This window comes from Suncus etruscus, chromosome 1, assembly GCF_024139225.1.
Source record: "Suncus etruscus isolate mSunEtr1 chromosome 1, mSunEtr1.pri.cur, whole genome shotgun sequence".
Taxonomy (NCBI): Eukaryota; Metazoa; Chordata; class Mammalia; order Eulipotyphla; family Soricidae; genus Suncus; species Suncus etruscus.
In genome coordinates this window covers 187,881,785-187,953,522 of record NC_064848.1, presented here as the reverse complement: position 1 = coordinate 187,953,522, position 71,738 = coordinate 187,881,785, and the positions used below count along the sequence as shown (strand labels likewise).

Sequence of the window (71,738 nt, the reverse complement as noted above, 5' to 3'; positions counted from 1 at the left end):
TATTATTTCAAGGCAAACCCCTCCATGGTCAGCTGCCTAAACTACTATCAGGAAAGACCAAAGATGAAATACAGGGGTTAAAATTAATTGCTATGCCTGAGGCCCAACCTGATTTGATCCCCAACACTTCATATGGTCTCCAGAACACTGCCAAGAATGGGCCCCCAAGCACAGAGTTAATCCCGGAGCACTACAAGGTATGACCAAACACTTCTCCCAAATAAATAAAAGATCTAGAACTGGGGATGTGGCTCAAAGCATGCTTTGGTGGGAGTGGGAGTGCTTCTGGGTTAAAATTCTGATACTATATGGTCCCCTAAGCACAACAACAACAACAAAAATACACCTGGGGAGGCATCACTGGGTATGGCCCCAAGATGAAAAATATAATAAATAAAGCTGAAAACAAAGCTTGGAAAAATATGCTTATGTGTGCTATTCACCACCAAGTAATAGATAGAATTATTTTAAAAGATACAGAAAAGAGGGGGCTGGAGTAATAACACAGCAGCAGGACTTCTGCCTTACATACAGCCGACCCAGGACAGACTCGGGTTCAATATGGGGCATCCCATATGGTCCCTCGAGCTTGCCAAGAGCAATTTCTGAATGCAAAGCCAGAAATAACCCCTGAGCACTACCAGGTGTGACCCCAAAACAAACAAACCAAAAAAGGATACAGAAAAGAGATTTGTATTTTGGATTGTATTCAGAAGAAGAGATGAGCAGAATGAAGGTACAGCTTTAGGAAATGAAGAAATTCTCTTAGGATTAAAAATCACTGTATAGGCAAAAAGCCTATAAGAATGGTCCAACTAAAAATAATTCTTTTTAGTTTTGAAGCTCCTTTTGGTTCTGTGCTCAAGGGTCTCTCCCAGTGATAACTGGAAGCCAAGAACCAAAGCTGGGTCCTCATGTGCAAAAGCTTGGCTTGAGCTATATATATATTCCAAGCCTAACCTAAATAAATACATATATATAATTTAAGTTTTTTTAAGGCCATATAAATAGTACAGGGCTTAAGGCACTTGCTTCGCACACAATTGACTACAGTTTGATACCTGGTTCTGCATATGACCCCCCAGTCCCTACCAGGAGTGATCCCTCAGCACAGAACCAGGAGTAAGTCCTGAACATTGCCAGATATAGCCACTTATTTTTCTTTTGCATTTTATTTTATACATTATATATAATAAAATTTGAAAGAAAAATAAATACAAAGGCATGAGCTTAACTTGTCTAGATTTAAATAAAGTAGGGAGAAAATTACTATGATTAGGCTTTCTAATCTATTAATAGAAAGCAGCAGGGCTTATGCCTATCAGACGGGGTGAGGAATCAAAACCCAATAATGTCAGATGAACAAGTGCTCTCAGGGATCAAACCATGGGTTACCACATGCAAAGCATGCAAGCCAACCATCTGAGGTATCTTGCTAGTCATAAAAAAAAAATCTCACAGAAAAATTTCAACAAGAGAAATATCTAAGAGAATTTTAGCTAAAATAATATCAGCTATTATCAGTTGGACAAGTCCCATTATAACTTAAGAAACAATAAAGATCTCCCTTACAGGGATCAGACAGATAGGGCAGATATTGTGGCATGCATAGGACTGGTGGATTATTAAGGGTCATGATTAATTTAAAATCTATGATTTCAAAAGTGAGGTTTCATTAAAGCACCTCCAAATGAGAAGTTGCTAGAGAAAACTAATTAATTCCTGGAGAGTTTTTGTTAGTGTTAGTATCTGAAAAACTAACAGTAGAATATGAATTGAATGTGTAATACATCAAAACTGTCTGTAATAAGTACTTTAAAGTCTCTGAAGTATCTTGGGGCTGGTGAGGTGGCGCTAGAGGTAAGGTGTCTGCCTTGCAAGCACTAGCTAAGGAACGGACCTCGATTCGATCCCCCGGCGTCTCATATGGTCCCCGCAAACCAGGGGCGATTTCTGAGCACTTAGCCAGGAGTAACCCCTGAGCATCAAATGGGTGTGGCCCAAAAACTACACACACACACACACACACACACACACACACACACACACACACACGTCTCTTAAGTATCTTAAAGTAGTCCACACAGGACCTCTATTTTGAGTAGGGGAATGGCACACTACAATGAACCAGGTAGGAAAGAGGAAGTGCTGTAGAAGATGCCCCCCAAAGTAGGATCCAAAAGCAAATTTCTTGATCTGAATAACTCTTTTCTCGAGTTCAAAACAGTGCTGTTGAGCAACAAAGAATGGATTCAGAATCTTTCAAGAACAAAGTGTCAGAGCCTTAGTATAATACCTAGAATGTCTTCCTTGCACTAGGCCAACCAGGTTTTGATCCCATGCATCCAATATGGTTCCCTCAAGCCCCACCAGAAGTGATCCCTGAGCAAATAGCCAGGAGGAAACCCAGAGCACCACTGGGTGTAGTGCCCCAAAAAAATTTTAATAAAAGAATAAGGCCATAAGTGTTGTATGCCCCACCACACACTCCATATGCAGGGTGTGTGCTGGGCACAAGGAAAACATTGAGGCATGCTAGAAAATGCCAACAAACATGTTTCAACAAAAGTCTCTTTGCCTCATTATGTTCTTAACTGATACACAAAAGACCAGATTAAACGGTATCATAGTACCGTGTGAAGGCATGCCATGAGTAGAAAAATCAACACTATAATAAAATGAGGGAGCAAACCAATAAAAGGAACAGTTTTTTAAGGTGCCAAAAAAATTCATCTTTATATGGTGACTAAATAGACATCTAGCATCCTACTAAAATGCATGATTGATTTTTAATGCACAGTGTTAATATGCTAAAGAAATTATATTGGATGCACAAAATAATACCCATGCTCTATGTAGTGATGCCAAAATTGTTGTGTATGTAAAAAAGATCACTGCTCTTTGCCTTCAGGGAGAATAAAATAAAAACTAAGTCCCAAGTTTTAGAACAAAAAGAATTTGGGGTCCAAACAAAAAGTGGAGCAGAAAGCACCTTCATTCTGAACTTAATGTGTATGTTGCTGAGCCAAGCACCAGACAAGGAGAGAGAAAAGATCAGTCAACAGGACAAACAGGCCATGGAGGAGCCAAAGAGATCATATACTGGATAAGGCACTTGCTTTGCACATAGCCAACCCAGGCTCAATCCCTGGCATCCTATAAAGTCCTCCAGGTCTGCCAGGCATGACCCCTGAGTACAGACCCGGGAATCATCTTGGAGCACTGTCAGCTGTGCTCAAGAAAACAAAAGCAAAATAGATAGATGGGGTAGATGTTCTACAATAGAAGACCAAGAACAGAAGAGCTTCCTATGGACTGAAGGGAGAAGAGAGAATGAGGACTGAGAGACAGGAGTTGAGAAAGATCCCCAAGAGAAAAATTTATTCTTCCTTCTAGAGTCAAAGCCCTTGAACAGCAGCCAAACCAAAGACAAGTTTGGGGACCAGTTGAAGTTCTCAGAAAACTGGTTTTCTGCAACTTGTAAGTAGATACCTGGGCACATAGTGTCCATGTAGATGGTGCCCCATTCTAGCAGATCTTTTTATGCCTGGTGAAAATACTAATGCATCAGAGTGATCCCCCAAACTTGGATGCAGGGGGGAAAAGCTAAATAGCTGGAGGCCTTTGAACAAATACAAATAAGTAGTAGGTGACTTTGTTCTGCTAGAAGGAAAGAACAAATCACACATCCTACTTCCTTTAAGCCAGTGCTTCTCAATTATTTTCTGTCATGCCTCCCTAAGAAGAAGAAAACATTTTTCGCGCCCCTTGCACGACTGTAAATAGTATCTTTTTTTTTTTTAATCACACCCGGCAGCGCTCAAGGGTTATTCCTTGGCTCTATGCTCAAAAATTGCTCCTGGAAGGCTCAGGGGACCATATGGGATGCCAGGATTTGAACCACCAACCTTCTGCATGCAAGGCAAACGCTCTACCTCCATGCTATCTCTCTGGCCCCTGTAAATAGTAACTTTATTTTAAAAAAAATTTTTAACCTGCAAAACAAAATATATAAAATGATTTGAGCTTATTTTTTTAATCAGAGGTGATGTCTGGATTAATGGCTACAATGAGCACGTTTTGCAACGCATAGCTTTTCGAAGCGGGGTTTGAAGCAGGGCACAGCAACTCTCAGCTCCAGAGACATACAGAGACATAGCACGGGGCTTAGCTTGTTATGACAGTGTTTGCCGAGGTCAAACGCACCCCCTTTTAGGAGTCTCGCGCCCCACCCCCAGAGGGCGTGCCCCACTATTTGAGAACCACTGCTTTAAGCTAAGTGTACATTCTTCATATCTTTTCAAATGTGTCAATATTTTGAAAGTTAAAGAAAGCTTTGGCCAGATCTTTCTCTGGATCTGGGAGTCACATCTTTGGAATGTAAACTGTCCACCCATGCCCCAGTTTCTGGGGGAGGAAAAGTGTATTAATTCCAGGAAGGGGATTTCTCATTATGATACAGGGATATTTTTCCTTCACATAAAACCTCTCAGCTATCACAGATGATGATTCAAATCCCAGGTAAAGTAAGGGTGCATATTATATGGCAAATGATGCTGAAAAATCCTCTTGCATCTGAGAACCAGTGATTGCTCATCTCAAGAAAGGAGGTTCTGTTCATCTCTGCAGTCTCTTAGCAAAGAGGCTCCCAGATGTGAACCCTCATGTAGCTTAATGCTTACTCATTAATAAAAAGTGATTTCTTGGGGCCAGTGAGGTGGCACTAGAGGTAAGGGGTCTGCCTTGCAAGCACTAACCAAGGAAGGGACCGCGGTTCGATCCCCCAGCGTCCCATATGGTCCCCCCCAAGTCAGGGACAATTTCTGAGCGCTTAGCCAGGAGTAACCCCTGAGCATCAAATGGGTGTGGCCCCCTCCTCAAAAAAAAAAGTGATTTCTTGGGAACCAGAGAAATAGTACAGGAGGGAAGGCACTTGCCTTGTTTGATGCTGCAACTTCCATAATCTTGGTTTGATTTCCTTGTTACTATAGATGGTTCCCTGAGCCAGAAATAACCTCTGAGAACCACAGAGTACACACACACACACACACACACACACACACACACTATATATATATATATATATATATATATATATATATATATATATATATATATATAAGGGGCCGGAGTATTTATCTCCTGCCTCTAGAAAGAATGTCGGAGTTGGGAGATAATGGTTTGAACTAAGAATGATTGACTAAGAATTACTAAGAATGATGACTGACTTTATGAATACAGGCTTGGATATATGACATCAAAGACAAGACTGGACCCCTTGTCATAAACCACAAAAGTTTGCCAAAACTCAGGTGCAAATTTTTGTAGAAAAGGTAGGAAGCCTTATTGATGATATTTATTTACACAGCCTGTAGGAAATCAAGATAGAAATCAATTTATCCAAGAAAACTAAAACTATGTGTGTATATTTATATGTATATAATTATTATTATGGTTGTGTTCCTAGGGGCCACTCCCAGAGGTGTTTTAATCTTCCTAAACTACTGGGTACAGTCCTGTGCCCACTGCCACACAAATACTGGGCCAGCCTGATGCTCAGTTGTAGGAGTCTTGCTTCAGATGATTGTACCAACATCCCGTTTCTTCTGAGCAAAGAGTAAGAGGAACATGAGTGAAATAAAATGGCAATGTTCACAGTATTTCTAAATCTTCATGGCTTATTACTCTCTCCATGGGATATTCAGTAATCTAATTAAACCAGAAACTTGATGGAAAGAACAGGCATGGATATGACCATTTTTCAAAGTTTAAATGATTTCATCATGCAGACAAGCTTGAGAGCCAGCCAGTCATTAAAAGTAGTGAGTTACTCTAATATCCCATTGTTCGCCCAGATAACCAGAGATCTTGTTTAAAAACTTTGTGCAGAAAGAGACAGGGGGGAGAGAGATATGGAGACAGAAAGAGAGAGAGAAATGTCTACTCAGTAATAGCTGAAACTGATCACTCTGGACAAGACCTGGGTGATAAAAGTGGACAAAGTGACATACATGGCACTCCTTCATTAACAATAGTACAAAACACAGTGTCAAAAAGAAAAGGAGAGAAAGGAGCAAAATGCCTCACCCAGAGACAGGCAGGGGTTTGGGGGTGGGAGGGAAACAGTGAATATTGGTGGCAGAAAAGTGCACTGGTAAAGGGTGGTGTGCATTCTATGACAGAAACCTAACTGTGAACAATTTTGTAACCATGATGCTTAAATATAGCAATAAAAAATAAATCTATATGAGAAGGAAGGAAGGAAGGAAGGAAGGAAGGAAGGAAGGAAGGAAGGAAGGAAGGAAGGAAGGAAGGAAGGAAGGAAGGAAGGAAGGAAAGGAGGGAGGAAGGGAGGAAGGGAGGGAGGGAGGGAGGGAGAGAGGGAGAGAAAGAAAGAAAGAAAGAAAGAAAGAAAGAAAGAAAGAAAGAAAGAAAGAAAGAAAGAAAGAAAGAAAGAAAGAAAGAAAGAAAGAAAGAAAGAAAGAAAGAAAGAAAGAAAGAAAGAAAGAAAGAAAGGAAAGGAAAGAAAGAAAGGAAAGGAAGGAAGGAAGGAAGGAAGGAAGGAAGGAAGGAAGGAAGGAAGGAAGGAAGGAAGGAAGGAAGGAAGGAAGGAAGGAAGGAAGGAAGGAAGGAAGGAAGGAAGGAAGAAGAGAAAGAAAGAAAGAAAGAAAGAAAGAAAGAAAGAAAGAAAGAAAGAAAGAAAGAAAGAAAGAAAGAAAGAAAGAAAGAAAGAAAGAAAGAAAGAAAGAAAGAAAGAAAGAAAGAAAGAAAGAAAGAAAGAAAGAAAGAAAGAAAGAAAGAAAGAAAGAAAGAAAGAAAGAAAGAAAGGAAAGGAAGAAAGAAAGAAAGGAAAAAGGAAGAAAGAAAGGAAAAAGGAAGATAGGAAAGAAAGAAAAGGGAAAGGTCTACCATAGAGGCAGGCAGGGAGGGGAAAGGGCAGGAGGAGGAAAGGAGAGAAACTGGAGACATTGGTGGTGGAAAATGTGCACTGATGAAGGGTGTTGTACATTGTATGACTGAAACTCAATCATGAACAACTTTGTAACTGTATCTCACTGTGATCCAATTAAAGAATTTATTTAATAAAAGAAAACAAACTGGTACATCAAGATGAGACCAGGAAGCCTGCACTTCTAATAAGCTTCCATCTCACAAGTACTTCAAAACTTATCTGGCAAGAGTTTTTGCTTCTGATGACGAAGAATTTACCTAACAGTCAGGTTCTGAAGGGCTGTCTTTGGAGTCTGACAGCCAGACTTTAACTCTTAACCCTGAATTTCATTGTGCTTCAACATCTTTATAAACCGAGGATGATGACAGCATGTCTCTACCAGCAGAGCAGCAGTAATATGAGATGTGTATCATTAATCTCATTTGAGGGAGAAGGAAATTGGATTTCGAAGGGCATCAAAGTTCAAATTCAAGTTCGCCCCCAGTTCACCTCACTAGCAATTGGCAAGCACAGGCCTGACCTTAGTCTTCCCCCCACTTCAGACTGCTTTAAGAGAAGGGATGTCACTGAATCTAGTTCCCTTGTCTCTTCCCTCTTTCTGATCATGTGTTGTTCTAGTCACAGTTTCTTTAGCCATTCATCTATTGAAGGGCATCTTGGTTGTTTTAAGAGTCTGGCTACTGTAAATAGTGCTGCAATGAATATAGGTGTGAGGAAGGGGTTTTAGTATTTCATTTTTGAGTTTTGGGGTATATACCTAGTAGTGGTATAACTAGATCATAAGGGCGCTCAATTTCCAGCGTTTTTTTGAGGAATCTTCATATTGTTTTCTATAAAGGCTGGTCTAGATGGCATTCCCACCAGCAGTGAATGAGGGTTCCTTTCTCCCCACATCCCTGCCAGCACTGATTGTTCTTGTTCTTTGTGATGTGTGCCAGTCTCCGTGGCATGAGATTGTACCTCATTGTTATTTTGATGTAGATTAGTGATTTTTTTCATGTGCCTTTTGACTATTTGTATCTCTTCTTTTAAGAAGTAAGTGTGCGGGGCCGGGCGGTGGCGCTAAAGGTAAGGTGCCTGCCTTGCCTGTGCTAGCATTGGACGGACCGCGGTTCGATCCCCCGGTGTCCCATATGGTCCCCCAAGCCAGGAGCAACTTCTGAGCGCATAGCCAGGAGTAACCCCTGAGCGTTACCGGGTGTGGCCCAAAAACCAAAAAAAAAAAAAAAAAAAGTAAGTGTGCCTTTCTCTCTCTTCACATTTCTCTACATTTCTAAAGCTATTTTGCTTCACACGCAAAAAAGTGGTTACCCAGTTAGAAAGTAAATGGAGGAAAAAGAAAAAAATTTTAATGTTTTTGGGCCACACCCAGCGGCGCTGGGGTTACTCCTGGCTATCTGCTCAGAAATAGCTCCTGGCAGGCACGGGGGATCATATGGGATCCGGGATTCAAACCAACCATCTTAGGTCCTGGGTCGGCTGCTTGCAAGGCAAACACCGCTGGGCTATATTCCGACCCCGGAAAAAGAAATTTTTAGTTTTAATTTCTAGCCACCAAGTAGTTTCACTCTTTCGGGTGTAAGGAATATACAATACTTGACAGTGCTCAGTAATTACTGCATACTCTGTACTCAGAGATCACTCCTGGAAGTACTCAGAAAACCATATGGGGTAGAACAGATTGAACTAGGGCCAGCTGTGTGCATGGCAACCATCCTAACCCCTATATCTCTCCAACTGTGGAGATTCACTCTTAAACCCTAAACCAATGTCTTCAATCTCAGCATTTTGGAAATTGTAGATTTGCCATAACTAACTCATTCTTCTCCCTGAAATGCAAATTTGCAAATGTTCCATCTTTCCAATAGCCAGACTGAATTCTAACTGATCCCTATAAAATGGTAGCCTGCCTTGCTATGCTTGTTATGATTTCTGTAGCTTCAGACAACTATTTGAAGACAGTTCACACACTAAGAATTGACTGGTTCCTCCAATTTTATGTACACTACTTGTTTCATGAGCTCTTGTTAACTGACCTTTTTTAAAATAACAGTCAGCATTTTCAAACAGTAAGTTAGCAGACAAGAAAGATAACTCAAAGCACTAAAGCGCACACCTGACATGATTGGCTTTTGGAACCACTCCTGATGGTGCTCTGGGGACCAGATGAGATAACAGCAATTGAATCTGGTCAGCCAGGTGCAAGGCCAGCATCTTAACTACTGTAGTATCATTCCAACTTGAAAATGGACTTTTTAGGTCTTGGAATAGTTAATTTCAATACTCACATGCTTCCAGAATATCTTTCTAAATGTTTTTCTCCTTCACATTAAAATATTAAAAACAAATCCAGCACAAACTCCTTTCTTCTAGAATGCATTTGCAGTTTTCGAGGACTGGAACTTTTTTTTTTTTAAGCAGTTGATCGATTGATTGGTTTTTGGGCCACACACGGTGATGCTCAGGGGTTACTCCTGGCTCTGTGCTCTGAAGTTGCTCCTGGCAAGCTCAGGGGGACCATATGGGATGCTAGAAATCGATCAGGGTCAGTCCCGGATCTGCAGCATGCAAGGCAAATGCCTTACCGCTGTGCTATCTCTCCAGCCCCATAGAACGGGACCTTTTTTTTTTTTTTTTTTTTTTTGGCTTTTGGTTTTTGGGTCACACTTGGAGATGCTCAGTGACAACTCCTGGCCCTGCACTCAGAAATTGCTCCTGGCAGGCATGGGGCGGGGGGACCATATGGGATGCCAGGATTTGAACCATAGTCCATCCTAGATGGGCTGCTTGTAAGACAAATGCTCAACCACTGTCTATCTCTCCAGCCCCAGGACTGGAACTTTTAAGCACAGTAGAACTTCACAGCTCAACCCAGAGCTGGCAGCCCAGAGATGGTGGATAAAAACACGCGTTGGATTTCGAAGACAGTATCAAAAACAAAGACTATTAAATATCTCAAATTTTTATATTGATTACATGTGGGAAAATTATACCTTGGGTATATATCAAATTCAATAAAACATGCTATTAATATTCTTTCCACCTGTCTTTGTTTCTCTATCTTGATGCGACTACCAAAGAGTTTCAGATTAACCTCAAAGTTGGCATCTGTGACTCACATTCTGTTTCTATTGGGAAGCACTGCTTTTGGGCATAAAAGTACATAGGAAGTCACTTTAAGATTCAGATGGTAGGGGAGGAAGGAGATGGGGAGCATTAGTGATGGGAATGTTGCACTGGTGAAGGGGGGTGTTCTTTTTCATGACTGAAACCCAATTACAAACGAATTTGTAATCATGGTGCTTAAATAAATATTTTTTAAAAGATTCAGATGATGACGTGGGAGGTAGGTCAGTGGTCAAGTACATGATTTTAAACCCTGAGCATTGCTAGATATAATTGTGGTGGCCCCCCAAAACTGTCAGGATTCAAGATTAGATACCGAGGGGGGCAACCCTGGTGGTCCAGGGCACAGCAATGTTAGCAGATCTGGATCCTCAAGCTTTAGCACTGACCTGCTGGCCTTTTTGGCCAAGAATTGCCAGGAGTGGTCTCCTAAGCACTGTTTGGGAGTCTCATCACCCCAAAAAATGCAATTTTCCCAGAACCAACCCATTGAAAGTGGTTCAGTTCTCTGCATTTGAGGAAGAGATTAATAAGAGCCTAATTCTTGCCATATTTTGCTGATCTGCCCACTATTGAGTACAGAATTCACTTCCTGTTTCTTCAGTACAGTGACCAGGAAGGAAAATTATGAGCTCATGTGGCAAAGAACTATTATCAACTGAAACTGATGGTGGTTTTTTTTTTTTTCCCAAAAATTTGTCAGGATGTAGCACATATTCTAATTTCTTCCTATACAATTTCTGTCTCAATAAGACAAATAGTGAGAAAAAAATTGTAATAGTTTGGCGATTGGGTTTGGAACCCTGATTTATTTCCAAGCAAGATTTCTGGAAAAACAACATAGCATCATCTTCTTTCTTGGAGGTCCCATTCCCTGCCTACAGGTTAGCTATTTAATATGAAAATGTTCCATTTTAGGAGCATGCTTGCAGGAATACTGAGAGCTGTTTTCAGTTTTCCATTTCTTCCTGGAGACTGAGTCTTCCTCTTTCCCAACCACCAGAGGCGAGAAGGGTTGACCAGATGTTCCCAGAACCCAAGCAGGAAACAGCGGTTTCCCAGGCTTCTGGAAAAGGAGCGCTGCATCTTTAAGGCTTTGTTGGACTCTCTCTTTCTGCTCGAGATGCAGACGGAGCAGGCTGGAGCTGGCTCTGCCGCAGCGACTCATCCTATCGATAAGGTTCAGTTAGCCAAGGTGGAGGATGGGAAAAGAATGGAGCTGTCCCAGCTACTCAATGAGATCAGGGCAAACTATGAAAAGCTCCTCACCAGAAATCAGATAGAGACCGTGCTCTCAACAAGGATCCAGGTAATGATTTCATACAGACAGGCACCTTCCAGGATAAGGAGACAATCCATGTCTATCCAATCCCTGTCCCGGCCTCTCTGAGGTACAGTATTTCCTTTTCAATGCAGCATTTACTGGGGAAGGAATTTCGTTTTTTACTGCAATGTGACTGGGGCTACGAGGGGGAACGGCTGGGATAATACGGTTCAATGGATGTCGGTGGGTGCATCTCTTCTTTGTAGATGATTGAGGAGGTTCCTGTCATTAACAAAACATGGGGTCAACATGCAATACAAGGGTGCCCTCTAACCTCTCATGGAACCTCTCTGAGGGAGAAAGCCTTTCAAATACCCTTCGAGTATGTTACAGAGCTCATTTAAATGGCACCTTTTAAATGACAGCTTTATAGTAAGGCTTCTGACTTGCACTTGGTAGAAATGAAGCTGAGTGTTATCATTCTAACAGATTCCTATCATCTTTTTAATGAGTTCAGTTTTATGTCAGATAGTTATAAATAGAAATCACTTAAGTATGTGAAGGCATTCTGAGACAATGATGTAAATTGGGCCAATCAAAATATCCCAAACTGATAGTGAGTGACTCTCCTCTTAGAGGATAGATTTTTTTTTTACTTTTGCACTTTTTATTTGAGAAAATATTTATTTCCAATATTAATCCTGCAATATTTAATTTTGTATTTAAAACTTAATATTACATATTAATATTGACTTAAGTCAAATAAGGGTTAACTTCATCTACTTAGTTTTAGAATGAACAAGTAGACAAACATATATTTTAGAGACAAATTCAGAAATTCAGGAATTGCTCTTAGTTTACCTATCATCTAAACATTCGTGTTCTATTCTAAATACTTAATACAGTTAAGAATTTATTTTAAAATGGCATCAAAGGGATGATGAAAAAAAAATGGCATCAAAGGGGGAAAATGCTCCTGGTAAATCATAGGAATTTATGCTATGAGTAATTCATCTGTAGAAGCATTAAAAACCTTACATTTTCACAATTATAAAAAAACTACCAGTATTAAATTCAGCAAATGTGCTAGGCTATTTAAATATTAAAATAGTTAGTTCACTTTTTTACCAAAAGTAAAAAATGAATAGATGAAAATTTCTGATAATGTAGTCAAATATTTTTATCTTGCAATATTAGATATGCAAATTATAAGTTATAATGCTAAAAGAAATAAAGTAAAAAATAACAATAATACAGTACATTTTTTAGTCTTTTTTAACAGAAGACTAGCTTAGTGGATTTATTTCAAAGAATTCAGAAAGCCCCACTGAAATCAATTCAAGAAATCCAGGTTAAATATTTAAAATAAAGGAGACTAAGTGACTTTCATTATCGGCTAATATCACAAACTTTAACCACCAAATTTAGTGAGTTAAAATCGCCCAATATTCCCTTGATTCCGGGTTTGGTGGGGCAATTCCACTACACATGACATTGGCTGGGCTAGCCCTCACACTAAGATGCCCCTGGTGGTGGTATCCCTGGTGGTATCCCAGGGGGTTGTCCCTTGTGTCTGACACTTAGCAGGATTCCGGAAGACACATTCAACTTGGAGAATTGAGCTCCAATTCTCCTAGTGTAGCTTCACAGTGTCTCTTCATCTGGCACCTCTTTGACTGGCCTTCCAGAATTCTCTCATATTGGCAGACGTTCCCAAGTCATGGAAATGGAAATTTCTAGGGCTTCCTCAGGTGCAGGCCTACAATGGCACTGATGCTGGATTCGAGACAAGGGACAAAGGGGCTGCAGGAGAATGTGGACCTACAGAACCCATGGTGGGGCAATCATCTGGATCTAACTACCACATGAGCCTAGTTCCTCATTCATAACACAAAAAAGCAGGATATATTGGCATTTTTATGCTTTTTGCCCTTATTGGCACTTCTGATAAATAATAATAATAAATAAATAATATTAAGTTACCATAAATTATGGTAAGTTGCATCTTACCTTTGGCAACTTAACACAGAGAGAGAGAGAGAAAAAAGTAATAAGAAGAAATTAAATGAAAGAAGAATTTTGTTCCTTAATTTCTTGCTCTAAATTGTATTCATAGACTTTCATGTACTCCAGTTTCCTTTTTCAAAAAAGGGGTAGGGTCAGGGTAGAGAAATAGTATAGCAGGCAGGGCAATTTGCTTTGTATGAGGTAGAACCAGATTTAATCCTTGGTATCCTAAATGGTCTCCTGAGCATCACCAGGAGTGAGTCCTGGGTTTAAAAGTCAGGAGTTAGCCCTGAGTACCACGAGATGTACCCAAAAATAAAAATACCAGGAGCTGAAGAGGTAGTACAGGGATTAATGTACTTTGCATGTGCTTTGATCACTAACAGGTATACCCCCTGATCAGGTGTGGGTCATGGACACACACACACACACACACACACACACACACACACACACACACAGTATTATACCAACAAATTGTTTATTTTGAAATTTATTTTAATGAGAACATTTGAATATTATAATTTTGTTTCAAAATCTTACACTTGATTCCATATATTGCTCCTAATCTACTTGGTGTCAAATGCTGAGAATTTGGTGAAAATAAACTTACTTAATAAGAACATTTAATACAAAATACACCTTGTCAAAATAACCTATGTTATGTTTAAGGTGGACTTATAGAAAGCAATCTCTGAAGAAATCATCCTAGATATCCAAAAATAACAGACCATCTGAAAAGGCCACTTTGAAAAAGGTTGTGTTTTTTTTTTTTTCCAACAAGGGATTCTCTGAAAGCAGAAGTCTATTTTAGATCCTCTAATGTCTATGAGAGCTTAAATCTCTAAATTATTCATAGTATACTTCCAGGCAGTCTTTACTCCCTGTCTGCATAACCAGTCTGAGAATTGATTTATCAATTATAGATATATAACTATTTACTTTTATGACACCTACAAAAAAAGGATGAATGTAAATAATATCTAATTTTCCATCCTTCCTTAATGTCATAAATAATAGTAAGTTTGGAAATAGGAGAATCTCATATTTCAGCCTGACACTGTTGCTTTCCACTAAAATAGACTACTTGTCTATAAGTCACAGACAGTCATGGTAAGAAGGAACTTTCTAGGGCCCAGGTGCACTGAGAAAACTAAGGCTGAAAAGGCAATTGGCTTGCTCACAGATTTAAATCACAGCTAAATCCTAAAGCAGTCTCTAGTGAGAGGAAAACATATTCAATGCCTAGACTGTAATTTCTATAATGTCTTACAAACATTTCCTTTTCAAGAGAGCTCAGGAGTTTTATTGTGGTTCTGTTTTATTGTTGTTGGATCTCTTACAGTTAGAAGAAGATATAAGCAAAAGAATGGACAAAGATGAAGAGGCTTTAAGGGCGGCTCAAGCAGAACTGAAGGAAGCCCGTCGCCAGTGGCACCATCTGCAAGTGGAAATTGAATCTCTCCATGCAGTGGTGAGAGAGGGCTCAGCACCCACAAATGCTTGAGAATGGGAGGAGGGCAATACCCACCACTCTACAGAGAGACACTGTAAAATAAGGCAACTTGTTTTGCAAATTAAATTCTGACCCCAATTCTAGTCAATTCTTACATTCAACAGGCCATGATTGGTTGGTTCACTAAAAAATAAGTTAACACGTGAAAAGAAAATCCTCACAATGCTTCTTTATCCCTTACAGTTTTTTGATGGTTAGCATGAAGGATCAGAGCTATAATACTGATAGGTAGGACACTGGCCTTGCATATGGCCAACCTGGTTTTTTGTTCTCTGTCACCCCAGATGGTCCCCCCAAGCACCACTAGGAGTAAGCACAAAGCTAGAAATAAACCCTGAGCACACCTGGATGGTAGCCCAAAAACCAATAAATAAATTAATAATAGTCAAAACTTTTATCCATACTACTGAGACTTCCAATAGAAAAAATGTTGGTTATTTTAAATTTTTAAATAATAAACATTCAAATATTTGTTTAAATAGTATTTTGTTAAGTATTATTATTATTATTAGATAAAATTGGCATACTTCAAAATGCCTTTTTCAAACAGTTCACTCTGACTTAATTTTCACTAGTCTGTATTTGTCAATGAAATAAATCACTGTGATAATAATGCAGAGACAAAACTGAGGGGAGACTATAAGATTATCTCAGGGTCAAAAAATAATACAATGAGTATGGTGTTTGGCTTTGCTCACAACTAATCAGGGTTCAATTCCTAGTACTATTTGTGATCACCAGAGCATATCCAAGAGTGATCCCATGAGTACAGAAGCAGGAGAAAACCCTGAACAGAGCAGGATTTGGCAAGGAAAGAAAAGGAAAGGAAAGGAAGGGAAAGAAGATTTATCACAGGTTTCTTTCTTGTTTGGTTTGGTTTGGGGGCCACATCCAAACTGCATTCAAGGCCTTCTCCCAACTCAGATGTTGCTCCTAGAGATAGTTGGGGCCCATGCAGCACCAAGGGATAAATTTGGGCCTCTTGCATGTAAAGCATGTCCTTTCCTGTTGATCCCTCTCCCTGGCCCAGACTTCCTTTATTACAGTAAGCACTCCGGTTCTATACATAATTCTTTTTACTTTTTATTTGGTCATCACAAAAGTGAAAAAAAAAAAACTGTTTGCCTAAGTGACATATAATTTTATATATAATTATTGCCGCCTTTAAAAAATGTTTTGAGGGGCTGAAGCAATAGCACAGCCTTGCACATGCCAACCGGGAAAGGACCCAAGTTCAATTCCTGGCATTCCATCTGGTCCCAGAGCCTACCAGGGGCAACTTCTTAGCACAGAGCCAGGAGTAACCCCTGAGTACCACCAGGTATGACCCAAAAGCCAAAAAAAAAATTTTTTTTGAGATTCTTTTGTTTACGATGCTATTAATAACATTTCATGCACATTATTCTAACAACACACCTATCACCAGTGTACTCCCTCCCTATCAAGAACCTCAGGCCTGACCACCATGACCACCACCACCACCACCACAAAAAAAAAAAAAAGAACCCCAGGCCTCTTTCCTCCCAAGTCCCCCTCAACTCAATTGTGTGGACCATTCTCCCATTATGCTGCCTCTGGGCTTTCATTGCCACCTTTCTGTGTATCTTTAAATCCACATATGAGAAAATCATTCTGTATCTCAACATGATATCCTCCAGGCCATTTCATGTTACTACTAATTGCATGATTTTGTTCTTTCTTAGAGCTGTAGAGTATTCCTTTATATATACCACAACTCCTTGATTAATTTGTCTGCAATTGGGCATTTGGGTTGCTTCCATATCTTATATTTCCATATCTTTTAAAAGAAAAAGAAGGCGCCAGAGTGATAGCACAGTGGAAAGGCGTTTGCCTTGCATGGGCTGACCCAGGACTTACCCTGGTTTGATCCGGGTTCAATCCCTGACATTCATATGATCTCCCAAGCCGGCCAGGAGCGATTTCTGAGTGCAGGGTGCTATCAGGTGTGGCCCAAAAACCAAATAAATAACTACATAGGAAATCATTTAATCCAATTAACACACTGAAATTCAGGTTTCATAAATATCTATTTTGGGGGCTAGAGAGATTGTACAGTGGGTAGGGGACCTGGGTTCAATTTCTGGCATTCCATATGGTCCCCTGAGTCCCTCCTGAAATTCCTGAATGCAAAGCAAGGGGTGTGAACATCTCTGGGTGTGGACCAAAAGCTAACAAAGAAAAAGGAAAAAAAAATGTCTGTTTCACTAGTCACAACCTCTATCTAATAGGAACGAGGCCTTGAAAACTCCCTCCAGGCCAGTGAGCAGCATCATCAGATGCAACTCCAAGATCTAGAGGCCGTGATTGAAGGACTAGAAACAGAGCTCCAGGAAGTCAGGCGGGGCATCGAAAAGCAACTTCAAGAGCATGAGATGCTTCTCAACACGAAGATGAGGCTAGAACAAGAAATAGCAACCTACCGACGCCTCCTTGAGAAGGAAGAAATCAGGTACCGAATTCCAGCTCGTGGATGACAAGTGACCAAAAATACAGTATCACATTGTTGATGTGCTCAGAGAAGTGCAAACTAAAATCCCATCATTACCATGGTCTGCTAAATTCCCAAAAGAAAGTTAAGATTACTTTGCACTACAGTGGATATATATTCACTATAATTCCCAAGCACTCAACATTATAAACAAATCTACCAATGTTCTTTAGCCCCAACAAAGGGCTGTTCTCAGTCCAAAACAAAATGTAAACAATTCTCAGTTGCTATTGAAAATAAACTTTCCTTGAGACCCAAGTGATAACACAATGGGTAGGGTATTTACCTTGCATGCTTACCAACCAGAGTTCTGTTCCCTGCATCCCATATGGTCTTCCAAACCTAGCAGGAGTAATTTTTGAGTGCAGAGATGGGAGTAACCCCTGAGCACTGCCAGGTATGGCCCAAAAAGCAAACAGAAAATAAGATTAAAAAATAATAATAATAAATAAACTTGGGCTGGAGCAGTGGCGCAGTGGTAGGGTGTTTGCCTTGCACACGGCTGACCAAGAACAAACCGTGGTCCAATCCCCCGGCATCCCATTTGGTCTCTCAAACCAGGAGCGATTTCTGAGCACATAGCCAGGAGTAACCCCTGAGTGTCACTGGTGTGGCCAAAAAAGAAAAAAAAATTTAATTTAAAAAAATAAACTCTCCTTAACTTTCTTACATCACTTGCCATTTACCTGTATTAGAATTAATACAGTTTAGGGCCCGGAGAGATAGCACAGCGGCGTTTGCCTTGCAAGCAGCCAATCCAGGACCAAAGGTGGTTGGTTCGAATCCTGGTGTCCCATATGGTCCCCCGTGCCTGCCAGGATCTATTTCTGAGCAGACAGCCAGGAGTAACCCCTGAGCATCGCCGGGTGTGGCCCAAAAACCCAAAAAAAAAAAAAAAAAAAAAAGAATTAATACAGTTTAGGACCACCCATAAAGGAATCTTGAAAAGTCCATTTACTATTTACCATTTGCCCCCACCAGGGTCCACTTCTACCACATAACAAACATAATCATCATTATAATCATATGCCAGTTATATTACTATACAAAGCCATGTTGTTCTAGGTCCATGACTTAAAGACTTTCAAATGTCTTGATAAAAAGGAACTCAAAAGAAAAATGTCCAATTCTGTTTCATAACCTGAATTAAATTTAAATTTATAATCATTTTATGAAATTATATTATAATCATAATATAAATTACTATAAAATCATATAATTTATCATTCAAAGTATATCTAAATTTATAAACTTATGATTTTTAATACATCACAAGCTCCAAGTATTCCTGTTCCCATAAAGACATCTTTATTCTTGCTTGTTTGGGGTCCTTTATGAAGCTAAATAAAACAACTTGAACATGTCTTGCAACTTAATAAATCTATAAAAGAAAATACGTCTCATGTGTATGAGGCCCGGGATATAGCCCCAGCATCAAAATATATTCATGCAACTTTTTTTAAAAAATGTTGGTGGGGAGGATCATTTCCAATATATCATTTACAATCTGAGTAATACCAGGAAAGCTACTAAACATCTCTGTGCTTTCGTTCTCTCATATATAAACTAGGAATCTTACCTATCTCACAAGATTTTGATGAGAATAAAATATTGTTTTAAAGTGCTTATACAGTCAAGCAAATATAAAATTTATTACTAAATGATTATAAATTTTATTTATTCATAATTATTTAAGAAATAAAAATAATCTGGCACTTAATAATCTTTTAACTTTATTATGCTGTATCTAAATTATTCAAAAATCATGAAGAAGAATACAAAATGCTCTGCTACTAAAGCCAGAGAGAAAGCACAGCGGTAGGTCATTTGCCTTGCATGCAGCTAATTCGAACAGATGGTAGTTCAAATCCCAGCATCTCATATGGTTCCCCGTGCCTGCCAGGAGTGACTTCTGGAGAGCCCTGTGCGCCAGCGGGTATATCAGAAAAAAAAAAAAAGAGAGCTCTGCTATTTTCCATAGATTAAGAAGTGAAGCATTTATGATGTAAGTGAAGTCCCCACCCCATTTAAACCATATCCCCCCATATTTTATCTTTTTCTCCTCAATATAATGTAAATATATAATATAATATAAATATAATGTATCTCTAAGCCTGATGCCTATTTATTTCAGAAATTGCTTTATACCAATATACATAACTATAGAAAATATGGATTTTGGGGGGTCCACTGGCTATGCGCTTACAAATCTCTCCTAGCTTGGGGGACCATATGGGACACCAGAAGATCGAACTGCGGTCTGACCTAGGTTAGTGCATGCAAGGCAAATGCCCTACCACTTGCGCCACCCATCTGGGCCCCAAAATATGAATTTTTTGCATATAAATACCATAAAATGATTTATAACATATCTACCCTTTTTTGTTCCAGTTATACTTAGGAGATTCATCCACAAATATAGTATAAACTTCATTCATTTTCAGTATAAAAAAACATATCCATTATATTACTATAGCCATTCTCTCATTTTGAGCCTTGTTCTCAGTTATGTGGTAATATAATATTCCTTCTATAGTAAAATTCTTTCCAATTTTCAGATATTATGGTTGTATTCAAGGAGAGAAAAAAGAACGAAAACCTACCACACACAGAGTTGGTTTTGTTCTACCTTCAGGTGAGTTTCTAATATAATTAAGCAAACTGCAGAAGTGAAGTACATTTACAAGAATTAAAACTAAGTCAAATAAAAGAAACAAAAACAAACAGTAGTTGACTAAGTTTGACATATATATTAAATAATTCTTCAACACTGCAATATAATCTTCATAAGTATTATTTTGCAGCCATTATAAATGAAATCTCTTTTTCAACAAAAGTCCAACCAAAATGTGAGAATGAGAAAGTGGAGACAGTGACCAAGCAGGCAATATCAAATGGAAATATTGTGAAGGAAAGCACTGAAGCTCATGGCACTATTCAGTAAGTAAAAATACTTTTGACCACAAAATAATGGACATGTTCAAAGAAATTAATCCAGAGGCCATATAGATAGTACAGTGGGTAGGGCAGCTGCTGCCTTATGTGCAGCCAACTCGGATTTGATCCCTGGCAACATGCATTTGACAACCACGTATGGTCTCTGACAGAAGTACCCCTTAGTACAGAAGCAGCAGTAAATCTATGCACAGCTGGGTGTAGTGTCAAAATTTAAAAAAAATTTAAGAAACTGATCGAGGGATTTCATTAAATCTGTACATGTAATCTATTACGGTGAGTGAAATTAGTCAGAGGGAGAGAGAGACACACAGTCTCACTTATCTATGGGTTTTAAGAAAAATTAAAGACATTACTGTAATAAGGCCCAGAGACAATAGATTTTTTTTTTTTTTTTTTTTTTTGGTTTTTGGGCCACACCGGGCAGTGCTCAGGGGTTATTCCTGGCTGTCTGCTCAGAAATAGCTCCTGGCAGACACGGGGGACCATATGGGACACCGGGATTCGAACCAACCACCTTTGGTCCTGGATCGGCTGCTTGCAAGGCAAACGCCGCTGTGCTATCTCTCCGGGCCCAAACATTTTTTTTTGTTTTGTTTTGTTTTTGGTTTTTGGGCCACACCCGGCATTGCTCAGGGGTTATTCCTGGCTGTCTGCTCAGAAATAGCTCCTGGCAGACACGGGGGACCATATGGGACACCGGGATTCGAACCAACCACCTTTGGTCCTGGATTGGCTGCTTGCAAGGCAAACGCCGCTGTGCTATCTCTCCGGGCCCGAGACAATAGATTTAAGGGCTGGAAGAGCCGGAAGGACTGAGCGCTGTTAGGGAAATAACTACATATGACAATGTTAAAGAATGAGAGAGGTAAAATGCCTATCAAGAATACAGGCAGGGGTGGAAGGAGGGGGGCATTGGTGGATTGGTGGTGGGAATGCTGCACTGGTGAAGGGGATTATTCTGTTTATGACTGAACCCCAAATACAAACATGCTTGTAATCATGGTGCTTAAATAAAGATATATAAAACAAAAAAACAGGAAGTATTTTATGTTACATTGGTATTAGATCTATTGCATTGAAAGAAAGATATGAACAGCTTGTTTGTATAGACTTGGGTGTAAATGTCTTTAATCTTGTCCGTATAAATTCAGATTTATCTGCCTAGGAAAACAGTTTCTTAGAAATCAGTTTTTAAGAATATATTTTTTTCATATTGGTGAATTAACTTTATAATCAGAAAAAAGAAACTAATCAAATTGAGTGTTTCAGTGGTCAGTCTTCTTTGACAATAAGAAGTCAAGAGACTTCTTTTAATTATTTTCCAATATAATTTTAATAACTAATTTCTCATTGGATATGTATAAGTGCATGCAATCAAAATCTCTGTTGGAGTCACCATTTTTCCTAAAAGTACGGTCAAAATATGAGCTTCATAGATTCCTGAGACATCGGATTCAGATGAGTTTAAAGCATGTCAAAGATCAATTCCACAACATGTTTTAAATTGTAAATGCTACCATGTAAACTGTCTTATAATAGTATGTTATTTATACCTGATACAAATTTCTTGGTTTCTCTTCCAAAAAGAATTCATATAACACATATATCCGTTCAATATATCCATGCCTTTCTTTTTTTATCATAGAAACGTTCCTTTTTTTCATTGCAGGACAGAGAAAGTGGATGAAGTTATCAAAGAATGGGAAGGTTCCTTCTTTAAAGATAACCCTCGACTAAGGAAAAAATCTGTTTCTCTTCGATTTGACCTTCATTTAGCAGCCACAGATGAGGGGTGCTTACAGACTAAACAGGATAATCTACCAGATATAGAAGTCAGGCTGATAATGAGAAGGTCTTGTAGTATCCCCTCGATCAAACATCCATCAACAGCTAATTAATTCACAGGCAGAGTATAACTGGATTTGAGAACATGACATCAGGGTGGACTAAGGTGAGTCTTGCCGACCACCTTCTGTCCCCAAATGTAAGTATGTTATGATCAATGTGTGAATCTTTTCAGGGACTAAAAATGTAAGGGACAAAATTTCTCTAATTAATGGATGTGAGGTTTTGTTTTTTTTTTTAGAGAGGGGGGAACTTCCAAATAAAATGAGAAATTTAATATGGTTTCTATTTTATTTATTCTCCAAATAATCCTTTTCCCTTGAAGTTTCATCAGAGATGGTAAGCTTGAGGCTGGTTCAGGTAAGCCACGGGCTAACTTAAGCCAGTGGCTAATAGATCTACTAAGGAAATGAAAAATGTTTTCATGTGATTGTCTTGTGTTCAGCTTTGAACTGTTTCTCTCCGTGACTGGTTCTATCTAAAAAATATTTGCTTTTACTTAAAAAAATAAGAAAGAAAAATAATTTAAAAAGCAAACATTAAAAAAGAATTCATTATTCTTTTGAAGACAATCATCTGCACACTTTGCACTCTTAGCAAAAAAGAGCAGTTGCTTTCTGGGTAAGCAGTTCTCAGCTAACAAGGGAGCATACCTCAGGGTTAATCTGATGATTAAATAAAATGACTCTTCATTAGAAGGTATTGGAATCATTGTTTGATCTCCAGAAGAGTTGCTTTCTGCTCACTTTAAAGGCTGTGTTCTCTCTCCCACAAAAAATAAAGGGGGGAGGTGGCTGGAGAGATAGCATGGAGGTAAGGCGTTTGCCTTTTATGTTTATGCTTATGGTTCTAATCCCAGCGTCTCATATGGTCCCCCGTGCCTGCCAGAAACAATTTCTGAGCATGGAGCCAGGAGTAACCCCTGAGTGCTGCCGGGTGTGACCCAAAAACCACAAAAAAAAAAAAAAAAAAAAATCAAAGGCCAAAGGCCAGCTGCTCAAACCAAGAAATGCTAGCGGCTACAGTATATAGGAGAGTTACCAAACCCTCACCATCCTAATTTTTCCTTCTGTAAGATTAAATATGATGGAATACTTGATGTTAACATTAGATAAGATACTATATAATATTATAACTATTTTAGTCATTTATGTGAATTAAGATAACAGTGTTATCTAAGAGTAATCGCAGGGTTTCCATTTTTAATGGTTCAAACATTAGTAAAATATGGACAGAAAATATATTTGTGAAAAAGCCATGATTGTTGGAAAGTTTTTTAAACCACCTAATCTGTTTAATACAATTTTGTAGGTTATTACTTTTTACCAAGCATTTAAAATATGCTGAGTACAATTCACCACACCTTTGCCAGCTAAGGGCTACCACTGTCAGTGATTTAGTGCAGCCTTTGCCATCTCTCTCTCTCCTTTATTTCAACCACAACAACAATAAAAAAAAAATTTTTTAAAAAGAATCTTTTCTTTTTTTGTGTGGTGCTGGAAATTGAACCCAAGTCCTCATACATCCAAGGCAAGTGCCCTACTGCTGAGCTACATCCCCAGACCAAGAATGTATATTTGAACCAGAAAAGAACTATGTTGAATAATGCTTTAACATAATATAGAATGTAAACTTTTCATTTTCTTTTCATGTCTTCTGGTTTCATCAAGCCTGGCTTGTTTAAGTTTGTGAGAAGAATCATTTCATTTTGTCAAGGGACAGTCGCATGTGGAGTGCTTATTCTTGCATATGCACCTGAACTAAAATCCATCCTATGCATAAGTGTTTCCTTCCGATATTAGTCAAATGCTACTAACTTTTTTAGGTTTTGTAAAAATGCAGCCATGGAAGCTACTGTATTCGAGTTACTACGCTAAGCAATAGAAGTCACAATAAGCAAGATGTCTTGTGTACTTGATATGACGCTTTAAAGACTCAATATGGGACATCAGCAACTAACTGCTTGTTAGAGTCATTCTGCTACGCAGCTATTATGTGTAAACATGTACATTTTAAGATATTTGAATTTATGAGTTTTATTTGCTTTGGGGCCTTTCAAATTGAGATATGAATTTACCAAAGTAAATCATACAACTACAATAAAAAATGGAAAAAATATAATAAAAAATGGAAATATATATTGTATTTGAGTTGTGTGTGTTATATTATATTGAGTTTAATTGTCCTGATATGGTTCACTCAAAAGAGAATGAAGAAAATAGCCACCACAGTGCAAAGATAATGTTTTATTTATTTATTTGGGGCAGAAAGGACCATGCAGAGCCAGGAGCTACAGACCTTTGAGCTATCTCCGCAGTCCAAGACAATGGTTCTGATTTGGATTTGCTTGCTTTTCACACCCCAGTGATTTTGGGTTATGTCTAGATCTCACTCAGAAATCAATTACTTCTGGTGATGTTCAGGGACCATAGAGATCCCCCTGGGAATCCAACCTGAGTCGGACATGTGCAGGCAAGCTCCTTACCCACTGAGCTATCTCTACAGCTCCTGTTTGTCTTGTTTTCTTTGGGTGGGGGTAAACACCTAACAGTGTCCAAGGTTTACTTCGGTTCTACACTCAGGAATCATTCCTTGCAAGGCTTGGGAGACCATATGGGGTGCTAGGAATCGAACCCAGGTCAGCAGTGTTTAAGGCAAATGTTTTACTCGCTGCACTATTTCTCCGGCTCTATGATTTTTATAATTTATTTAATAAAAGAAAAATAAAGAATGGGGTATGATTTAATATTTTTAATAATCCCATAATTCTGAGAGAAGATTTAAAATAACAGTAACTACCATTTACGAAGGCCTGGCTCTACTCCTGGCACTGTTCTCTGCAAACTCCTACATAATCTCTAAGCTTGACAGCAATCTGACACGATGCATAGTATTATACCCTCGTTAAGAATGAACAGAAATTAAATATTCTTCCATCTCTTTGGAAAAGTTCAAATGCATGCTTCCAGGAGCAGTGTAAAAATAAAAAGTGAGTAATTCCAATGACTAACAATAGCAGGATCTGAGCCTTTGCGAAGACGCTAATGGCTTATAAATGGAAATAACTCAGGTTCCCTAGAAGTTTTGTTAAACTACTAACCCTCCATCTGGATGGGGGGGGACGGGAAGCGGTTCATAAAGTCTGTGTCTAATGTTATACCCTACGTGTAATTCTGTTGTTGTTGTTGTTGTTGTTGAGCGCCTACTCCGTGCTACAGGGTTATTATGGGTGGTTCACAGGCTTGACCCCAAGATTCCCATTTGAAAAGCATCTGCTAAGAACCTTTGAGCTCTGTCTCCTCCCCTCACTTGGCCTGTGTCTAATTTTAAGGACTCACAGATCTCCTAGAGTCTATTCATAGACCATGGAAGGGCAATGCAGCAAATTTTTGTCATGTATTCTCAAGCATTTACTTCTTCTTAATCCTCTCACCTGGTTGTCTTTCTACCCCTAATTCTTTTTGTTTTGTTTTGTTTTGTTTTGGGGGCCGCATCACAAAAAGCATTTGACTGGATGAAGGAAGAACCAATGACTCCAAGCTGAAGAGTGTGGGGTCAGGGAGGGGTTCCCCAAGGAAGGAGCCAAAGGAGAGAAAGAAGGCAAGGCAGCTTGTGGCCACGTTAGGGCCTGCTGGGGAAGAAACATCCCTAAGAGATTGCCAATCGCCTCCAAATCGCGCTGGGACAAAACCAGCAAAGCCTTGATCACCCTTTTTTTTTTTTCTTTTCATTTTTCCTTTTTAAATGTTTCATTGATTTAGCCTGAAAGCTAAGCATTGAAGGCAGGAGAAAGAGGAGGCCGTGCGTGGCTCCATCCAGGCCAGCGCGTCCTCCGGGCCCCGATATTCAACACGCAGAGGTGTTGCAGCCTCGAGGGGCTCAGAGAAGAAGAGGTAAGAGGAAAACCGGGGGACGATGCCCGTGGATTGTGGGGCGAGGGGAGGAGGGTCAGCAGGGCCAAAGCTCCGGGCCCGAACGCCGCGGCGTCCCCCCGCGCCGTCCTGCCCCGCCCGCGCCGCCGTGACGAATCTGCGGCTGCGAAACAGCCGAGATCCAAGGGAGAGCCTGAACCCCGAAAATTAAAAAAAAAAAAAAAACATTCCGAGCGCTGCGGGCTTTGGCGGGGCGTCCCTCGCCGACGGGTGCGGGTGGCGGGCGGCGAGCGCGGCGCGGGTCCGAACGCGGGGTGTGTGGAAAGTGCCGCCGCGAATGCCGCGCTGCGAAGGGGCGGAGCGTGCGCGGGACAAAGGAAGCGAGGGCCGGAGCAGCGGGCGCCTTTTCTGCCCGCGGGTGAGTCTTTTCTTGCCCCCCGTGTCCCCGAGCGGGTCGGGGGTGCTGCGAGCCCGGCGAGTGCGGGCGGCTCGGCCTGGCTGTGCGCCCCGATTCCCCGGGAGCTGGCCCGGGTGGGATCGGGCGAGGCCGGGAGCGGGGGGTTCCGCCTCCTGCTCGAGGCCTAGTGCAGCCCGAGCTGCCAGTTCCCGCCGGGGTCCGACCCCTTCACCCCCTGTGGCCTCTTCTCGAGCACCCCACGTTGGATCGCCCATATCTCCTCCTTCATCCATCCCCCTTTTCGCGGAGTTGCAGGAAAAGTGCATCCTCAGCAGGCCATTGAAAGGAAAGGAGCTTGGAAGGAAGCCTAACGCAGGGGCTTGCTCAATCTGGGGTGCTCGAGCCCCCCACCCTCAAAATCCTAAGGTGATGGCTGCAGGTTTCAAGCTGGAAGGGGGATCACAGTGCAGTCCAAACTTGGGCCCATAGACACCCGCACCCACACACACACACATGCACCGCCCTATTCCTGCACTTCCTGACAGTGTGGCTGTAGACAAGTGGCTTAAAACTTGCCAAGTCTCCTCTCCACCCCTCTGTGATTCGGGGTGTTGGAGCTGTTTAGGGAGACTTGGGGATTGATGGGGAATCCGTCCCATCGTGTCCTGAGCAGTCCATCAACTAGCACCCAAGCTGAGTCCAGGCCCAGGCGGACCTGGTGCCCGCCCGCCCGCTCGACCAGTGCCCCCTCTAGCAGAGAAGAGTGATCAGAAAGTGTGGGGGCCAGGGACTTCGTGGATGTTATTATCAGGATACCTCCTTGCCCCCCTGCTAGGTATTCCAGATGGTGACAGCTCTGCCTGTGCTTGTGGGCCTAAAGGGAAATTTGTACCAGAAAGAGGGAAAGACCTGGATTGGGCCACTGGAAAAAAAAAAACTTTCTTTCCCACCAGGCTCTTCCTGCTCTGGGGAGTTCCTTTCAAGTGCAAAATAGTAGACTGGGGAGGTAGAAAGCCAGTGAGGCTTCTCTGGCTATCTACAGACCCATAAAGTCCCTTGAACCCTGCCAAGAGTGATCCCACAGCACCTCTGGGTTTCCCTCCATCCCAAAAAAGGACAAAATAGAAGTTCTGAAATCATGTCTGTTTCATTTTGTGTTGGATGAAAGTACTCCACTAGGCATAGGTCTTTTTTTGTCACTTCTAAAAGCACATTTTTATCTCTTGGTGCATTGAATAGTGCTTAGGATATTGAAGTAGGATTAAGCTGCTTCGTGTTTAACGCAAAGTATGTTTGGTCATGTTGTAATACTAAGATAAAATTGATTAAGAGTGGAGCTAAATTGCTGGGACTATAGTGATGAATTAGATAGTCCCAGTTCACCTACATCTCTCACAGTCTCGCTGCATTAACAGGTTGTGTTTATATTTACTTTAGGGCAGGGTAATTTAGGTAGGAATACCAGTGAAGAAGCATTTATTTCTACCCAGGTAGTTTGTCAAGAATGCACCATTGAGGAGATTTTGAAATGGGGCTTTGGCGAATAAGAATTTTTCATGCACTATGAAAATTTATTTCCAACCATTACAAAGCATTTGACCACCACAGAGAATCTAAATTTCATTATCATTCAAGTTACTTTTTATGAGGCCCCCAGGAATAAAATGCTGCCCCATTTTCCTAGAAATTGTGACCCTAAAAAGCATGGTAGATCTGCTGATGAGGGACTGTCAGAATCTGGTTGGCCTTAAGTGGGTGGATCCTGATAATTCGTTGAATTTTATGGTCATATTATTGTTAATCAGTCCGACTAAATGTTTGCATGACGTCAGCAGAATGTTTTTCATTTAAGAAAGAGGTGTCTTAGTTGCTAGCTATAAGAAAAAACTCAAAGGTACCTAAATCGTCTTATGCCTTAATATCCCCTGTAATTAATTCTCATCGTTTCATTCTGAGCAGCCAGATCACCTACAAGAACTATTAAAATATGCACAGACTTGATTATTAGAAGATAATGTAATTTTGTTCAGAAGTACCAAATAACCTACCCTATTCTTTAAGAAAACATTCTTATGCTTGCTGAGTTTTGATTCTTTTTTCTTTTTTTTCCCTTTTTTTATTTTAGTGTCTCAGATTCATTCTTAAGGAACTGAGAACTTAATCTTCCAAAATGTCAAGTAAGTTCCATTTTTTTATATTTATCAATCTATATTAATAATGCCCTAGCAAGTGGGAATTCCAAAAATACTCTCATTTTTTTTCTTCAAAACAGGACCATTGGTAGTTTTGTTGCATAGTATTATATCTCAGTTGTTTACAAGAAGTTATTTATTTTCTTTCAAACAGAAAGACCATCTTATGCCCCACCTCCCACCCCAGCTCCTGCAACAGTAAGTTTTAATTTTCTTGTTAATGTAATAGCCAAGTCTGGCCTTGATACAAAAACCCAGATGTCTTCCAGTGACAGTCACTCAATCATTACAGCAACAGAATGAAAAACTCAGCTAAAAAGACAGCACTTCCTACTAAATAAAATAACTTTGCATCCTACTTTGAACCAACCCCAACATTTAAAGAAACATACTCTGAAATTCCAATTTCTTCTCCTTTAAAAAAAAAAAAAAAGGAAACAACTGATGCTTTTAAAACTTGCTTATTAATCTTCTCTTTTGAGACTTAAAAACTGATACTGAGTGAATGTTCGTCCTTGCATTGATGATTTTTTTGAGACCTAACCTTCATCTGGTTACATTTTTCTCCTCGATATAATTTTCATATTAAATCTTCTAGAACTCTGTTATTTGTAAATCTTTATTTTTCAAGCTGTTCAAGCAAGAATTTTCAAATCGGGGGGGTCAGATCCTGCTGTCAAATGCTATTCCACTCCATAAATATTGGCTTGGAAATTGGTAGGTTTTAAAGTGTTGTAAACTAATTGGCTATCTAGCAAGCTCTGACCCAGCTTGGCCAGCATGCAAAATAACTGTCCAGTCAACAAAAATGATCCAGCAGTAACTAACAGTACAGGCCTTGCTAAAAAACAATGTGAACATTGACAGTAATCTATAAAATTAATTCCTTAATCGCTATTAGCCTTCTTCCTCTCATATTCTATTCCCCCTATATATCAGGCTAGTTTGATAATTAGGTTCTTGGACAATTTTGTTTTCCAGTAGCAAACTTCTGACTTACTAACCCTCAAACGGGTGTCTTAAATAGGCTTATCAACAATTTGCTGTTCCATAGACACTTTTTTAAGTAGATTCTGTCTCCCATGATCTCAGCTCACCCTTCATAACTTGTGACCTATCACGTTACTCCCAGTAGACCTTAAAATCCTGTGTTTGGTTGATTTTCTTTCTTTAATCAAATAAATATGATCCTCTTCTTGGTACTCGGCTAGTGGCTGTTCAGATGGAGGTGAGCAGTTGAGATTCCTGACCGCTAAGAGCTAACCTGGCACTTTATTTTTGAAACTGGTATAACTATTGTTTCAGTTTCCATATTTATTTTTTAGTCCCCTTGCTTATCTTTCTGACACTATTCCTCCTAATTTTGAGCAGTGATTCATCTTGTTTATGCACCTTTTGAAGGTGTCATTTTGGCATAAATAACTACTCTGGCGTGTGTATATATATATGTTACATATATTACTACACATGTGTGTATATATGTAAAATATATCCTGAAGACAAACTTGATTTTTGAAAATGAAACTCGCTCCAAACCAAGTCTCCCCTCACAGCATCTCAAGGTATTTTTTTCCTTTAGTCATATGTCTGTATCATTATAATCTCACCTTAACATGTAAAATGCAGAAGACTAGGAATTAGAACAGCCAACAGAATGGAGATTAAATGAATTACTCTCTTCCCTTTTTTCCCCCATTATTTCTGCCACCACCATAACCTCTGCCACCTCCACCACTCACCACCATCACCACCGAATGTACCACTCCAAGTAATATACACAACTTTTTGTCCTTGATAAGCTCATCTATGTTTTGTCTACTTAATTACGCTTAATTTTGCGTCTTCAATAACTTACGTAAGCTAGAAATGGAACGGTCATTTTCTTCTGAAGAGTATCAAATGTATTACCTGTCGGAATGCCTTTTTGACACGTGCAGCAGCATGTTATCGAAAATTGTGTGAATGCATTTTTTTTTGTAACACAGCTGCCACTTAGTTGAGATGTGTCGAGTGTATGCTACATTATACAATTCAGGACTGACATTGTTAATTGCATGTTAAAATGAAATTACTGTCACTTGTTTTGATTTGAGTTTCATTAGGTAAATGACCCTACCTTGGTGTCCTCTGCTACATTCTTTTAAAGACGCATTTGACCTTGATTATCATAAACATTGGATGTCTCTATGACCCACAAGATCACTGCTATGTAAGAGCCCACTTGTGAGCACATCAACACATAAGTCACAGAACTCCAGAATTCTGTTGCTCCAGTGAGCACTTGTCTTGAAAGGGCTAGAGTTAACAGGAAACTAGACGAAACAAGAAAACTCAAGTCTCTGTGGACTAGAAAAGTAGTTCACAGTAAAACTAAATGCAGAACTTATTCATGGTTGACCTATAGAAGATGGAACAAAGAAGAGCTGGAAGAGAAACCCTATGAAAGAGAGAGTGACTGGGTTAAAACAGACAGGACCCCAGGATGAAATCCATGCATTTTTCCAAGTCTTTGTTTTGAAATCATTTATGTGACATCCATTGAATCCCACATATGTTCTTTTCTATTGATAACTGCCAGCTCCTGGATTTGAGTCTTTTCTTGTTTCTCCCATTATATGAAATGAGTTACAACTGTCTTTTAAAAACAGATCCATTTCTTGTTTTTAGTTGGTGACTACATTGATGACATCCACATAACTGTCAAATAAGTCATGTTTTTGTTTTGCATGTAGTGTTTTCAGATTTGTAGTTGATCACGTCAGGCTTTTCTATCTCAGACATCTATTCCCAATTAGTTTATACTATTGACCAAAAAGTCATCCTGAAATTTGGAGACACTTCAGCGTATTATTGCTTCTCCCCCAAAACAAGCACCATATTCCCACATACGAACACCACTAGTCCTCGCCAAGAGAAAGAAAAAGAAAAAACACTTGACAGATTGGTTTCCCAATGAAAGCAAAAGAACAATTACAACACATCATTGCTTGTTTAAATTCAGGTTGCTTTTGCATGCCATATGCAGATCATTTTTCATTTCTGTGTTTTCCTCGTTTGAGCTCATTTCTCATTCGTGTTTTTGTCTCATTTGTTTCCATCAGCAAATGCCCAGCACACCAGGGTTTGTGGGATACAATCCATACAGTCATCTCGCCTACAACAACTACAGGCTGGGAGGGAACCCGGGCACCAACAGCCGGGTCACGGTAGGAGAATCAACTATTACAGCATCCGGCAAACTACTGGAATTGACCAGAAATGCCTCCAGAGTTAGGTCCTTTGGAATCATCAGCACAGCCATTGGAAAGCAGTTTTTTTTAACCTAGCTTTTCAACTGTTTTAAACACTCACTGTATGGTCTTACACTGAAAAAATATACAGTGAGATCTGGATATTTTAATTGAAGAAAAGAAGGATCCATTCTGTTAGGCGGTTGGTAGAGATAAAACCTTATGCGTTGAATGTTTATATTATGACTAGACAGTCCTAGAATTTCTCATGAAAGTGCCATCTGTGAGATGAGTATCTTTCATTGGTGGTAATTGACTGACATTAGGCTCAAGAACTTGGTTTTGAATTTGTCTTTTGGATTTAATGATTGACCTAATATCTATCCCATTAAGAAAAAGGAAACATCTTTTTATATCACCTCAAAGAATTGTAAAGTGAAAGTTAAAATAAAGTTAATGGAAGTACCAAAGTAAATATGGACAACTAAATGTACATTCATAATCCTGTATTTAAAGGGATGTGGTTTTGTTTTTTTTTTATATGTGGCTGCTTCATTCACATCTCAGCCTGGGATTTCAAATTAGATGACTTCCACCTTTCGTTTTAAATACCAAGGACATTTTTGTGTCCTAAGAACAACAAAAGTGATACCAAAAATAAATCCAAAAGCCAAATAACCTTCATACATTGAAATTTGGTATTGACAAGAATATATATATAAACCAGATTGGCTGTAAACTTTTTATACCTGGTTTTTATTTGCTGTATTTTAAAATCTGTAACTGTGGCTCAGAAAGGCTTTCTTGCCCTACAGTTGAGCTAGGAGAAAAGAAATGTATAACTTCCTGAATATATCTCTAGCGTGGTAAGCATGTTGCTTAGCTGGATAGGTTTTGTTTACCTAAATTTTTATTGTTTCTACATAGTCTACTTCATAAGCATATCGGTTTTTATGTGCCATTCATATTTCATGTATCTAAAGAAAATTCTTAAGTGTATCTATATGTGCATTTCACTGTGCATACAGTTTTTATGTATGTACATGTTTTCCCCAGTCTAAGTGTATTGTTTCATCCAAAAAAATGGAATTAAGTGACCAGGTAATCAAGTGATTGAGAACATTGTCATTTAAACCAAAAGTAAAATTTGGTGTTGGGTTATTTATGTTAATGCAGAAAATGATCCATTGGCAGTAAACAAGATGATTTTTAACAGCACAATACAGTCAGCTCTTGATTATCTTTGGTGATGGAGTAGAGATGGTGTTAACTATCATCATGTCAGAATGGTGGGTTATTTCCCTTAGTCTGAGCGTTTTATTCCTAGCTTGGATATATCAATGGAGAGTGTTCATAAAGCGAGACTCACTCTTTGGAGATTAGTATCCTTGGAAAAGGAAAGAACCTTTCTATCTTGGAATCTAGGCCAGTTAGGTTAGGTCCCTGTTGCCCCTAGCCCCACATTCCTTTCTTGGGGGAATTGGAACACAATATTAGGAGTGAGCACTTAGGAATTAGCATTTAGAATATTAAGGAGTCAGCATTTAGAAGGGGGCTGATCAGAGCAGTTGGTGCTGTGCTTGTTTTTTTCCGTGGTCCTCCTACTGTCACAAGAAGCTGTGATTAAGACAACTGTTCATATGAAACCTGAGAGCATGGAAGTGAGAAGGGCCTTTATCCTACCTCAAACCAGCTCCTGCATCCCTTAGTGGCATTGAATGTTACACTAAGAAAACTAATGATGCCTGAATTGCTACACCATCTTTTTGAAAATGTGCCACAAGTAAATTGATGGTAGGACTCAATAGGTCTGATTTTGACCATTATAAAAGCATTTTTAAATCAATCAAATTATGTTCCTTTGGGGGGTTTTGTTTGTGGTGGTCATTATTTTGTTTGTGTGTGTGTGTGTTTCTGTTGCTGTTTGGTATTTTTGTCTGCAGTGCATTTCTAAGTCAGTTATGCAGAGAAATGACTTTGTGACTCCTTCTGAAGGAAACTCCTTTAAGATTCTACAGAGCACTGGGTTTCTCTGGATACTTCTGTGTTCTTGAGTTGTGTTTAGACAGTAACCACTTTGTATAGCATGTTGAGACCTTTTAGAGTGTTTATAATAGCATAAGGTACTCACTACAGTCACTTCATATAGATGGGGGTTGACTTTCTTCTTAGAAGTACAGACCAGAAAAAATGGTTGAAAGCTTGTTTTCCGATTAAAACACGTGTGTGTGTGAGTGTGTGTGTCTGTCTGTCTGTCTGTATGTATGTATGTGTCTGTGTGCAGCTGCTCCCCTAACCACTCTGGTCCTAAAATCCTAAAGCAGTTATTTCTTAGCTTTAATGGAAATTACATATATGTCCTTAAATAAGATCCTGCCAAAGCCACAACTTCTAGTGGGAGGACACGAGCAAATCCTTGAGTAGTCAAAGTCAGTTGGGGGGGTACAAACAGTTACAGTGACCTCCAACTCCTTGCCAATTGGAAGCAAAATTGAAAAGGATGAATGTTGAGGTAATGAGGTTTCCTGATAGTAACATGGAAAGTAAAGGGGCTGGCAGGTTTCACATGTCCAATGGTTTGTAATTTTGTTCACAAGCACTTTTGGTTAAAGTTTGTTCAGTTCAGGCAGGTTTTTTGTTTGTTTTTGTTTTTGTTTTTGTTTTTAGCCCTCAGTAAGAACCCATCTCATTTTTTCTTTCCCAGTCTTCTCTAGGCCACTTTTTCTTCACATAGGAGGTTTTCATTTCTCCAGGTTTTCCTCTGATTTTCTTCCTTTCCTTGTCTTGCCTCAAAAAGCCAAGACTCTTTAATGGAATGGAGTCCTCAAAATAACTTTATTGTACCCTGTGTCTGCTCTGTTGTTATTGTTGTTGTTCCTGGTTAAGTTTTTTATTGTTGTTTGTACCACCAAGAAGAAAAAGGGTAAAGTTTCCATTACAGATCTCCTTTAGAGAAAACCACTAGATATGGACATAGAACCTTAAAAAGAAAATAAATAAACTCTGGTCATGATACCGGAAACAAGGTGCTTTTGGGGTTTGGGTTTGCGGGAGAGGCTTGGTTTGGTTTAGTTTTTTGAAGTCGTTTTTGGTTAGTTGGTTTATGAGTAAGTGTTTTTCTGATAGGTCTAGTAGATAACTCAGCCCCCTATAGACAGAGTTTGGAAAGAACTCCGAATCCACTCAGATAATCAAGTGTTGACTGTATATGTAAATTAAGCAAGCAAAAGAGTCATGGCAAATAGCCCACAGCTTGGGCGTTTATTTGATGTGTAACCCTGTATAGTTATATGTATGGATTATTATCTAATATTTTCTTTCAGCTAGGCTTTCAAAGCAATGACAATAAGTAAATAATTTTTTAATATGTGCTTAAGGTCATTTTCTTTTGCTCTGGGCATTTCTGAATTTACAGTGATAGCTATTTTCAGTGGAGAAAAATAATAAGAATCTTGTATCCATGGACGAGTAGAAGAAAGACGCATTAGAAGTTTTTCAGGGACTCTCTTTTCAGTGGGATAGCGAGCTCCTTGAAGTTGACTAATGAATGTCTTCACTCTTTTGTAGGCATCCTCTGGTATTACGATTCCAAAACCCCCAAAGCCACCAGATAAGCCACTGATGCCCTACATGAGGTACAGCAGAAAGGTACGTGCTGGGGCCACTCGCAGTGAGGACCGCTGTCTGTGCTGCTTCCTTTTCTGTTCACTTGCAGATGGGCTTAGCCCATATTCTCTGTTCTGTTGAAGAAGGGAATAAAGAATGGCCTTTTTTCTTTTCTTTTCTTTTTTATTTTTTTGAAAGTTTGGTTTTGATTTTAGAATGATGTAACTCAAATTCAATAAGGACAACAGGAAGGAATGAACTTAAAAGACTGAAGACAGAAACAGTATAGTTGTTGTTTCTGTTTTGTTTTGTTTTCAGAATGCTAACCTAAGCAAAATAACCAAGTGAAAAAAGCAAGAATAGACTACTGGTGACATTCCTATCTTGTTTTCATTAAATAATAGAGACTTAGTTTGGAGGGAGAAAGGGGCTTGGAAGATAGTGCTAATCATACTAAACAATAAACTTAGAGTATTTTGTTTTTTTATTTTATGCTTTCCTGCTTTTTCCCTTACCTAATAAGCTACCTTATTTCTTGTGTTCAAGATAACAGCAATTAATTATCTATCTCAGCACTGTTTAGGAATTAAAACTTCGTCAAATTTTTTTTTACAGATGGACTTATTAGTATTAGTAGTAGTAGTAGTAGTAGTATTAATGCAACTTAAACACTTTCTGAATGCTAGTGAGCCTTGGTGGGTGGAGGGTGGTGTTGGTTTAGGAGCACACGCTGCAAGACTTGGGGGCTGTGCAATGCCAGGGATCGAACTGGGGCCTCCAGCACACAGAGCTCGTGTTCAGCCCATTGTGCACACTCTCTGGCCCCCATGCTAGTGAATTTTAGAGAAATATAAAACCATGTTAATAACTCGACTTCCAAAGTGTCTGCTGTTACTGAATGAGGTGTGTGAGATAACAGCCAAAGCCAGTCCTGTTCGTGTACATGGCAATTGGTAGCAGCTGCAGCAGGCTTCTGAGAAGACCCTCAGAGTCCGATGCTAGACCCTCTGCTTTCGTTTATATTTTAAAGTTGCACATGAAATATCTTTAAGGGTCTGCAGACTAGGCATCTCCTGACATGTCACCCTTTTCCTGCTTTTAGGTCTGGGACCAAGTAAAGGCGTCCAACCCTGACCTAAAGTTGTGGGAGATTGGCAAGATTATTGGTGGCATGTGGCGAGATCTTACTGATGAAGAAAAACAAGAATATTTAAATGAATACGAAGCAGAAAAGGTAGAATGGGGGCTGTGGTGGGATGGCTTCAACAAGGAGGGCGTGAGCATTTGCTTATTATTTCTCGTTGTCGAAGCACTTTAAGAGCTGCCTTGGGGTGCAGAGGCTGTGCTGAGGCTTTGTCGGCCTCTGGCAGAACCTTTCATTTCCCTAGGAGTCAGGCTCCTTGTCTATAAAAAGGAGGTTAATGTACCTCCCTTTTGATATTCAAATGAGGGTGTGATGGTATTCATTATAACCTGCAAAAAAAAATGTTGATTATAAAAACTGAAAAAAGAAAATTTGAATTTCAGATAGAGTACAATGAATCTATGAAGGCCTATCATAATTCCCCCGCATATCTTGCTTACATAAATGCAAAAAGTCGCGCAGAAGCTGCTTTAGAGGAAGAAAGTCGACAGAGGCAGTCTCGCATGGAGAAAGGAGAGCCCTACATGAGCATTCAGCCGGCAGAGGATCCAGATGGTAATTATGGAGGGAGGGTGCCCGCGGCAGTTCCCCACTGTCTTTTCTCTGACAAGTGGAATGTGAGAAATCCCTTCTTCTTTTTTATTTCCTGTCATAGCTGAAAAGGTGTCATTTAAGTGTCATTTTAATGATTTGCCCCATTTGGAGTTAGATTTGTGACTTTTTCCCCTGAAGCCTGGGAGACTCCCTCAAAGGACTGAGTTTTGCTTCACGTGCAGGTGACCCAGGTTTGTTCCCCAACACGGTTCCTGAACACAGAGCAGGAGTAGCCACCCCAGCATCATGGGTAAAGCTCATAGAACAAAAAAGTCAGTCATAACTTGGGACGTAGGTAGTAGAAATAGACCATATTTTTGTGCGCGCGCATGCACACACACACACACACACACACACACACACACACACACACAGGTTTCCAGTTCCACAGTGAGCTTTTTATAAGGAATGTGGGAAACTTCAGCCCCACAAAGTCACAGTACAAGAAACGCAAGGAGTCTCTGTTTGTTCAGCAAAAGCAGCGTTATGCTAGAAGCAGAGTAGTCAGACTAAGCCAGTTTTCCAGAAAAAGATTAAAACTACAAAGAAGATGATGTTGAGGCTTGAATGGGTCAAGCCCAACTGTAAATTTAAGAGAATGTGGCCATTAAGAGACGTTCACTTTGAACTAAGGGGGAGATTAAAAAGAGAAAGGGACAAGTGATTCCACTTTAAACTTCATCTTTGGGCCGGAAAGATAGCACGGAGGTAAGGCGTTTGCCTTTCATGCAGAAGGTCATGGGTTCGAATCCCGGCGTCCCATATGGTCCCCCGTGCCTGCCAGGAGCAATTTCTGAGCATGGAGCCAGGAGTAACCCCTGAGCACTGCCGGGTGTGACCCAAAAACCACAACAACAACAAAAAAAACTTCATCTTTTATTATGAAGACAAATCTTGGGTTGTGTTAAACTGGCAGAGCAGTTGGTATTTGAGGTAGGAAATATAGTGTCATGAATAAGGTTCCCTGAGGGGTAAAAAGATCATAGAGTTCTTTTTATAGATTTTTTTGTGTTTTTTTTTTATTCTCTTATCCCAGCAATTTTAATTTCAAAAGTTATATTCTAAAGAAATTACTCAGAAGGAAGCAGTGATTTCACAAGTTTGTGACTCTGATCTTTAATGATAATGAGTTTCAGGAACTTCTTAAGTACCAGATAATAAGGGGGTTGCTTTCCTGTGATGTATAGGCCTTTGCAGCGGTTTCTTAAAATTTGGACACTAAAATGTTTAGGAGTAGAACTGGCTGGTCTTTAAAATGTTTTATGATGTAAATGGAAGCTCTTTTTCTCAACTGAGTCTAGATAAAAATAATAGTACAGCGCTAGAGCGATAGCACTGTGCGTAAGTTTTTTGTCTTGCACACAGCTGACCAGGTTCAGTGTCCAGCATCCCATATGTTCCCTGAGCATCACCAGTGTGACCCAAAAAAGCAATAAATAAGCTATATATCAGCTATAAATAATAATAAATAAGCTATGCATCAACCATAGAAGTGAGGCACTTTCCTTGCCTGGGGCCAACCCCAGATTGATATCTGGCACTCCATTTGGTACCCAGAGAACTGCCAGAACTGATCCCTGAGTGCAGAGCCAGGAAGAAGCCTTGAGTACTGCTAGTATGGCTCAAAAAAACAACCCTCCTTCACTTCATCTCCCCCAAAAAAGATAAAACTATCTCATTAATTTTTTTGTTTGGGGCCCACCTCAAAGGTGCTTACATCTCTCTGGAAGGAGCTTGATCAAATCTGGGACTCCTAAGAACCAAGCACTGTACCCTTTTAAGTTCTCTCCCCAACCCCTTAACCTTGGATAAATGACTTGGTACGTGAACTAGTCTGGAAAAATGAAAATTGCTTGAGATGCTGTTTTCTCTGCAGCAGACACTTGGATTCTTTTAACAGTAAAGTGCCACATGATAAGGGTATACCACTCCGTTCAGAAGTTATCATTGAAAAGACCTTATATTACTATTGAGTGAAAGTGGGCAGAATTGGGCCCAGAGAGATAGCACAGCGGCGTTTGCCTTGCAAGCAGCCAATCCAGGACCAAAGGTGGTTTGTTCGAATCCTGGGGTCCCATATGGTCCGCTGTGCCTGCCAGGAGCTATTTCTGAGCAGATAGCCAGGAATAACCCCTGAGCACCGCCGGGTGTGGCCCAAAAACCAAAAAAAAAAAAGAAAGTGGACAGAATTTTCATTTCACTCAACTTGGAGGTCAAAAGACACTTGATTTTACCATGATTGTGTTACAGCCAAATCCTTCTCTGACACATGTCCTTTCTTAGAGATCTTGTCACAAAATCTAACACCGTAGCCAGTGAACTTTTCCTGGCCTCTGCAACGTTACTGGCTGACTGTCACAATGTCCCCAGGATGCTTCTTGTCCGCTTGCTAGGCCAGTATTACTTGGCCACTAAATGTTACCTGTCTGTAGATCTTGGGGGTCTTCATTTCCGGAACACCTTCTTCTTTCAGATTACGACGATGGCTTTTCAATGAAGCATACAGCCACCGCCCGTTTCCAGAGGAACCACCGCCTCATCAGTGAGATCCTGAGCGAGAGTGTGGTGCCAGATGTCCGGTCCGTTGTGACCACAGCTAGAATGCAGGTCCTCAAGCGACAAGTACAGTCCTTAATGGTCCATCAGGTAAGTCCCAGAGTGTCTAGGACTGTGAGCCTCTGCTGAAAATACTCCCTAAACTGGCCCTCTACAGAGTCCATCCTTGTCTACTAAATATTTTTCTGTCCCATCCCTCCTATTCCCAATTTGTGGGCAGAAGCGCCTAGGAGTGGGCCATTTGTAGGAATTTAATGTGTTTGGCATGAAAACTGCAGTATGGAGTCTTGTGATGGACAGTATTGAAGCATCTATTAGACTTCACTACTTTGCTAAACCTTTTGTTCTGAAAAATAATTGGCCAGGCTTGGGGCCAGAGCAATAGTACAGCGGGGTAGGGCACTTGCCTTGCATGTGACTGATCCAGGTTTGATCCCCTACATCCCATATGATCTTCATCCCCATCCCCCATCCCTCCAACTCCAGGAGTGATTCCTGAATGCAGAGGCAGGAGTAAGCTCTGAGCATCATCAAGTGTGGCCCCAGAACAAGATTAAAAAAAAATTGGCCAGGCCTAAAACCACATTCTTCAGTATTAATTTCTCATATTTTTTCTGCAACTCTTTATATGTTTAAAATCTTAGATGCATTGATCATTTATTTTGAAATCTGAAACACTGATCACACTGAGATAATGTAGACATCAAAAGTGAGATAAGGGGCCGGAGAGATAGCACAGTAGTGTTTGCCTTGCAAGCAGCCGATCCAGGACCTAAGGTGGTCGGTTCGAATCCTGGCATCCCATATGGTCCCCCATGCCTGCCAGGAGCTATGTCTGAGCAGATAGCCAGGAGTAACCCCTGAGCACCACTGGGTGTGGCCCCTCCAAAAAAAAAAAAAATGAGATAGATTCAGGAAGAGATCTCAGATGGCTGGATACAGGAAACCCAGGTTTTAGTCCTAGAATCACATGATACCATGAGCGTCTAGTCAAAGGTGGCCCTTGAACACCTCCAGTGTGGACTCCCCCCAAATAAGTGAGCTCTGTTTTCTGTTTGACCTTTGCTTTAGATAAAATAAATAAATAAATCTTTCTGTAGGGCCAGAAAGATATTACAATGGGTAGGGCTCTTGCCTTGCATACAGCTGACCCCAAGTTGACCCAATGCCCCATATGGTCCTCTAAGCCCCCGCCAGTTGTGTTTCTTGAGCACAGAGATAGGAATAAGCCCTGAGCACAACTCAGTGGGGCCGGGGATTTTTTTTCCTATAATTATAAAACCTGGTCATATGTCTTACAGCGAAAACTAGAAGCTGAACTTCTTCAGATAGAGGAACGACACCAGGAAAAAAAGAGGAAATTTCTGGAAAGCACAGATTCATTCAACAATGAACTGAAGCGGGTACTTCATAATTGTGTTCATTATACTTTTATTGGTTACCTTGTTTTCACATTAATTATTGTTTTCATTGAATGTCCATTTGAAACCATTAATTTCTCTATAGCTTATAAGATATGATTAATAAAAGTAATCCCTATTTTCTGTCAAAATTGCAACAAGTTTGGAAATCCTGCTCATTGTGTAGAAACTAGAATATTGATGTTTTCATTTAAAGATCCATGTGGTCATAAGTTATTTGCAGTTTATTGTTCTTATCAGATATCTTTATTTGATGTTTATGATTTGTACTGTGTATTAAGCCATTATATTGCTTACATTTGGTGCCTGAAATATGAAATAAAAGTTGTTTATTTTGGGGGCCAGAGAGATAGCACAGCTGTAGGCCAATTCAGGGCAGACAATGGTCCTTATCCCGGCATCCCCTGAGCCTGCCAGGAGCGATTTCTGAGTGCAAAGCCAGGAGTAACCCCTGAGCACCGCCTGGTATGACCTAAAAAAAAGAAATTAAAGTTGTTTATTTTTAATCCAGCACTTTTAAGAATTACCTCACTTGAAGCCAGGGAGAGAGTACAGCAGATAGGGCACCTGCTTTGCTTGGGGCAAACCCAGATTCTATCCCCAGCATTCAATATGGTCCCCTGAGGATCTCCAGGAATAATACTAAACTAGAATTAAGCCCTAAGCCCTGCTAGATATGACTCGGAAATAATTGAGGAGAAAAATTGCCTTACTAGTGATTCAGTGTTGCTTGTTTGCTACTCTCCTTGTCTGAAAACACATAAATTTCAGGGGCTTCATTTAAAGAAAAAAAAACAACCCTCCATGCCCCCCTCTTATATGTACATAGGTGATAACCAAGAAAACCAACCTTTGAAGTGATTTCTCCAGTTCAGCCATTACCAAGAGAGGTTGTGTGTGTTTTCTCTCTCAGTTGTGTGGTTTGAAAGTGGAAGTGGATATGGAAAAAATAGCAGCTGAAATTGCTCAGGCAGAGGAACAGGCCCGGAAAAGGCAGGAAGAAAGGGAAAAAGAGGCGGCCGAGCAAGCCGAGCGCAGCCAGAGCAGCATCGTTCCTGAAGAGGAGCAGGGAGCGAAGACTGAGGAAAAGAAAGAAGACGAGAACATTCCAATGGAGACAGGTAACCTGGTAGTTCTTCCACAAGTCAGTGGGCAGGAGCTGTCTATAACTTTGATCTATAGCTTTGGTTTTTCTTTCTGAATGCTTTTTCAGTTGTTTTGCTGGGGGGCCATACTCAGTGGTGCTCAGGTCTCACTCTGAGCTCAGAGCTCACCCTTCACGGGGCTAAGAGGAGCCATCTGGGGTGCTGGGGATCAAACCCGGTTTGGGCATGTGCAAGACAAGAGCCCTCTTCACTGCTTTATCATTCCAGCCTGCTAAATGCCTCTTTTTGAAGAACACTATTAAACTTACCTCTTGAGTTATTCTCTATATGACCTATTCAGTCCATTCTCAAAAATATATTAGGGGGTAGAAGGAACGTTAGACTATTGTTGGTGATGCTGAGAGACTACTTCTGGCTCTGGGCTCAGGGGTCACTCCTGGTTGTGCTCAGGGCACTGGCTATAGGGTCAGCAGCATGCAAAGGACCTTACCCCCTGGACAGTCTCTTTGACTTTTTCTTTTCAATTGTGTGTGGTTTTTTTTCTTAGGTTTTTGGGCCACACCCGGCAATGTTCAGGGTGTGTTCACTACTGGCTCTGCACTGAGAAATTATTCCTGGTGGTGCTCAGGGGCCATATGGGATGCCAGGGATGGACCCTATTGGCTATGAGCAAGGCAGACACCCTACCCGCTGTGCTTTCACTCTGGCCTCTCCTCAAATATTAATCTTTATAATGAATTGACTCTATAATGAATTGCTGTCGGTGCATAACAGCAGGGTTCTAGTGTTTGTGGTCTCAATATGAGGTCTTGGTTATTTGTCCGGACTTGAGTCTTAACATTTTCTGGCTTGAGAGTATAAAGAGGGATGGTGTGGTTGCTGGTTAAAGAGTCCTGCCATGGAATCAGACAAGTCTATATGTACCGTTGCTTTCACTATGTGCCAGCTGTCTGCTGGGAGTCATTAATAGCAGGTTCCTCATCCCCAGATAGTCTAGTTCCTGCCTCTGAGAGAGTTGCAAAGGATTAAATAAGAAAATATACATAAGAACATTTGAGGGGCCAGAGCGGTAGCATAGCAGTAAGGTGTTTGCATTGCACATGACCAACCCAGGACGGACCTAGGTTCGATCCCCCGCATCCCATATGGTCCGCTGAGCCTGCCAGGATTGATTTCTGAGTGCAAAGCCAGGAGTAACCCCTGAGTGCCACCAGGTGTGGCCCAATTTCCCTCCCCCACAAAATAACCATTTGAGTAATGGGCAGGTCGCTCAGAGACCTAATGGGCATGCTTTGCCTGTAAGAGGCCCAGGTTTGGTGTCTCCTCCCCCTACCCCCAGGACACCTAGCAGTGCCCTCCATCCATCCCTCTTCACACTTCAGGGTGTGGCACAAAAAAAAAAAAAGAAAGAAACCACACAAGTTTCAACATGGTATTAACGTTCCGTGTTTTGACTTGAAATGCTAAAATATTTTTAAACAAGATGTGGCCATTGCTGTAAGATCAGTAGTTTCTAATGCCCTAGAACAGTGTTGGGCAAAAGTAAAATGAGCTGGCCAAATCCTCCCTGCTCTCTGGTTTTTATAAATAGTGTCTTTGGAACTCAGCTGCACCCTTTTGTCTCCTCATTGATACTTGTGTCTGGAAACTTCAGCAGGTTGACTGGTCCCATTAGATACAGCCCAGCCATAAACTGATACCTGAACCCTGTTCCTGAACAAGTCTTACTTCCAGATGTACCAGTTTTTCTGACTAAAGCATTTCTGGGAACAAAAAAGTAGCAGTGAAGTATTAAAGAAAGAGATCAACACTTGAAATTCTGATTTTATTTTCCTGATAGTGTTCCTCAATTCTGCCTCTTCCCAGGGCTATTCTAAGACAGAATAATTGCAGGAGGGCCCTATATAGAGATAGTACAGTGGGTTAAGGCGCTTGCCTTGCTCATGGCTGACCCAGGCTTTTTGCCCTACACACCCAAGCACCACCAGGAATGATCCCTGAGAACAGAGCTATTTGGAAGACCAGTGCACTGCCAGCTGTGGCCCAAATCCTCAGCCTTCGTAATTCCCCACAAAAAAAGTCAGATTCACATTTGGAAAACATTGAAGGGCATATAGATATTTTTACAAGGTTTTTCTATAGAATTTTAATTTAGCAGATCCACATTTCAGAGAGTGAGATTTTAAGTTTTCTTATTTGAGCCTTTTTCTGTTTTGTGTGAACATGTTTTTGTGCTTAACGAATTCTGGGTGAGAGTACCTCTTTGTGGTTAGACCAATTGTTTAAAAGTTAAAGCTTGGTCCCTCTGTTCATTTTGCAACTAGACAGAACAGTTAGTACTTTGCCTCTGTTTTGTCATCTACGAATAGATCGCGTATATAGATCTTTACCCAGATTTCTTTTCTTTTACCCTGAAGATGGGGGGTAAAGAAAATTATTCAAGAAAATTGGCACAGAAACCTTCATGCTCTGAATTTTATAAAAAAAGAATAAATAACTTGGCTTCTCACCACGTATCTTAGAAATCAACTTTATATCATCTCCAGACCCTCTTTCTCACTAAACCCAGAGCACTGCAACACCACATTGTCCAATTATAATCACAATAAATCACTAGAATTATAAATTTTCTATTAGTGACATTGTGGGTTAGGGGTAGTGCTCAAGGGGACCTCGAGGACCCAAGTATGTGGCGCTGCGAACACTCACTGGTGCCTGGGGACTGCGCTAGAGTCATCCACATACAAGTATGGCCTGTGCCTCAATTCCTGTTCCAGCTCTCCATCCTCGTGATGGCATTTTGCAAAGTAAGGCTAAGCAAGCGAAACTCGTGCCAGTCATATAGTGATCAACCCCAGTAAATCCTCAACTGTTGTGTCTAACTGTAATCAGCATTTTTAATTTTTTAACAAATATTCTTGAGGGAACTAGAGCGATGCTACAGAGGCTGTAGCACTTCTATTGCATGTTGCAAATCCAAGTTTGATCCCTGGCACCCCATGTGGATAACCCAAACCCAGTAGGAATGAACCCTGAGTGCAGAGCCAGGAGTAAGCCCTAAACACTATTGGGGATGCTCCCCCCCACCAACTCCTCCCCAAAAATTCTTTTTTTTTTTTTTTTTTTTTTTTTGTTTTTGTTTTTGGGTCACACCCGGCAGCACTCAGGGGTTACTCCTGGCTTCATGCTCAGAAATCGCTCCTGGCTGACTTGGGGGACCATATGGGACGCCGGGATTCGAACCAATGACCTTCTGCATGAAAGGCAAATGCCTTACCCTCCATGCTATCTCTCCGGCCCCGCCAAAAATTCTTGATTTCTTGCTTTACTTTTTCTTTTTCTTTTTTTTGTTTGTTTGGGTTTTTTTGTTTGTTTGTTTTGGGTTTTGGGTCACACCCAGCAGCGCTCAGGGCTATTCCTGGCTCTACAATCAGAATTCGCTCCTGGCAGGCTCGGGACCATATAGAATCCCGGGATTTAAACCACTGTCCTTCTGCATGCAAGTCAAACACCCCACCTCCATGCTATCTCTCCGGCCCCTTGATATATGTTTTATACTTAGAGCACACCCAAATTTCCGAAGAAATGTTTGATTTATACATGAGATCTCATCAAATTTTTTTTTCCTTTTCCACTAACAAGTAGATCTCAACCCCCAGATGGTTTCAAACATACTTCAAAGCACCTAGTGCAGTGGTTGGCAACCTGCGGCTCACGAGCCACATGTGACTCTTTACACTTTTAATGTGGCTCTTCTCTGTGCCGGACGACCATTCCAGGAGTCAGGACTCTGCTCCTAGCCTCTGTCAGTGCGCGCCCAGTGTGGCTCTCAAAATAAATTTCAATCGTGGTTTTGGCGAGATTTGGCTCAGTTGAAAAAAAAAAAAGGTTGCCGACCACTGGCCTAGTGCACAGAGAGTGGCCTTACTAAACGCTCAGGGAAAGTCGGGGGGCACTACACAATCTGGGAACTAACCATGACCACTGTGCTTACAGAGGAGACCCACCTAGAGGAGACCACAGAGAGCCAGCAGAATGGCGAGGAGGGCACCTCGACTCCTGAGGACAAGGAGAGTGGGCAGGAGGGGGTGGACAGTATGGCGGAGGAAGGGACCAGCGACAGCAACACAGGGTCCGAGAGCAACAGCGCGACCGTGGAGGAGCCGCCCGCAGATCCCATTCCAGAGGACGAGAAAAAGGAATAAATGTTGCCTTGTTTTATGTGTTCTAAATGCTTTTTTAAATGAGGGGGGAAAAGAAAAGTTTTTTTGAGTTTTAATGGTGTTATGTGATTTGTGAATTGATATTTTTTTTGGTCGAGATCACACCACCAAAGGCTTTTGGACTATTCAGCATCATCGCCTTTTCCTTCAGCACTTGTGAAGATGGTTCTTTTCTTTGGATCTTGTTTCTGGCCCTCAGCTGCTGAAAGCCTGAGAATCTGACTTAACTGAGAGATCGCCCACCTCTTTTCAAGAAGTAGTAGACTACAGAATCTACTCTTAACAGTTGCCTTCCTACAGCTCACTCGGGTGCTGACCCAGGCCATAGCTTTAAACTTTCCTTGTCCCTGTCAAGGGCTTCCTACAAGTCCCTTCCACAAAGAGTAGCTTCTTGAAAAATGTCTTCATATGTGAGTATGTATTTGGTTACTTACTCTTCCTTATGTTTAATCAATATCAGATACCAGCTTTGTTCAAAAGTTTAGTATACCTGCAACCACATTTGGATTCTATTGATCCAAGAAGTTTTTTTTTTCCATAATTCATTACTAGGTTTGAAGTAGTCATTAAAGCGAACGTGACTAGGCTTTTTGTAGTTAATATTGGCTGTTCTTCAATTCGTCCTTATTATACAGAAAAAAATGCTGTGTTTATTTTTACCAAGTTTTCCAAAGACTGATCACAAAGCTGAAGGAAATTGACTATTCTTGCAATGGACTAGATAGTTCAAAATGATTAGCCTCTTCCTGACAGTGGGGAAATAAGTTCACATGCTTGAAATTATTTTACAATAATTAAAACATTCAAAACCTCAAGGTTCGGATCTTTGTAGATCAGAACCTACCTTTTTGATAAACTCTTAGTAAAAAGTCTTGAAGACTAGAGGCAAGGTAGTTTGTGACACTTACGCTTCCCAAAACTAGGGTAGATTTTTACTAAATAGTGGAATATCTGATGGTATATGTTTCTTAAAAGTCCAAATGTAATAAAAAATAAATGGATAAAATAAGTCTCGGTGTTTTTTATGTGTTAAATATACGTATGCAAAATCAGTATATAACATTATTAACATAATTAAAAGCTCAGAGCGGACACTCAGGGTGGTCTGGATAGATTGGTGTGTATTCAGAGAGTCCTGTCTCACCCTACTCTGTTTTAAAAATTGGTCTTTGACTTAAAGTTGCTATATGTATGTCTAAATATGAGCCACATGAATAAATCTGTCACCTTTCAATTCTTTTGAAAAAGAAAATTATCTCACTAAAGAAGTTTTAAGTGTTATTGCACTTACATGGAGATAGTTTCCCTGTATAGGCAAATTTGAACTTCTAAGGCAGGGGTCTCAAACTCAGTTTACCTGGGGGCCACAGGAGGCAAAGTCGGGGTGAGGCAGGGCCGCATAAGGGATTTGGCTTACCGAATATTCGCAATAAAAAATCACATTACAATGTTTAAGGAGATACATAAGTCTAATCTCTTTGGATTATATTGTGTGCTGCTAAGAAATAGTATGTAATACAACTGGGAATTTGAGGGACAAATTAATTGTATTGTACATGGGTTCAGTTTTGTTTTTCTTAATTTTCTTTGGTTGAAAGATCAAGGCTGGGATATCATCGTTGGGACTACCGAGAATTCTGCTTATGGGTGATTGGGCTTCCACTGTAACTTTACCATGTCCTCTTTCTTTGCATCTTTGTTGTCATAATTAAAATTAATAAAAAAAAAAAGAAAAAAAAATCACATTAGTAAGAAAAAAAATCGCATTAAACATTTGCATACCGGGGCCGGGCGGTGGCGCTAGAGGTAAGGTGCCTGCCTTGCCTGCGCTAGCCTAGGACGGACCGCGGTTCGATCCCCCAGTGTCCCATATGGTCCCCCAAGCTAGGAGCGACTTCTGAGCGCATAGCCAGGAGTAACCCCTAAGCGTCACCGGGTGTGGCCAAAAAAACAAAAACAAAAACAAAAAAAACATTTGCATACCCCGAACGGAACTGCTCGGGGTATGCAAATGTTTAATGCGATTTTTTTCTTACTAATGTGATTTTTATTGCAATTATTCAATAAGCGAATCATCGCGAATACTGCGATATTTGAAGGCTGGCCACGGGCCACAAAATGTACGGAGGGCCGCAAACGGCCCGCGGGCTGCGAGTTTGAGACCCCTGTTCTAAGGAGTCCACTGCTGATAGTTAATATAATGCTACATTAGCAAATCCTGAAGGTACAAAGAGGAAGCTTGGTGTTGGGTGGAAATAACCTTTGATAATATTTTTCTAAATCAAAATCTGTTTGTGAAATAGAATCATTCCATTAGATTGGTCTTTCTGGGTGTCGGGCATTGAAAAGTTAAGTAGTTTTACTCATCTCATCCCCAATGAATCAGATAGTCTCAGGACCCAGGGTTAGGGCACCAGCCTTGCAGGCACAGGACTTTGCCTGGATCCCAGCAACACATGATCAGCCCACCGCATCACCAGAACCTGAACAGCACTGCCTCCACAACCTAGTACTGAACCACAGTCTGTATGGCTGAGTTCCTGGGAATGACCCTGGGACCCCATAAGCACTGCTTCCAAAAACTAAAATTGGGTGGAGATAATGCTAAGTGCCTGAACAAGATGTTAGGGTGTTCACTGCGGTTTTGAAGTTTAAGATGACGAAAGCAATGCCTTTGCCATGCTTGAGAGATGGCCCTGGGATAACTCAGATCTAGACCAAGCCTGCCCGTTCAATGCTAGGGCAATTGGCTGAAGATGAATTCAAGTCAGCTAAATTAAGTATTTGACAGCTTTCAACAGCAGGTGGGGTGGGGTGGAATTAAAGTCTTTTTAGAATGGGATCTATGTAAACCACTGATGTTTGAGATATTTTACCACTGATGTTTGAGATATTTCTTCGGTTCTTTGAGAATGGTATCTAATTCAGTCTGTTGTTTTGTTTTGTTTTTCAAATCCCCATGGGCATTGGGAAAATCAATTAAATACTCTACTTCAAATCTAAGTAGATGGAATTAGCCCTTTCTATCTCTGTTCCCTTATTGCCCCAAATAGCTATGGGTTTGAGTGCATATATTTTTAATATAATACGAAGTGTGTGGGCTCACATTTTTATTAGTTTTTTTCCATCCAGGGGAAACCCCTACCATTGCCCCAAATTTTCTTACAAGAGTTTTAATGTTTAAGTCTTTCCCCTTTTATCAATTAGTTTGAGGCCTTTCTTTAAATGGTTCTTCACATGGCAATTCTGGAAAGCAGAGGTGCCAGGAGAAATTGAACTGAGAACAATCTCATTTTAACATGACATTATGGAGGTTGTACAGTAAAGGTAATATTGAATATTGGTTCACTGGATTTAAAAATGGACTCTAGGGGCTGGAGCGATAGTACGGGCCTCACACGAGGCCAACCTGGGTTCATTCAACCTCTGACATCCCAGATGGTCCCCCAAGTCTTCAAGGAGTAATTCTTTACCAGAGCGCATCTTTTTTTTGTTTGTTTGTTTGTTTGTTTTTTACCTGAGCTCATCTGAAGCTTTGCCAGATATGGCCAAAAAACAAACAAACTGAAAGTTGACTGGTTCCCTCCAAACTTTTAGTTCTAATCCTTCACATCTAGAAAATGTATTTTTCACTCTATAAGATGCACATAGTTTTTAAACAAGAAAAAGAAATATTCTAAAGCAAATGGTGCAACACTGGGAACAACCAGCCTGCGAGGCCAAAGTATTTTTACAATACGCCGTTCCACAGCTGCTTAAACATATTTACCTAACTTTTTTTTTAACAGAAAATTTTTTAAAATATTTTTAAATATTCAGTCTTGGGGCTGGAGCTGTGGCACAAGCAGCAAGGCATCCTATATGGACCCTCAAGCCAGGAGCGATTTCTGAGCACATAGCCAGAAGTAACCCCTGAGCATCATCAGGTGTGTCCCCAAAACTAAAAAAAAAAAAAAAATACTCAGACTTCAGCTCCATAAGATGCAAGGGCATTTTCCCCCATCTTTGGGGGGGTAAAGTGTGTCTTATGGTATGAAAAATATGGTACTTAGGTAGCATTTTAGACTGTTGTCTAACAGCATGAAGCCCTTATTACCTGCAATTCAACTAAAGCTTGGGTTTCTTTTCTTCTCTGAACAGGCCATGAAGCCAGGATTAAACTTTGCTAAATCCTCATTTCAGAAATAGTTCCCCTCCACACCTCCAAACACTTCCAACACATGGTTTCACCACCTGGTTTCAGCGAGATCATGAGTTTTACCTTGTTTCTCACGCTGGGCAGACTTTACTGGAACAAAGACATTTGACCGCATAATGATTTGCACGTGAGAGGGCAGAATGTCTACAGATGAAAAAAATAAAAAAAATAAAAATCCACGGTGCAGTATCAAGTTAAATGGAACTCAGTCTTTTGAGAAGAAATGATGCTGAATTATAATTGGACTTACTGTAGTTTCCTTGATCTGTGTGGTAAAAAAATACATGAATTTAGTAGAAAATGTCTAAAATACATTAATAATTATCTGATTGTGTAATTAATTGCCTGTGTAGATTTTTACAGAATCTACAAATTTCTTCTATTTGCAAAAATAGCGCTTTTACCTATTATGATGTAATAATTTTGCACAACTATAAACCTGCTCGTTTAACTTGAAAGTTTAAAGTATGAACTTGCCTTGTTTTGGAGGTCACATTTGGCAATGCTTAGGGGTTACAACCGGCTTGGTGCCCAGGGATCAAACCTAGACCTTGTTTCAAATCCCTATACTACATATGTTCTTCCAAGCACCACCAGGGAGCATAGAACCAGGAACAGCACTCAAGCACCACTGGAGTGACCCAACCCCTCTCACCCACACCCCAAAAATATATGTGATAAAAAAATAATTAAACTAACTAACTTATGTTCACATATTTTCTCATTTAGCACTGAAAAATTATTTTAAAATATTTTTGCATATAATCAGGAGTGAAAAATAGTATGCATAAAGAAGGGAAATCCCCCCCCAAAAGAATTCATTACTTATTGCATAGAATTAAGGCAATACCTACAGTAAGGTTCCCCTTTCGGAGGGTCAAGAAGGTTCATCTTTGTCGTTCAAGACTGAAAGCTTCCTCCTCTACCCATGTACAGCTCTTGGAGAGAGAGAAAAAGAACTTTTACTTTAAGTCCCCGTCTTTCCTGGGGTGCCATTGCACAGCTACAGGAAACACTAAAGGCTAAAGAAATAGAATAGGGTTGAGATACTTGCCTTGTATTACAGCTGACCCCAGTTCAATTCCTGGCCCCATATATGATTCCCTGAGCACAAAGTCTAAACAACTCTGGGTCTGACCCTCAAGCCAAAATTTCTAAGTAAGCACATCAAGTCCTGGGGAGTACATCCTCTCTCAAGATAGCTCATTTTTATCTATAAAGTACATTAAGGAAAAAGCCAAGACCTAGACTTCAAAGGAGTCTTTAATATTATAATGCCACTGACAAATGCTACAGAATCAAAAGTGAACAAATGGAACTTCATCAAACTAAAATGTTTCTGAACGGCAGAGGAAACATGGGCTGAAACTATAAGACAGCTGAGTGGGAGAAAATATTTACACTCAACACATCAGACAAAGGGTTGGTATCCAGGATATACAAAGTATTAACAAAAAAGGGGAGAGGAAATGAACAGACACCTCTCGGAGGAAGACCCCACAGGTGGCCAACAGACATGAAAAAACACTCATCATCACTTTTCATTAGGGAAATCCAAATCAATCAAGACATCTGACACAAGTGTGAATGGCACACATCAAAATAATCTGTGTTGGTGGGGTGGGGTGAAAAGGAAGTTCTCCACTGCTGTAAGATGACATCCAGCTATGAACCCAAAACAAAGGCAGTCCTCCATCTTCCTCTTTCCTTTAACCTCTATGTAAAAGTTCACCTGGATCATTCTACCCTCCCCTACTCAGGTGAATTGGGACTGGTTTAATAAAGAAAAGTCAGTTGTCTGGCTTTGGCACACAGAGACACACCATGAGATGAGAAGTCACTGACTCTGATTCTCTCCTGACTGGCTGACTGGCTTGGTCTATTAATTTTTCTGTTACTCTTCTTCAGACCCATTCGCCTTGGGTGATTTCACAACTTGTGGGGATTGATTTTACACACTACTAGTGGAAATGTTGTCTTGTTATGCCCCTCAGGTAAACAGTTAATGAGGTTCTCAGTAAACTCAGAATTAAGCTGCCATATGATCCAGCAATTTCACTTTGGCGTATCTATCCCCAGGAAAGAAAATAATTCATTCAAAAGGATGTATGCATACCACTCTTCATTGCAGCACTCGGTACAATAACTAGAGTTGGAATCAACCTAGATGTCCAACAACAGATGAGTGGATCGTGAAAATATGGTACATATATATACAGAAGAATGCTACTTAGCTCTAAAAAACTATGCAATTATGCAATTTGCTGAGACATGAATGAAACTGGAAGATGTCATGTTAAATGAAGCAAGCCAGGAAAAGAAGGATAAATACAGGATATCACTTATAAGTAATATTTAGAATAACTGCATGAGAGAATGCAATGATTTTGGGGGGGGGGAGGTTTGGGTCACACCCGGCGGCTCTCAGGGGTTCCTCCTGGCTCTACGCTCAGAAATCCACTCTTGGCAGGCTCTGGGGACCACATGGGATGCCGGGATTCAAACCACCGTCCTTCTACGTGAAAGGCAAAATGCCTTACCTCCATGCTATCTCTCCGGCCCGAATGCAATGATTTAAATGAGAGTTGCCTAGAACATTTTGGAATATAGAGAGAAATAGAGTGGGAGGGAGAAAAACACATGAAATAATGGGAGACAGGGTCAAGGAAATTCAGGTACACTTGATGTTAAGGAAAGACAGAACTGAAATCCAAACACCAAAACAATGAGACCCAAACTTTAACAACCAAACTTTAAAAAGTGCCTGTTACGATGACAGACTTGGGTTCTGGAGGATCGGGTTATGGGGTAGAATCTGGAAATATTGGTCAAAGGAGGTTGACACTGGAGTTGGTGGAATTGGTACTGAAACACTACATGTCTAGGGTCACAGCAGTAGGGCGTCTGCCATGCACGCAGTCAATCCATGGGATCCCAGCATCCCATAAGGTCCCCCGTGTCTGCCAAAAGCGATTTCTAAGTGCAGAGCCATGAATAACCCCTGTGCGCCGCCCAGTGTAACCCAAAAACAAAACAAAACAAAAAAAATTGCATGTCTAAATCTCAACAATGAATAACTTTGTAAATCACAGTACTTTAAATTAAAAAAAATTAGGGGCTGGAGTGATGGTGCAGCGGTAGGGCATTTGCCTCACACATGGCTGACTCAAGATAGGTTAGATCCCCCATTGTCCCATATGGTCCCCAAGCCAGGAGCGATTTCTGAGCACATAGCAAGGAGTAAACCCAGAGCGCCACTGGGTGTGACCCAAAAAACAAAAACAAAAAATGTTAAGATCTCATTTCTTTTTTTAGTTAACAAGAAATATTTCCTTTTGGAGTTAATGAGATAGCATGTTAGCCACTATACTTTATAAACAAACACACACACACACACACACACACACAAACTGTCATTGAGCCATAATTTGTTATTATTTTAATTCCACATTATATCAACAGCAGCCTCTTCTAAGCCAAAAATCTTCAAATATTTCTACAGGACTCTTGGATTCATGCAAGAGTAGTTTCTCCCATCCAATTTTTATTTGTTTATTTTGGAGTCACACTCAGTGATTGCTCAGTGTTCTGGATTCAGGGATCACTCAAGGCAGGGGTGAGAGGACAATATGGGGTATCCGGGATCTTACTTGGATTGGCCATGTATAAGGCAAATGCCCATTGTATTATTGCTTCAACCACAGAATGTCAAGGTGCTTGTCTTGTCCTTTAAAAGGTCTGCACACTTTTTAAAACTAACTCAAGTTCCCCACAAAGAAATCTGGATAAAATCATCTTGGCTAGGGTAAGCCTGGACTGAAGAAAAGCTGTCTTTCCTGAAGCCCAGAATTTCAAGAACTTTGTCTTCTTATCAACTCGATCAACAACTTAAAACTCAAAGACAAACAATTGAATATTAATTTCAGAGTCACCTAATAATAATAAAAGACAACATTTTTTGAGCAGTCACACTACACCCATGTCCTTGTCAGACTTTTGAGTCTTATTCTCAAAACCCTGAATTTAATTTTAGATTGCTCTTCCAATGAAATTCATCCTTTTTTAATCTTGGGCCTGAGTTGACCAATTAGCTTTTTATGCATTTTATTTTTTTGAAGATTTTTTTTAATAATGTAAAAATTATTCCCTTTTGATTTCTCACTTCCTTTGGCTCATTCCATCAAAAATGATAATACACAAAATCTTAAACTTTTCAACAGCAGAGGTCTCTGTTATGCTAAGAGCAGTGCCCTGTACCTCACGGGGGATGTGTGGTGTTTACACTTTCCCCTGTGTGGTTTCCTGTCAAACTAGGAGTTCAAGGTGAACCTCTGAAAAGGTCTCAATCAGGACCGAACCAATAGTATAAGGTGTAGGGTGCTTGCCTTGCATGCAACTGACCTGGGTTTGATACCCAGTACCCTACTGGGTTCACTGAGCCCACCAGGAGTAATTACTGATCACAGAGCCAGGAGTAACCCCTGAGCACTGCCAATGTGCCTAAAAATCAAAAACAAAAACCAAATATTCTCAACAGCTTAAGTGGGGATGCTCCAAATATTATTTTTGACTTAAGAATCTCAGAGAAACTTGGATTCAGAGATGTTAGATGACAGATCCAAGATCATACAAGCCAACTGACGAAAAAGACAAAATTCACACACACACACACACACACACACACACACAGATCTGCCACCCTCTTCCCCACACTTCTAGGATGCAAACTCAGATTACAAGTGACCTTTTCATTTCTGCAGTGACTGAAAAACCCCAATGTGACGGGAGAGATAGTACAGGGGTTATGGCACTTGCCTTAGCTTGCAGTCTTATTGATCCTAAATATTCCCAGATATCTGTCTGGTATGGACATCTTCTACTCTGATGGTGTCCTGTTATTGTTAGAAGGGAATGTAAGTTTAGAATTAACTGCTGCTGTTTCACTTCTGTAACTGTGCTTTGCTTTAGACATAAGCCCCTCCTCTACTACTTCAGTCAACCAGTTTAAACCTAGATGATGCAACATGTACTAAGAACCTGTAGTTTTAACCCAACCTTGAAGCCCCAGCAGCCCTATAAAACGACATGTAAGCCCACCTCAGGGTCACCACCTGGAGAGGTGCAGCCCCAGCATGCTAGTAATAAACTCCCCTGCGTTTGCATTACTGAATCCGGTTTTAGCAGTTTTTGCGGGTCAGATCTGGAATCCAGAGCTGGACCAGTAAGAGAGGAGGCAAAAGGTAGCAGGAACTGGGAGTCCTGTAAACATTTTCTCCAGCAATTCAGCAGCAACCATCCAACCAGAGCAATTCAGCAGGGGTGGTGGCAAAAGAATCTCCTAGCACCCCTAGTACTTCAACTGGGGCTTTATATACCCCTACCACCAATTGTCATCCTGCAGCAAGGGGTGTGCTCTGGTAACTGACTTCTTTACTCTTAAAGGGACAATACAGCTATGGCTCACACACACCTGGGACCATAAGAGTGTCTGTTTCTTTGTATCTCCTCTCTTTTTCTTAGAAATAGTAGGAGGGGTTCCTACTCAGACCTAAGGGATGGCTTAGCCTTCTTCTATAAGTTCAAACTGCAATGCTTTCCTGTCATGGGTGTTCCCAATATCATAAAAACTGGTAATGGTCCAACCTACACTAGTAAAACTTTTCAATCATTTTGCAAAAAATTGCAAATCAAATATATCATTGGTGTTCCCTATATTCCTCAAGGACAAGCCATTGTTGAATGTGCTCTTGGTATTCTCAAAACTCAATTATTAAAAAACAGAAAAGGGGATATGCCTTCACTTTATTTCTTATCCTTAATATTATTTCTTTACTTTTGTTTTTGTTTTTTTTTGTTTGTTTTTGTTTTGTTTTTTTTGGGCCACACCCGTATCACTCAGGGGTTACTCCTGGCTATGCACTCAGAAGTTGCTCCTGGCTTGGGGGACCATATGGGACACCGGGGGATCAAACCGCGGTCCATCCTAGGTTAGCGCTGGCAAGGCAGACACCTTACCTCTAGTGCCACCATGCTGGCCCCTAAATTTTTTTTTTAATTTATCACAAGAGAACTCCATACAGCTTCTTAAAAGATGTTTTCAAGAAGATGCACATGCTCAGAAAACAATTAATTCACCTATCTGGGTGAAAATTGACAAAGGTTGGGTACAAGTAACCTAATCATTTGAGGGAAAGGCTGTGCTCATATTTCTACATAGGACATTCCCAAAAAGAAACTCTGGGTTCCATTATACCTCATCAGAAGTCGACATCTCTGAGACTCAGAAAGGCTTTTTATTTTCATCACATTAAGAAACCATGTGATGGGCCGGAGAGATAGCCTGGAGGTAAAGTGTTTGTGTTGCATGCAGAAGGTCAGTAGTTCGAATCCCGGCATCCCAGGTGGTCCCCTGAGCCTGCCAAGAATGATTTCTGAGCATAGAGCCAGAAGTAACCGCTGAGCACTGCCAGGTGTGACTCAAAAAAACAAAAAAAAGAAAAAGAAAGAAATGTGAAAGATCCTTTTGTTTTCAAGCAGTTTTCAGCAACATTTATACTTTTGTATAGGAAGCAGAATGTAGTTACTTATCTTTTTGACCTAATAAGAATCCAATTTTGTCATTTTTTCCTATGCTCTATGATGTAGATGTCAAAAAGTGAAACTCTGACATGCCACAATGCCCTGTGTCAACAGGAAGTAGTCAGACAATCTTATCACCTCAGTTCCTAAAAGATCAGTCTTCACTTCTTGAAGGAAGATAAGTTTAGCTTGTTTGTAAAGATTTTAACAACCTCCTGCACTTGCGTCACCTTTAAAATAACAGTTTTGTTCTAAGTAGATCCTTGATGTTTCTAATTTTCTCTCTTTTTGACTTAAGAATCTCAGAGAAACTTGGATTCAGAGATGTTAGGCGACAGATCCAAGATCATACAAGCCAACTGACAGAAAAGATAAAATTCACACACACACACCCCAGATCTGCCACCCTCTTCCCCACACCTCTAGGATGCAAACTCAGACTACAAGTGACCTTTTCATTTCTGCAGTGACTGAAAAACCCCAATGTGACAGGAGAGATAGTACAGGGGTTATGGCACTTGCCTTAGTTCCATTGGTTCCATGGTTTCTTGACAATGGAGCACCAAACTCCCTATTAGAAGTAAAAGAACTGCTGCTTGCAATCAGTCCACCCTCTACCTACGTGTATAGGATTCTTCAACTGGGGTCCTGACTCAGGGCCTGGCTCTTTTGACCTGCAGAGGACCATTGACTTCCTGATTGCCCTGTGCTGATAGATTATGTCATTAGCTGAAATCCTTCTATTTAACCTATCTGAAACTTGATTGGCAGTGTAGAATAACACTTGGATACTGTTATTTATCCCACACACACACACATACACATTTTTTGTACAGAAAAGGGAGAATATACAAAGAAATACTCTTTTTTTTTGTTTGGTTTTTTGGTTTTTTTGGCCAAACTCAGTGATACTCAAGGGTTACTCTTGGCTATTTGCTCAGAAATTGCTCCTGGCTTGGGAAACCATATAGGACACTGGAAATTGAACCCAGGTCTGTCCTGGATCAGCCACATGCAAGGCAAATGTCCTACCGCCATACTAATGCTCCACCCCCAAGAAATAGACTCTTATGACCCTTGGCCAGCCATATGTCTTTTCAATGGTGAAAACATCAGTTATCAGACACCTCACCCCTTGTAACTGCTGCTAGAGGGCAGTTGGGTGGGGGGCATATAAAGTCCTGGGCTAAAGTACTGGGGAGTTGCTAGGACATTCTGCTGCTGAGCCTGCTGGCTTCCTCCTGCTAGATAGTCACTGCCAAATTGCTTGAGAAATTGTTTCCTAGACTCCAGGCTCTTGCCACCTTTTGCTGAACCTCTGATACTGATCAGGACCTAACATTAACAGTGTCTCAAGACATCAATTGCAATTGAGGGGTTTTAGTTCATTCTGTTGGTTTCCAGCCAGGCAGGCCCACCTTGCTGGACTTCTCTCTCGGCCTGTCTAATGAATTCGGATTACTGCTCAACACCCAAGGGAGAGCAAATGAGAGAATCACCCAAGTATAGAGTCTGTTAGAAATACTTAATCACCTTCTCCCAATACATCAATAGCAAAAGAATCACATGTTCAAACAGGATCAATGTATATGAAGCCCGGGGAAAAGAGGAAGATGGGGAGGAGGTCTTGTGTTTATTCCCATAGCCCATAGGTTGGCTGGTGGCCAATGTAGAATCAACTAAGTAGCTGAAGTAATGAGCCTCAGTTTAACTTCTCAGGGACTGGTTTTCTTGGAATCATGGAGCAGAAAGGGCTGCTAGACTAGGTTGGTTTTGACAGTTTTCTCTGATCAGCATGACTCAGGGGTCTCAGCAGGAGAGCGAAGGGAAGGACCGTTCACTTACCCACTAGGACAGGATTCCAGTTCCCTAGTCTGATGGGAAGGACAAGAGCTTAGCAAAGCGCTGTCCCCGCACTGGAGAATGTTCCTGTACCTCCAGCGCCCTCTGCAGGACGTTGTTAGACCCGAGTACGGGACCTGTCCATGACTACCTGAGCATGGAGTTTACTGTGCTATACCTGAGCTGCTGTTTACCCTAATAAATAAAAGGGAGCCTAAAGTTGGCTGCAAAGGAATGAATGAGGAGCCTGAACAATGAAACGGACATTACTTCAGAGTTGAAGGCTGGAAAGGCAGAGGTCCTTTCCTGGAAAGGACCAGGAACCTAAGAGAAGCCATGAGCTTCACTGGAGGGAGAAGTAACTCTTTCAGGTCTAGGCTCTGATTCAGAGCCCGTCAGCCTGAGAGCAGAGGTGCGTTGTAACTCCACCCTGGATTTAGGTGTAGCTACCTGAGACCCACCCATTTCTGGGAGGGGTCTTGGGAACCAGATATTATGTGTGACCTTACCTGCAAGACCCCTCCCATTCCGGGGAGTGGTCTTGGAAAAGGTAGATAAGCCTTTGACCCAGGGGATTCGGCCCTTTCTGCCCTGCTGGGCTCTCTGGCTTTTGGGTCTTGGCCCTGCTGGTCTTTGACCAGCATGGAGGTCAAAGGGAGATGGCTGAAAGGAATTAAGATGCAGGGTAGCTAAGATGGCTGAATGCTTGAAAGGTTATGAGATAGGCCACACACATGTGGTGAATAGGGCATGAATAAAGTTGATGCTTCCTGATGCCTGTCTCTGGATGAGTCTGATTCTGCCGTTCACCTGGGCCTGGGACCCGCTGGCTGGATGGGGGTTGCGGAGCCACGTGGCCTGGGATGACAGAGAGAAATCCTTCACCATCCATCGCCATCCAGCCCCATCTTTAATTATTTGATTCAACAGTGCGTGACCGTTGAGACACGCAAGAGTTGGTCTTCAGTGTTTCCTCGTCTCCTTGTTCTTTCAAAGCCAGAGATTGATCCAAAAGCCTCACAGACAAGAGGCACTCTGTGTGTGTATGGCAAGGCACTCTGCCACTGAACCACAACCCTGGCTCTCCTGGGCTTCCTTATAAGGGGAGGGAACTATATGGGGTACCAAGAATTGAACCTGGGTTAGCTGCATTCAAGGCAAATGCCTTTCCTACTATACTATTTCTCCAGCCGTGTTTCCTTATAAGATGTAAATTATTCTCCCTCCCACTTTCCAGCAATGCTCTGGGGGCCAAAGGCCAGTCCTGGAGATGCTCAGCCTACTGAGCCACATAGGTCAGTGTTGGGGGGGGGGGACTTTGCTCATGCCCCATAGTGCTGAGGACCATGAAGGTGCTGGGAATCCACCAGTGTTCAGCAGCAGCTCTGGACTCAAACTCAATTACCTGTAAACTCAAAGCCTGCAACTCTGCAAGCTGAGGTCACTCGCCCAGCTCTCCCCCACTTTCTGCTTTTCCTTAACTTGGCCAAACCTACTGTAATGTGCATTCAGTAAAAAAAGCCCAGGATGACAGAATCCCTGACTCTTGTCTGATGGAAGAAATTTCTGCATAATCTGTCAGAACTCTGAAGACAGGCCCTCCCCAGGAATTAAAAACTCCACTCAAATGTGTGTGGAAGGGTTTGAGGTGGCCCAGTTGTAGAGCACACGAGTGAGGATCTGGGTTGGGTCCTCAACTCTAATAATATAGGAAAAGTGCCTGGAAATGCTTTTTCTGCTGAGCAGAGGGCAGGCCCTTCTGGTGGGGCCCAGAGCAGGGGAGGGAGAGAGTGGCAGAGTCAAGCCCAAGAACAGAGTAAGGGGGAAGAGGAGACAGCAAATAGACCCTGTACTGAAGAAGACTCCCACCTCCTTCTACTGGGCCCTCAGAAGGAGCCAGGGAGTCCCTTGGCTCCAAGACTGAAAAAAAAAATGAGCAGGCAAACCCTCACACTAAAGGGAAACTAAAGAAATTAAGTTAGTAACACACATCAGTGCCTGCATATTCCTTCTAGTTTCTTCCAGAAAGTGAACATCAGGGACCAGGGAGAAAGATCTTTCAGGCACAAGTCTTGAGTTTCAGTCCCAGTCCTACATGGAGATTTTCTGCTCTCTCTCACCCCACAGGAGCTGCCAGTACTGTTGGGTACAAGCTGTCCTGTATTCCAGCCAAGCATTCAAATGTCCAGTCCAATGGGCAAGTATTCACAGGAGTGGTGGCTCCTAGATTACCCTGCAAATTGCTTAAAATACCACCCCCACAAAATAAGTTAATATTGGGATTATACCTGCGTACCACTACATATATCAACACAAAGGCAGGGAAACCCTAGCCCTGGGTTGAGGGTATCTGTGGAAAGATTAGGGGTTATCTTCATTTTGTTTTGGAGGGGCCACATCTGGTGGTACCCAGTAGCTAGTATTGGCTCTGTGCTCAGGGATGACCTTGCTATTGCTTGGAGATGGGGGAGGAGAATCACAAGTGATGCCGGGGATTCAAACCAGGATTAGAGTCATGCAAGGCAAGTGCCTTAAGCTCTATACTATCTCTCTGACCTCCAGATGAATTTTAGAATGATCTTTGCTCTCTTTTCTATTTAGTTTTTGTTTTGCTTTGTTTATTTTGGTGGCCATACCCAATGATGCTCAGGGGTTACTCCCGGCTCTGCACTCAGGAATCTCCCTGGCAGTTCTCCAAGCACCATATGTGATGCTAAGGATCTCAACTCAAGTTGGTGGCATGCAACCTAAATGCTCTACTCACTGTACTATTGCTCTGGCCCCATCTTTTCATAAAAGAATCCTATTGGAATTTTTGTTTAGTTATTTGGAGGTCACAACCAGTGATGTTCAAAGATAATGCTGGGGTTCAAACCTGGCCTGACCAAACTGGCCACATAAAAGACAAGTGCCTTCCCTCCTGTACTATCTTCTTCACCCTTTTGATCTTTGCTTCTTCTCTTTTTAATGCTAGGTTTCATGCAATAAAATCATATGTATAGCAGAAACAGGAAAATTGCTTTAGTATCATAGGGTTCATATATATGGCATTCTAATGGGGAAGCAAAGTTTAAAACAAATGGGAGTTCTACATTAAACTTCTTACTGATGGGGGTTTTGTGGGGAAGAGAAGTGTCAAACATTCATACATAGTTGGAAGTTCCCCAGGCAGAGAAGAAACAGAGATGAGTCCAGGGAATTAATTCTCCTTTCAACTCCCAGGCATAATTACTTGCTCCCTCTTCCCACCCTCCTGGTGCCAGGAGTGGCAATGTCGGAACACCCGGGCCAGAGGTGGATCCGGCTGCCAGAAAATATGGGATTAGGTGAGCTTCCCTCAGGCGGGCTGTGAGACTTAATAAGAGGCTGGTGTCCTTCCAGGAGCTGATCTTGGAGGGACGGCAAACCCAGGCTGCTGTCTCCAGGCAAGATGGGTACTGAGTCAGCAGGCTGGCTGGGCAGGAGTACACGGAAGGGGCTAGAGACGAAGGAGTTTGGAGGGGTCCACCAGGGAACCTTCCCAGCTGCTAAGGACCCAACCCTTGGGACCCTAAGATGCCAGCTTCTTGCTTTGTAAAAATGGAAATATCATTGATCAATTTTGTTCTGGAACTTGATCCATCTGAAAACATGATTTTGGGGTCCCAGTTGACCCTTGTCATATTTCCTCCCTTTCGCTCCACCTCTGACCCCTAGTGTGGGGTCATACATGCACACACACACACACACACACACACACATTCTCACACGCACATTTACTATATACCTAGAAAGGCAGGTTGAAGGGTTAGGAGATAGTTCAGTGGTTAGGGGAAATGTCTACCGTGCACCCAACCTGAGTTCAATTCCCAGCACCACAGGAACCTATCAGTCCCTGCACGCTCCCCAACAGGTTCTACTGTGAGGACCTCCTCAGGAAACACAGAGACAGACTGAGGGACTAAGGTAGACTCTCCTGCCCCTGCTAGTTCCATCTTCCCAATGGCATCTTTGGGAGGAACTCCCAGAGATGAAGTGAACTAGTGCCAAGGAGTTGGACTCTGAGCCCAAGCAGAGAAGAACAATCTGCACTGGGAGAAACTTCTAGAAGTGACAGACTGTGAGAGGGAAGGACAGGGGATAACAGTCTGATGGGCAGGACAGGGCAGAGCAGAGCTGAAAACAAAGGAGGAAGGTGAGGGGGGTTATCCCAGCCAAGACTGAACCTCAGCCTCATTGACCGTGGGAGCTGGGAGGTGTTGAAATAGTACTTGTGAGTTGTGAGTGGAAGAGTGGCCAGCTGAGAGTCCCAAACTTGTCCTGTGTGTCCACATTGGGCCCAATGTCTATCTTGCTGGGAAGCCCAGAGGCTCTGCACCCACATTGGTAACTGTCATAGTGAGGGGCGATCAACCCTGCAATTCCATCAACCTGACCCCACTTCTTTCTCCAGATCCAAACCCCAATTCACAGGAGGACGTGAAGACACCCTGCCGCATCCCACATGTTCCCCAACTGAGCTCCATGACCCATCCAATCCCTTATTCTCTCACACTTCTCACCCAAAGAGCAATAGAACTGGACAGCACCTCAATTCTCTGAGCCCAGCTGTAGCACACTGGGCCTATGTCCTGGAGATCAGGAAATGCCCATTGGATGTGTAGTGTGTGTCTCAGGGCTGCCCCTTGAGGTTACCCTCACTCCCAACTCATTCCCCCTCCAGCTCTCCATCTCATAGATTAAAGGCCCCCAAGTGCCTATCAAAGTCTATCAAAGCAACAGGAAATGAGAGTACAGAAGGCCAGGACTCTTAGCAGCAGGTTCTGCAATCAGTGGTCCAACAAGGCTTGAATCTTGGGGTTTAAGCTCCCCAGCAGCCAGGAAGGGTGGCACTTTTCGACACTGCACCTTGTAGTGCAACACTGTCTCCCGTGGCTCAGTGGCACCACCCAGAGGACAGGCACTTAGATCCCTGGAAACTTCCACCCAATTTCTGGGAAGAACCTCAAAAGTTCCAGAGCTGCTCTGAGAAAGAATTCCACCTCCTGAATCCCTGGCAAGTACAATCCAGGCAAGCACAAATGGGGTAGCTCAGAATTCCCCAAGATGGAGGAGCTCTGAGGACCAATAAGGCTATCTGTGGATGGGAACTCGCTTCAAAAGTACAGAGGCCCTACAACCCCAAGGGGGTTTTCAATTGTTTTCTACAAAGCATGAGGCCCTAGAAAGAAACTGTCCCCTCCTCCTTTCACTTCCTCTTCCCTCCCACTGCCCAAAGAAGGGGAAAATCCTGCAAAGATTGGCAGCTGATGTGTAAAACACCAAAACAATGCTCTGGTTGCATTTTCACGCTATCTACTACCTGCAGCCATGTGACTGGGACCTGGGTTCCTGGGTTCCAGACCTGAGAGAATCAATAGGTCAGAACAAAGCATGTGGATGATCTCTTCAGGCCCTTTTCCCAAGTGCACCTGAAGGTGCCTTGGGCCTTGGGCCTGGTGCTTCGGAAGGAAGGGCAAAGCAGTGGCCACATGTAGGTACCCCATCAGAGAAGTGCTCTCTGTGTCCAGTCACACTCTGCGATGGGACCCCAGAGAGTATCTCAGTGTCAACAGAATCTGGATGTTCTCATGCTGCCTATCCTTCTCCCCTTCCCAAGTGCTCAAGAGAGCAGCTCAATAGCAATCTATATCCTTCAGCCACACCAATAAAGATCCTGGAACCAGTCCTGAGAACGGCTCTAACTTCACTAGTCTGGATAATTTCACTCATCTGGTCTGCAGGTAGAAAAGCTCTGAGGCCTGGGCTGAATAGTAGGTGAAAATGAAGGAGCTAAAAGAACATTCAGTGGGTTTGGGCTGCGGGGAACGTCTGAGAAAGAAGATATGGTCAAACAATGACCCCCATGTGCCTTGACACATACTTCCTGCAAATCCCACCACCCAACCTGATGGGTGCCTGAGCTAACATAGAAGTACACACACATGAACCCTCTTTTTCCAGAACCTTTTTTTCCCAGATGGATAGGCATGCTCCCATGCTCCCAAATGTGGTTTGAATAACTTATGTATGCAACCAAAGGGTGTGGGCCTACCCTGCGTCACTATGGTTGTCCCCAAGGCAGCCTCATTATGGGTATTAAAGAAATAGCTCTTGTCTTTCATCTCCGTGTCCCCAGTGACTGATACATCCTGTGTTTATACACAAAAGGGATTGGGTAAGTGCTCCATGAATGAATGAATGAATTAACACGCTCAACTGTGTTACAGGATCACACAGGGCTAGAGCATAGGATGACTCTACTCAGCACAGGCCTCTTAACAAAACCTCCACTCCATCAGGAAGTCTGACTTGACTCAAACTTGGAGAAGCATCCATTGAGTATTTTGATGAATATTTAAGTCTGGTTCTCAGCTCTAGGAAGGCATCACTGAACAGAGCTGGGAACCCTTATGGTCTCATGGAAATGGTTTTTCATGTGTCCTGGGATTAGCTCTATCTTTAAACCTCCCCTCCCCTTCATCTCACCCACCCCAAGACACCCAACCTTCAGCACTTCAAGCATCCATAATGTCCAACGTACCCCAAGATGAGGAAAGTGTGTTCATTTGAGTCTCCAGCCCTGGATCCTGGGGCGGCGGCTTGTCTGTTTCTGCCTTGGGTGGAACCAGTGTCCTATTTTAATTAAAGTGAATTAAATTGAATCAGCTCCCATCACAGGCTGACGGGAAATGTCCTGACAGCTCCCTTGCCCTGGGCACTGGGAGCCAGAGAGCCCTTGGGCCTCTGGCTGTCACTGTCCTGAAACACCTCCTTTGGTGCGTCACCAGCTCCTCTGACTTTGCTTGTGCCTGTTCTTCTGCAGGTGTTTAGAGAGGGGCTGTCAGCCCTAGGAGGCGATGGGGAAAAGGACCTGTCTTCTGCTCTCCACACCCTGTCTTCAGACCACCTTCACCTGTCTCCGGTCAGGTGTGATCATGGCACTAGGCACAGAAGTGGGTGCTGAAACAATCACAAGCTTTTTCTGTGCAGATCAAGGGATGCCAGCATGCTCCCTAGGGTCTGGTCCATATAGACTGGATATTCTCTCAAACCAGACTCATTTGTGGAGAAATACATATACAATATGCATGAGAAAAGCTGTCACTTCAGAGCAATCAGGCAGTGGATTGTAGCAAAGTAACTATTGCCTTTATGAAGCCCATGATCATTATGGGGTGTGAAGCATCAGGGTAGATTCAGGCCAGAAGAGAAGCAACTTCTTCCTGGATGGCTTCTTCATTTCCTCCCTAAAATAGAGGTGCCATCACTCCCATCCACCCACTTTGAGGGACAAGGAAGGAGCCTCAAAGGAGCCTTTCAGGGCCCTCAATCACAGGGAATCCACAAGGTTCCACAGGGAACAGCCTCTGGTTCATTCCCATAGGACAGTCCCATTGGGCTCAACAGGCCGACTCCCTCTAGAATGAACATGATTGGTCTCCACCAAGCCCAGGTGGAGTGATATCATCCCAGGCTCTGTATTTCTAAACCCCATGCAGAGGGGTCTAATGAAGCAGAATAATGGCTAAGAAATAATAAGCCAAACCAGTCAGGAGAGAGCCATGGAGCTAATCTGCACCTGGTGGTATCTCTAATCCAAAATCCACAACTGCTCTTTCTTTATTAAATCAATTCTCATCACCAAGAGGGGGGAAGGTCGAGAGTAAACCAGGTGGGCTTTTACAAATCAAAAGAGAGATATATGGGAAAGAGGAAGATGGGGGAAACACCTTCATTTTAGGCTAATAGCTGGATGTTATCCTACACTTAGGTACATCTACAGGAGCTGCAAAGGGACAAGGGGCCCCTCCAACTCAGAAAAGCATCTCAAAGTCATGGATTTAATTAATATGGTTGAAAGTTTACCCTAGAAGCATCTGTGAGAAGAAATGGGCCCTGGAGACTGTCCTTCAGTCCTGGGGTTGGCAAGAACCCTCAGTCATAGCAATGGTTGCCAAGACTTAGGAAAACACACACACACACACACACACACACACACACACACACACACACATTCAGACTGATTTTCTCAAGCCCTAAGAAATAATTTGGCAGCCAACTTCTGAGATCCTAAGTACAACAAAGAACCTCATAGTTTTCGCTTCACCTACCTGCACCACAGGAAAAGTGGAGCAGTAGGTCACTGAGCTCAGTGAGAAGCACTGTTTGGAAAGCTCCGTTTTTGAATCTGAGTTCCTGGACAGAAACTGAGCTCTCTCACTCTCTCAAGTTGCCTGCTGGCCTCGTTCTTCTAAGGAAACCCCTTACTCTGACCCTTTTGATGCCTTCAGCAGCTTCCATGTTAAAGAAGATAGGCAGGGCCCGGAGAGATAGCACAGCGGTGTTTGCCTTGCAAGCAGCCGATCCAGGACCAAAGGTGGTTGGTTCGAATCCCGGTGTCCGATATGGTCCCCCATGCCTGCCAGGAGCTATTTCTGAGCAGACAGCCAGGAGTAACCCCTGAGCACCGCCGGGTGTGACCCAAAAACCAAAAAAAAAAAAAAAAAAAGAAGAAGATAGGCAGGGGCTGGAGTGATAGGTAGGTAGAGTGTCTTGCATGCGGCCAACCCGGGTTTGATCCCAGGCATCCCATATGGTCCCCCCAGCCTGCCAGGAGTGATTTCTGAGCACAGAGCCAGGAGTAATTGCTGAGCAACACTGGGTGTGGCCCAGAAACAAAAAAGACAAGCAAATCTTCATCCCTAAATCTCGTCTTCTTGGCTCTGGTTCATCCAAGTTTTCTCCTGGAACCTGAGCCATGGAGAAGGAAAGAAAACCAAGCCAGCACCTCACGTCTGAAAGTTCCCTAGTAACATTTCACAGTAAACTTCAAGGGCTCAGCAAATTCAGTCTCTCCCTGTCGAGTCAAATATTGCGTTTCAGTTACCTGGTGGGGTCCAATTGCAGTTCTAATTAGTCAGACATAAATTACACAGTTGGCTCATTCTGGGATCCTTCAGGACTTCTCAGAAGCAGTGGCACCCTCCCACTCATGGACCCTCCCCTCCCACATTTTTTTTTGAAAAATGAAACATTCTTTTAAGTGTGGCTCCCTGATGCTAAGAGCACTTTTGTCTGCTTCTACTGCGCACATTGTTATGTTCTTACAGTGTATGCCATTCCCCTCCTACAAAGTCACTTCTCCACTTGACCTTGGCAAAGCACCATCCCAGTGTCTGTTGCTGGAACCCCACTGAACTCCACACAGCTGCACAAGTGATGCTCTTGGAGAAGGGCATGTGACAAGGGAGAGATTTCAAAGTATGTTAGTTAAGGAAATACCGCATATTACACAGCTCAAGGGGTGGAGCTATCTATCCCCCAGCACAATAGACTCCCCCCAGCACCACCAGTCACAACTCCCACACCCTGAGCATCACAGGATGTGGCCCAAAAACAAAACAGAAAATAGCAGATTACAAATGGTCGGGTGCTATCAAATACAGGTCCATTTATTTAAAAGTTATGTGTACCTGGAGAGAAAAACAAACAAGATATACGTAAATATCTGTGGTCATCTCTTGTGATTTTATGTCCTTGGATGTTTTACAGTACTCACATTTTATGACTATAATTGAAAAAGAAAAAGAAAAGACACTCTTCTACCGATTACAGGCTCAAAGGTTTCCTCCTTTCACAAATGAGCATGTCAAATCCTGATCCCCAGGACCTGTGAATGTGTTTGAAGATAGCCCTTGGAAAGACAACTATCAGGAAACCAAGGATGGGAGACCAGAGTGATAGCATAGTGGTAGGGCATTTGCCTTGCACGTAGCCTAACCGGGACAAACCTGAGTTCAATCCCCGGAATCCCATATGGTTCCCCAAGCCTGCCAGGAGCAACTTCTGAGTACAGAGCCAGGAGTAACCCCTGAGTGCTGCAGAATGTAGCCCAAAAACTAAACAAACAAACAGACTAAGAATGGATGCAAAAATAAACAAAGAGGTGATTGACCTAATGGGCGAACCTGATTTCAGTATGCCTCGGATCTTCCTGAAAAGACGCCAGGACACAGAGGATAATGTTCCCATACAAGTCCAGGAGAGAAGACTCAAAAGTCCCCTTGCTCCCAGTCCCTAAGAAAGCCCATTTCCCAAGTTGTCTGTGATATTTGGCACGGGCCGCTGCCCACAGATGTACTAACCATCGCCAGGGCCAGTCCGGCAGTGACGAAGCCTCTCTCACTCCATGATTTCCCTTCTTCCCTGGTGATGCCACTTTGGGGTGTTTGGCCAAGTTTCAAAATAACATTGCCCCCTCTTATTCCCTGCAGTGTGGTGATCTGCTTGGAGAGCAGATACGGGTCTTTCTCACCCTTTTATTTTTTTTTAAGTAAATGCTTTATGTAAGCACCCTTACATAGTTACAAAATTGTTCATACTTAAGTTTCAGTCATAGAATGTGTAACACTCTTCACCAGTGCACTTTTCCTACCACCAAAGCTCCCAGATCGCCTCCTGCCTATCCCACCCCTCCTGTCTCTGGGGCAGGCATTTTGCTTTACCATGGACTGGTGCTTCTGTTCTTCATACCTATTGTCTCTGGTTACTATTACCATACAGTTTTATATATATATATATATATATATATATATATATATATTCCACAAATGAGTGAGATTGTTCTATGTCTATCCTTCTCCCTCTGACTCATTTCACTCAGCATAATAATCTCTATGTCCATCCATGTATAGACAAAGTTCATGACTTAATTTTTCTTACAGCTGCATAATATTCCATTGTGTAGATGTACCACAGTTTCTTTAGCCATTTATCTGTTGTCAGGCACCTGGGTTGTTTCTGTTGTCGGGCACCTGGGTTGTTTCTCACCCTTTTCTGTTCCACTTCAGCTGGCCCACCCAGACCCATGCCTAAAAAATAAAGAGCAACTTTCTGAAGTTGCCAGTAGGGGTCAGGCTGCCTGCTGGTGGTGCTGTTGCAGGTATGTATGTGAGAGAATAAGGAGACAGACAGACAGACAGACAGACAGACAGACAGACAGACAGACAGACGACAGACAGACAGACAGACAGACGACAGACAGACAGACAGACAGACAGACAGACAGACAGACAGACAGACAGACAGAGACAGAAACAGAGAGAGACAGAGACAGAGAGAGAAAGAGGCAGACAGGCAGACAGACAGACAGACACAGAGAGAGCATTCGAGCACTGGGGGAAGGGGAGGGCACCACCTCTTAACAATAGTGTCATCTTGGAGTAAGTCACACTTCACACCCAAACCTTAAGAGTTTCAGATATATTCGCTCATCTCGTTGTCATAGCAACCACTAAGAGTGCATATTATTTTCTCCAGTTCAGAGGTGAGGTAACCATCCCCAGAGAAGGTGGAGAAACAAAACAGTCCAGTGTAAAAAAAAAAAAAACTATCAACAACAATGGTTTGATTGCACAGAGGGCTGGGACATGGCTGCCAGCACACAGCTGAACTCTTCCCTGAGCTTCCTCATGAGAAACTGAGAAAGAGGAATAAGAGCTGGGCCTGCTTTACAGAGCAGGTCATGGAGGTTCAGAGGGGACACCTGCACTTGCCTGGCTAGAAAATGGGGGGGGGGGTTTCTGCTGGGACTGAAGCACAGACTTTATATAAACCCAGTTCACACATAAACCCACTTAGAAGCACTCCACTACCTGTTCCTTTCCTGCACAATTTAGCAGAAAAGGGACTGCAAACAGTAGGAATCCTCCTGAATCCAGACCCAGGGTGGGTCTGGAAAGTCTCTTCGCAGAAGGAAGACTGAAGCTCAGCTCTCTCTCTGACACAGTTGAGTGGAGAGGACAGGGTGGGGCCACCCTGACGGCATCCACTACTGGTTATAGTAGAACCTTCCAAGCCTGGGTTAACCACCTAACAAAACCCACACACACACCCCTGCTGTGCCCCACTACATGCCAGGCAGCTGTGGGGTGGGGGGGAGTCAGGTTCAAAGACAATAAAAAGAAGGTGCTTTGCATGGGGGGCCGAGAGAGGGCAAACTATATAAAAAACCATCACCCTGGACCAGAGAACTAGCCCAGGCCTGCCTGTACATGACCCGGCTTGATCTCTGACACTGTGACATGGCTAAAACACCAGTGGGTATGGCTCTGGAGGCTCCAAGCACCTCGGGGAGGGGGGGGGGGAACTTGAAGGACTCTTAGCTGCACTAAGGGCCTAGCACAGAGCTTTCTAGCCTGGTTGATCCAGTGTATCATGGAGAAGAACCCCTGGGAGTCCTAAGCATTGCTTGGGTAACCTCTCCCCACCCCAAAAATTGTAGGACCCAAGAAGACCTTAATTTAAAATATGTCTGGCCTTCAGGCTCTATCCTCTATTTGATACTTCGGGGGTGAACATTGGTCCCAGTTCTGCTTCTAATTGTCGATAAGTCATGGAACCAGTTCTAGTCGCTCTTGTAGGTTCTACTTCTATGCCTGTGAACAGTCTCTGAAAATATACCCAAATATATACTGTAGAATAAATTTTATAAGTTAACTTCAATGGCTTATATCCAATTTTCACCTGATCCCCCCATTCCCATCTCCTATTAGAAATATGAATTTACTACTAAAGAGAG

The 71,738-nt window shown here is 41.8% G+C and overlaps 2 protein-coding genes across 6 annotated transcripts; both read left to right on the top strand.

Moving 5' to 3' along the window:
• The first annotated feature begins 11,190 nt into the window (after window positions 1–11,190).
• Window positions 11,191–22,666, top strand: KRT222 (keratin 222). Its single transcript, XM_049780772.1, has 6 exons — window positions 11,191–11,387; window positions 14,695–14,823; window positions 17,115–17,335; window positions 19,933–20,009; window positions 20,179–20,314; window positions 22,002–22,666. Exons 1-6 carry the CDS (start codon window positions 11,202–11,204, stop codon window positions 22,228–22,230), a joined length of 978 nt encoding a protein of 325 aa, XP_049636729.1. The 5' UTR covers window positions 11,191–11,201; the 3' UTR covers window positions 22,231–22,666.
• Window positions 22,667–25,984: 3,318 nt separating this feature from the next.
• SMARCE1 (SWI/SNF related, matrix associated, actin dependent regulator of chromatin, subfamily e, member 1) lies at window positions 25,985–47,527 on the top strand. Of its 5 annotated transcripts, none has more exons than XM_049780239.1 (11): window positions 25,985–26,070; window positions 28,572–28,623; window positions 28,793–28,836; window positions 31,740–31,844; window positions 35,436–35,516; window positions 36,577–36,708; window positions 37,002–37,173; window positions 39,686–39,858; window positions 41,070–41,171; window positions 42,103–42,310; window positions 46,292–47,527. In XM_049780239.1, the coding sequence occupies exons 2-11, from the start codon at window positions 28,617–28,619 to the stop codon at window positions 46,498–46,500; spliced, it is 1,233 nt and encodes a 410-aa protein (XP_049636196.1). In that variant the 5' UTR covers window positions 25,985–26,070; window positions 28,572–28,616; the 3' UTR covers window positions 46,501–47,527. The 5 variants fall into 5 exon arrangements, with proteins under 5 accessions (XP_049636196.1, XP_049636213.1, XP_049636188.1 ...); XM_049780231.1 differs by lacking the exon at window positions 25,985–26,070 and adding an exon at window positions 26,405–26,467; XM_049780247.1 differs by lacking the exons at window positions 25,985–26,070; window positions 31,740–31,844 and adding an exon at window positions 26,406–26,467.
• Window positions 47,528–71,738: the final 24,211 nt, after the last annotated feature.

What these genes read in the sequence shown, in the direction of transcription:
- KRT222 (XM_049780772.1), top strand. Translation starts at nt 11,202, where the DNA reads ATGCAGACGGAGCAGGCTGGAGCTGGCTCTGCCGCAGCGACTCATCCT. An exon ending in TTGAATCTCTCCATGCAGTG is followed by an intron (nt 14,824 to 17,114) that starts GTGAGAGAGGGC and finishes TCTATCTAATAG; the next exon opens with GAACGAGGCCTTGAAAACTC. An exon ending in CTTGAGAAGGAAGAAATCAG is followed by an intron (nt 17,336 to 19,932) that starts GTACCGAATTCC and finishes TCCAATTTTCAG; the next exon opens with ATATTATGGTTGTATTCAAG.
- SMARCE1 (XM_049780239.1), top strand. An exon ending in GCCGGCAGAGGATCCAGATG is followed by an intron (nt 37,174 to 39,685) that starts GTAATTATGGAG and finishes TTCTTCTTTCAG; the next exon opens with ATTACGACGATGGCTTTTCA. An exon ending in AGTCCTTAATGGTCCATCAG is followed by an intron (nt 39,859 to 41,069) that starts GTAAGTCCCAGA and finishes TATGTCTTACAG; the next exon opens with CGAAAACTAGAAGCTGAACT.